The sequence below is a fragment of the Humulus lupulus genome, chromosome 8, assembly GCF_963169125.1.
Source record: "Humulus lupulus chromosome 8, drHumLupu1.1, whole genome shotgun sequence".
Taxonomy (NCBI): domain Eukaryota; kingdom Viridiplantae; phylum Streptophyta; class Magnoliopsida; order Rosales; family Cannabaceae; genus Humulus; species Humulus lupulus.
Genome location: NC_084800.1, coordinates 24,358,098 through 24,429,886, shown reverse-complemented (window position 1 = coordinate 24,429,886; position 71,789 = coordinate 24,358,098). Strand labels below are relative to the sequence as shown.

Here is a 71,789-nt window from a genome sequence, read left to right as displayed (position 1 = left end):
ATTTTTATTTTTTTATCTTTGAACCTAAATGTTGATATTAAACAAATTAACAAGCAAAACAAAAAACATACAAAATACTAGACACTACGGAGTAATAATACCAATTTAAGTCCTTACAATTGTCACATTATAGTCCTTTAAATATTAAGTTTACAACATTAAGTCCATTAAACATCATGATAGAGAAAGACTAAGTTTACAAATCCAATCAAATCCAATTGTAATTGAATATCCAATTTTTTATTATTGGATTGATTCGGGGTGATTGGATTGGTTTGGATCTTGAGCAACTCTAAACAACATGATAGAGAAATGCTAAATAAGAACTTACATGTTACAAACATGTAACTAGGGATGCACATGGAGACGGGGCGGTGCGGGGAATGCATTCCCCGTCCCCGTCCCCGACCCCTATTATTTTCCCCCGTCCCCGCACATTCCCCGGCGGGGAACGGGGTGGGGAATCCCCATCGGTAATGAACACTATAACGGGGACCCGTTTATTAAAAAAGTTGGATAACACAAATAATATTTTATATTTTCAAAATTAAAAAATATTTGTAAACACCAAATTAAAACAACATAAAACTAAATTCTTCATTCCATAATTGATAGTCATATAGATAAGTTCCAAAATTAAAAACTTTGCAATGATAAACTTAAAATCAATAAACATAAACTTAAAGACCATAAACATAAACTTGAAGTCCAAACAAACACACAAACTTAATAAATTGTAATAACATCTTCATCTTCAACTTTGAAAACTAATAGTCATCACCACCATTCAAGAGCCTTCTTTCTTCAAGAATCAAAATCCACAAAACTTGGACCCTAAAAGAAAATTTTCAATTATAAGTAAAAATATATTTTAAAGAAAAAAAATAATAATATAAACAAAAAAAATAATTAATGCTAAACTTACCGCTTCATCATCTTCAACATCATCAAAGAATGTACTATGTGAAATCTCATTTTTGATGCATCTAAAAAATTCAACAAGAAATCTGATTATAGAAATCTGGATGATTCAAAAAGAATTATATATGTATATTACTAATACTATCCATGTTTCAAAGAGATTATCTCCAATATACAGCTTTCACCAATTTTGTTTTTCTTTTTTGACCAAAGTTGAATTTTACCACGTTTCAATAAAAGGAATGTACATATATATATTTATGGATAAAAAATTGCATACTTGGTTGTTGTCATCAAAGAAAAAAAATAAAATATGTCATTTTATAAGCTCTTTGCTTTGGGTATAAAAGAAAAATAAATAATAAGAGTAATTTATAATAAACATACCTAGTTTCTCATCCCATAGCCAATCTTGAGTACATACTAATGCCTCCAACATACTCGGGTGAAGCCTATTACGACAAGGAGTCACATGTCTTCCACTAGTACTGAAAGCAGACTCAGAAGCTACTGTAGACACTGGGATAGCCAAAACATCTCTAGCAACTTGTTGTAATGTTGGATACTTAAGACCATTTGTCTTCCACCAAGCTAAAATATCAAACTCTTCACTCCTAGGCAAAACTGCTTCCTCCAAGTAGAACTCTAACTCAGACTTGAAAGTATCCACCTTAGAAGTACTACTAACGAACAAGTCATAACCAGCTAAAGGATCCACATATCCATCACTATCCCCTCCAACTCCAGAAGCATTGGATAAAGGATCAGGAAGATTTTCTTTTCCATCATTTGGTTTGTATTCTTTCACCAAATCATAGCACAACATTCTAATTCGTTCAACTTCATTTTGATATTCACCAACATAAATTTTAGAAAAATAATACTCAATCAATTTCATCTTAAACCTTGGATCCATAACAGTTGCTATGGCTAATATGCCATGAATGGAAGTCCAATACTGCTCAAATTTATCCATTATATTTGATGCCATTATCCTAATCTCATCGTATGAAGACTTAAGACACTCCTTAAGCAACAACCAAATATCACAAATCTTAGAGAAGAATAGATTAGTAGTAGGATATTTGGTCCCAGAAAACATCTCAGTGACATGGTAAAACAACTTCAGTTTCTCACACATAACTTTTGCCAAAAGCCAATCTCGCTCACTAGGTTCTTTTTTGTAATTTTTCTCAGTGTGTATTAAGCGACTGAACACATCTTTATAAACAATGGCACTAGTAAGCATCAAATAAGTAGAATTCCACCTAGTCTTACAATCAAGCACTAGCTTTTTATTGCTTGCACATGATAATCCTTTCTTAGCCTCTTCAAACTTTTCAACTCTTTTTGGAGTACCAGTCCAAAAAACTACACTCTCACGTATAGTTTCTATGGCACCTTGAATTGCTCCTAATCCTTGTTGGACAATCAAGTTCAAGATATGAGCAGAACATTTCATATGAACTAATTCACCTTTCATTAGTAAAGAAGCATTTCTCAATTTTTCTTTCATTTGATCCTTCATGGCAATATTCACAGTACAGTTATCTAAAGTATGAGTAGACAACTTACGTTCAAGAGACCATTCAACCAAACACTCCATCAACACTTTTGCTAATAACTTAGCAGTATGAGGGGCAGGCACATATATAAACCTGAATGCATATAATAAAAAGTAATTAATTAGCACACACTCATATTAAATATACACATAAAATACAAAATATTATACAAATTATCTTATTACCTGATAATTCGATTGTGCAAATTCCATGAATCATCAATATAATGTGCAATCACCACCATATACCCTCTCTTTTGATTATTTGATGTCCACATGTCAGTTGTGATTGCAACTCTACTACAATTGTCACTAATTGAGTTCTTTGTCTTGGTCTTCTCATTCTCATATATCTTCAATATATCCCTCCTAATAGTACTTCGAGATACATTCTTGAAAAATGGCTGTTGACAAAATCTCTAAATCCATGATGTTCAACCATATTGAGTGGATACTCATGCAAAATAATCATTTTAGCAAGTTTGTGTCTTGAACACTCTTGATCAAAGTTGTGAGCAGCTAGTGAAGTACTTCCATCCTTCTTCTTACTTGGATTTAAGATTGAATGTTTTATATCTCGATGCTTCCTAAGAGGACATATGTTAAAATGATCACGCAAATGTGTTGTTCCATTTTTGCTTGATCCTCCTAATATTTTTTGACAATAGTTGCAAACAGCTTTGTCAACTCCATTAATTTTTTGCTTCTTGAAATGATTCCAAACAAAGGAAGTCAGTTTTCTCTTTGTCTCAGTTTTCTCGCTATCAACATTTGATTGGGTTGCTGTCATTGATTCATCATTTTTTGGAGATGAAGGAATTGATGAATCAAGGTCAATAGGTCCTGTGACCTATGTTGATGGAGTGTCTTCATTTTGTCCATATGTTGATGGAGTGTCTTCTTTTGGACTTCCAATCTCAGTCATTTTTTCCTATAAAAATTCAAAGTATACACTTTTAAACATATAAAATTAATTACGAAAACTTAAAAAGATGTACATTTATATTCACATACACTATATTATTTGCATATACAGATAAACTAGAATACTCAAATAAAAAGTGTGTCAAGTGTGTCATATACGTCTATGTAATAATATATATTAGGTTTTGTATAAAAATATAATATACATATATATATATCAGGTTTTGCATATCAATTCATTATCTAGTTTATAATATATTTATTAAATAAATTATTTAATAGCAATATGCAATTTTCTAGGCTCATATAGTCATATGACAATCTTTCTAGAGTTACCCTCATCCACAAAAGTACAAAACCTATATGAGTATATATAAAAATTCATTTTTTTTGTTGATTATGTATAAAATTACGTGGTCAAAACTTCATGCACACATACATATAAGATGAATAGTAGTTACTTGCCAATAAATAAACAAATCCTTTTTCAAGTATATAATTTATTAATGTCTATATTGAGCATTGTATATTGACCGTAAAAGATAAAAAGCTCTGTTTTTATCATTAAATAATATACATAAACAGAGTACCTTATACAATAATAATACTAATAGTTTAATACTTACCATTCTAGTCAATGAATAATCTCCTTTGTCTACTCCTCCTTATTGATGCAGCCACGAGTTGTTAAGAAATATAGTGCTTCCTACTCTGTTTAAGACTCACGATCACGAGGACTCACAACTCACAAGTTATGAACAGGTTGTTGTTTTACAGAAAAAATATAATGTAGTTGGACTAAAGATTGGAGAGTGGACTAGATAGAAAGGCTAATATCAAATATATATGAAATAATTATTTAGGGTTAGTCTCTGAAGTGCACTCTTCAAAAAGACTTTTCATATTCATATAAAACAGTTAGCAATAGCATAATCGGTGGAGTGGCTGGAGTCCATCCATATTCTATAACAGCTAGAGTATTTAATATATAGGAAATAGTGTAATTTGAATTAATGCATTAATTGTTATAAAACCAGAAATTTAATGCATTAAATGATATATCAAAGAGGAAATTAGCTTAATTATAATTAATATTATATATATAGAAATAGAGTTATACCGTTATACATACTACATATAATTCCTAATACTATATATATATATACATAATCGGGGACGAAATGGGGTGGGGAGTACTATCCCCGACTCCGCCCCGTCCCCGAATCGGGTAAAGAATATTAGCCCCGTCCCCGCCCCGATCCCCGCCAAGCCGTGGAATCCCCGCCCCATTAGGGGCGGATCCCCGTCCCCGTGGAGCTTTTGTGCATCCCTACATGTAACAAGCTTTTACATACAACGACAACTATGAACTTACATGTTACAAACCTGTAACATGCTTTTACAGATGCGTAAACCAGTTACATAAAAATATTTTTGTAAACAATATTTATAAATATATAACCAAGTTTTACATATTTGTAACACAAGTTTTATATTTTTGTAGACAACATTTATAGAATAATGCCTTGCTAATTTTTTTAATTTTGTAACAATGGTTTACATAACTAATTTTATAACTAAAAAAATTATATTTGTGACTAATATTTTCAAAAAGTAAGTTGTAACCCTAAACAACATGATAGAGAAATGCTAAATAAGAACTTACATGTTACAAACATGTAACAAGCTTTTACAGACAACGACAACTATGAATTTACATGTTACAAACATGTAACAAGCTTTTACAGACAACGACAACTATGAATTTACATGTTACATAAAAACATTTTTGTAAACAATATTTATAAATATATAACCAAGTTTTACAGATTTGTAACACAAGTTTTATATTTTTGTAGACAACATTTATAGAATAATTCCTTGCTAATTTTTTTTAATTTTGTAACAATGGTTTACATAACTAATTTTATAACTAAAAAAATTATATTTGTGACTAATATTTTCAAAAAGTAAGTTGTAAATTTAGTTAACATATTTGTAACAAAAATATATAAAACTAAGTCTGTAACTAAAAGAATATTATAATTAGTATATACAAAAATGTTAAATTGCATTGAACAAGAAACATAAATATATATATTTAAATTGTAACAATTAATAAAGAAATAGATTATATTGATTAAATATATAATATTTTATGTAAGTATTATATTAATAAAGTATAATATTTATTTAATATTAATAATTATATTTTAAATATTTATAAGTAAAATAAATTTATTTGTAATTATTATTATTATTATCATACAAAAGTATCTATGAACTAATGATTGAAGAGAAAAAGACAAAAAAAAAAATTAAAGTATTGAGATTTTTTTAAAATATATAATATGAAAATTGTAATATTTGTATTATAGGAATTAATATAATTAAAATAGTTTAAAATATAAGATTAAAATTGTATTGATTTGATTAAAAATATTAAAGTGATTTGATATATAATATTTAAAAAAAAGTTGATTTGACAAAAAAAAAAAATATATTAGTTCAAAATTACATATTAATAGGATATAGATACGGTGGAAAAAAATATATGTATATATATATATATATATGTTAGTTCAAAATTATATATTAATAGGATATAGGTACCACACCCACTAACCACTTCTTGCACTGCCGAATGCCACAAATAAAAAAATACCATATATTTGAAATATGGAACGGTATAAATATAACATACCGTATATTTCAAATTTTTTTGCCACATGCGGTAATGTGTGTAATTTTCCCAATACAATATAATCAAATTGATGGACCAATAAATAAATAAAGGGGATTTTTCAAAAATATGGCTTTTATACCATCAATGTGCAAAAATATGGGAATTATACTTTTCTTAATTTGTATGGGAAAATTTATTAAAAACAAAATTAAAATATGGGAAACACAATTAGTAGCTAACTAAAATATGGAAATGTTACTTTTTTTTTATCATAGTTATATTTTCTTTGATTTTGAAAGTAATTTTATTTTTTTATTTTTTTCAATTTTTTTAATTATTTTTTCAGTTATTTTTTTTCTTCTTTTTTCCTTACTTATTTATTTATTTTTCTACCAATTTTTTTCTTTATCTTTTTTTTTTCTTTCCATTTTTCCATTCTTCCTCCTCTTCTTCTTCTTCTTTATTAATTTATCAAATTTTTTATTTCATTTGTAATGTTTTTTTTTTCATATTTTTTCAGTTTTTTTTTTTCATTTTTGTATTTATTATTTTCTTCTCCCATTTTTTTTCTTTTTTCACACATATGAGCTTTTTCTTTCTTTCTTTTTTTCTTCTTCCATTTTTTTTTTCATTTTTCAAACATATGAGCTTTTTCTTTCTTTCTTTTTTTCTTCTTCCATTTTTTTTTTCAATTTTTTCTTTCCATTTTCCCATTATTTTTCTTCTTCTTTTCATTTTTATTCATTCATCTATTTTTTCCTTCATCATTTCTTTTGTTTTGTTTTTTCATATTTTTTTTTAGTTTTCTTTCCTAAGTTTTTTTTCCTTCTTTTTTTTTTTTGTACTTATTTTTTTCTCATTCCATTTTCTTTTTTCCCTTTTTTTCACACATATTTTAACATTACATAATTATTTTACTATTTTTTATGTATTATCTTTTATTATTGTAATTTTTTTTATGGTTTTTTCCACTATATATAAAAATTCAAATCAATTTTTTCAGCATTTTCTTTTTACTGTAATCCTTATAGGAACACCAAAATTTGGAAAGAAAACTAATAAAAATATGCAAACATGAATGGATAACTAGTTACCCTGATGGGAACATTCAAATCTAGAAAAAAAAATTATATGAAGAAGAAGAGAGACAAGAAGGGGTGGATCTGATTTTTTTTTTCTATCTTCAAATTTGTGGAAACTGGTTACCTTCCCATTATTTGTATGTATATTTCTGGGGTAATTGCTTACATTCACGTTTTTTGTGTGTATATTTCTGTGGGTAACTGGTTACCTTCATGTTATGATGTGTGTATATATTTATGGGTTCTTTATGGTAACTAGTTACCTATGTTACTAAAATCATAGTTATTTATTCCTTTTTTCAAAGAAGTGTTCTTCCTCTTTTTCATTCAGATTTGATGTTTCTTTTCATATTTAATAAGAGTAACCCGTCACTCCTCTTATGGTAACTGGTTACCCCTCTTATGGCAGAAGGTTACTTCTCTCAGGGTAACTAGTTACTCTTCCTGGTACATGTTATTTAACCTAGCTTTAGGATTTTTTTTTACATAATTGTCAAAGATAAATCAAGTAACTGGTTACCTTACCCAGGATTTGAAAAAAGAAACATACAATATAAAAATAAGAAAAAAAATGTTTATAATAAATAAATAAAAAATAATAAATACAATTCATATCACAAAAAAATATATATAGATTTTTGCAAAACAACCAAAAAACAAATTAGTATAAAATTAGTTATATAAAAAGAATTCTAATTCAAATTTTGACTTAGGAGTCAAAGAATTCTAGTAATGGGGAAGTTTCATTCCAAGTAAATTAACAGTGCAAAAAAGATAAGTAAATATATTGTGATTGTTAAGAATGAGTAGTATATCAAATCATTTGTGTGGAGTGGAATTAAAGAAATTCGATAGAAATTACATAATGTGAAAGTCAAAGGGATTGTTTGCTTACCCCAAGTGTTTGGCTAATACAATCTTAGAGTAGGACCCAAGAATAGGAGTTAGCTAAGATATATATAATAGAGCCTGATTATCAACCTACCAAAAAACCCAAAAGGGTGGTCCCCATCGTTTATAATACTAAGACAAAATGTATATGCCCTCTTGCTATGTCTATATATGTGTATTTATTTGTTATGGTGCTTTAATTGTACCAATGTCCTTTAGTGCATTTCTTTTTCTTAATATGCTCAGTAACATTCAGTAAACTTTTTCTCTAAATTTTGTAGTTTTGCATTATTGATGAGGCTCTTGAGAAAAATGACCAATATTTTGTCAGAACTAATAAAAATCTCATGGACAGGAAAGGAAAATCATTATGAGAACTGGTTGATTTTAGATGGCAGGAGGAAGTTTTCAAGATATTTTTTAAAATGATTTTAAAATACCAATGACAGTTCTTGCTTCATGCTTATTTAGTTGGTTTGATGACACCTAAAATAATATAAAAAGTAATATAAAAAAGTTAAAATAAAATAATATAAAAATATAAAAACTACCCTTAATAATAACTGGAAATGTAAGTTTTTTTCCATGAAAAATGTATTATAGAAAAGTTAAAAAAAATTAAATAAAATGACATTACAAAACTATCATTCTACTTGAATAAAAAAAGTTCAATGGTAATAAAGATATGGCATAATTAGAAATTTTAACAAAAATATGGAAAAAAAAAAGCCATAAAAATGATAAAAAAGTATAAAAAGCCATAAAAAAATTATGCTGAAAAAAAAGCCATATTTTTTAAAACTTCAATAAAAAGTCCATATAAAATGTAATTTCCACATAAATAAATATAAGAAAAAAGCCCAGTCAGCAAGCTTAGGGCAACACTAGAATCACAGACTTTGACAGAAGGCGTTTGTGCGAAGCTCTCCGCCAAAAGGATGACCGGCGACACCGCCTTTTCGCCGAACGACCCGTCGCTATCATCCAACGCTGATCTCCATATCACCGTGAGTCTCTAATCTACTCCACTTTCAATTTTTATATTAAATCATGTTTGGTTTCTTAGAAAATTTCAAGGATTTTTTTTTTTTCGTTTGGTCTTTCAAACTCAAGTTTTTATTGTTGAATTTGAGGAAACAATGTTAGGGAATCGTTAAAGTGCAGCACTAAATTGATTAAGCTTTAATTTCGGCTATGACGGTGTAAGAAGGTAATTGGCGTTTTCCTTGTTCTAATTGGTAGTCACTGACAATTGGTTGAACCTAATTAATAATAATGCGCAATCTTGGGATGCTCTAAAGAATTTCTTGTATTTCTAATTAATGCTCATTCCTCCTTGTTTTCTGCAAAAGTTTAAGATTTTGTGATCATGTTATAATTAAGCTGTATTAGCTTAAAATAACCTTCATGGTAGGATTATGGGTCCTGTGTGGGTACAAATTCAAATATGCATACATTCTTACCGTCTAGGTGCTAGTTTCCCTTGGAACATGGTTTATATTGATTGTTTTTTTTTTTAGATTGATGAAGGTTCTCAGAATAGTGAGAATCTGCTTGAGGAGGAAGGAAATGATTGTGAGCAGTTGTTTGAGATTGATGGTGATGACCATGAGAATGGAATGGATGGTAAAAGCGACCATTATTTTGACATTGAAAGCAATGGCCATGAAGATGATGGAGATGATACAAATGAACACTTGTTTGACATTGAAGGCAATGGCCATGAAAATGATGTAGATGAACAACTATTTGACATTGAAGGCAACGGACATGATGACAACAAGGATGATGCTAGCATAGTTGATGACGGAAGTGGGACATCTCAAAGGAAGGTCTATCCCCCACCTGTTGTAGGGATGGAGTTTGAATCTTATGATGATGCTTACAACTTTTATAACTGCTATGCTAAGGAGATTGGATTTGCTATTCGGGTTAAGTCATCATGGACCAAACGGAACAGTAAAGAGAAGCGGGGTGCAGTACTCTGTTGCAACTGTGAGGGTTTCAAAACAGTTAAAGAAGCTAACAGTCGTAGGAAAGAAACAAGAACAGGCTGTCTAGCTATGATAAGATTGAGATTAGTGGAATCTAACAGATGGAGGGTGGATGAAGTTAAGCTTGAGCACAACCATTTGTTTGATCCTGAAAGAGCTCAAAACTCCAAGTCACATAAGAGGATGGACGCTGGGGCAAAAAGGAAGGTGGAGCCAACACTTGATGTTGAAGTACGAACTATCAAGTTATATCGTGCACCTGCCATTGACACAGTTAGCTATGGTAGCTCAAACTCCAACAAAGGAGAAATTAACAGCCAAAATGATCGGTCTAGTTCCTTGAACTTGAAGCTTAAAAATGGAGATGTACTACTCATTCAGAATTTTTTTTGTCGGGCTCAACTAGTTGATCCAAATTTTTTTTATGTTATGGATTTCAATGACGAAGGGCTTTTAAGGAATGTATTTTGGATTGATTCCAGGTCTAGGGGTGCCTATGGTCACTTTAATGATGTAGTTTTATTTGACACAACATGCTTGTCATATAACTATGAAATTCCACTTATTGCATTTGTTGGTGTAAATCACCATGGGCAGAACATTCTGCTGGGTTGTGGTTTGCTTGCAGATGAGACATTGGACACATACATATGGTTATTTAGAGCTTGGCTTACATGCTTGTCTGGCCGCCCTCCTCAGACTATCATCACAAATCAGTGCAAGGCCATGCAAAATGCAATTGCAGAGGTGTTTCCTAGGGCTCACCATCGTTTATGTTTGGCAAATGTAGCGCAAAGTATTCTTGAAAGCTTGGGAGCATTGCAAGAGTACGAGGCATTTCAGATTCATTTTATTAGGACTGTGTACGACTCTCTGAAAGTAGAGGAATTTGAAATGGCTTGGGAAGATATGATCCAGCGCTTCGGACTCAGGGATCAGGAGTGGCTTCGGATTCTCTATGATGATCGAGAACGATGGGCTCCAGTTTACTCAAAGGACATCTTTTTTGCTGGATTGTCCTATTTCCAGAAGGATGAGTCCGGGAGCTCAATTTTTGATGGTTATGTGCATGAGAAAACTTCTTTGAAGGACTTTTTTGATGTGTATGATTTATTCTTGGAAAAGAAACGTCAGAAAGAAGCACTTGATGATTTTGAGTCAAGAGATTTGAGCCCCATATTGAAAACGAGGTGCTATTATGAGTTGCAGCTTTCGCAATTCTATACAAAAGAGGTATTCAGAAAGTTCCAAGATGAGGTTGTGATGATGTCTTCTTGTTATAACATAACCCAAGTTCACACAAATGGATCAATTGCGACATACATGGTCAAAGATAGCGAGGGGAAAGAACTTATGAGGGATGTCCGGAACTTTGAAGTAGTGTATGACAAAACAGGCGCAGAAGTTCGCTGCATTTGCAGCTGTTTCAATTTCAAAGGCTATTTATGTCGACATGCCTTATGCATACTCAATTATAATGGCGTAGAAGAAATCCCATTTCAGTATATGTTATCTCGATGGAGGAAGGAATTTAAGCGCTTGTATGTACCAGATCTTGGCTCCAATAATGTTGATATCACAAACCCAGTTCAGTGGTTTGATCATTTGTACAGACGAGCAATGCAAGCTGTTGAGGAAGGGGTGGTTTCTCAAGATCACTATATGGTTGCTTGGCAAGCATTTAAGGAGTCTTTGAATAAGGTTCGTCTTGTAGCAGACAAACATGTATAGTAATTAATAATTTTGTACAATTCTTTGTAGCTAGCAATTTTTTTTTTTTTGCCTCTTTCTCTTTCAATCCCTTCATCATAGATAGCTGCCTTTGGACGCGGTTCTCTCTTGGAACAGAGATATTTAATTAAATCTACTTGCTTGGTGGAAACCTTTGAGCTTTTAAGTAAATCCAGCAAACACGTTGAACCAATTCTAGTGCCTTGGTATACCAGGTCTGTATTTAACATGATTCTTTATTTCTTTCTATTGAAATTGCCCATTTTCTGCTTTGAATGGTTCTAACTAACTCATGCTTTGAATGGTTTGCTGCATTCGATTGCTAACTATCTGTTCTACATCTTCAAGCTCGAATTCGGTCTTTCATGTCTGTCTTAACTGCTGAACAAGATTATGGCTGGTATGGAGTTTGCATAGATACAGTTTCTTCCATTGATGGTCATACAAATAATGCAAGTGGGGTTTAAAAAGTTGATAATCTGGTTTTGAAGTCTGGAAAGGTATGGAAAGGATCTTAGTCTTGGGTTTGCACTACATAAAGTAACATTATCACAAACACCACTATTGGCTTACCCCTCTTAACCATGACTCTCTCTCTCTTTCTCTCTCTTGTAATGAAATTGAATGCAATACCTTAAACTTAGATATATTAAAATATATTAGAGATAAAATTACATGAATGAGTTGTTAGAGGAAAAAAAATCCCAAGTAAATAAATATTAGTAAGTGTAATATTTGTCGAAATTTCATGTTTTTTTACAAGGACAGTTTCTTTGGAGTAAATGTTTTCTTTATTTATTATATTTCGTTTTTCTGTCAAACAGGATAAATACTATATAAAATTCCTTCTCCTTGAGCCTTGAGAAAAAATATTGTCGTTTTTTATTAAATACAAAGACGTGTTGTTTTTTTCAAGGACTTATAACTCAAAATATGAACACATAATGACTTTCTAAACAAATTAAAGGTTTACCTTAAAAAATATGAAGAAATATAGAAGGTTTTATTTTATTTGTTATTTATCCTAATACAAATTGAACCTTTATTACATTAATAATGAAATTACGAGTTAACGACATTGAATAACAAAAAAATCAAACTGAAAGTTTGGCATAATAAATCAATAAAAAATGTTAATATAAGGTGTATTAATATTTAAAAAATAATAATAAGGTGTATTAGTTCATGAAAAATGTTAGTTCATCAAACAATACAATTGATAATAAAATCTTGACTGAGCATTGTTTTAATGTGTGCAATAAAACCTCTATTTCAAGCTTTTTTTTTTAAAAAAAAAGGAGAAAAAAACCCCTCTATTTCAAGCCTATTTATTATGTTGCTTTTTTTTACATTTAATTTTCTAATATTTGTTTTGTTTTTGGTTGCTTTCCTAATGTTGACCACGATTTTGGCCAACGACGAGTAGACGTCAAAACTACAATGAACATTCAAGAGAAAAATACGACACAGATAATTTTATAGTGGTTCAGCCCCAATTTGTTGGTAATAGCCTAATCCACTTGGAGTTGTGATATATTTAGCCTACACTTAAGATCAGATGAACTTAAGCCAACTAAGTTTCTTAACTGCAAGTAGAAAAATATAGAGTTTATCTCTCTAGATAATACAAGCTTTATCTCTCTAACCTCTCAGAAAATGCCCCAAGAATGCCCCCAGTAATAGTCCCCAAAATCTCAAAACGAGAAAGTTTTCTCAGTCTAAAAAGATCATATCCCCCAAAATGATGCCATGAGCCATTTATTTATAGGCTCATGGATCGAACATAAATATCTCCCTTTTACCAGGTCATTGGTTCTTCCAACAGACTTTAATTAATAAAATATAAATAAATCTAATATTACAACAATATGGCTATTATTCCGGGATATCTGAGAGATTCCCGTAGCAGTTGAGAATGATTCGGGTTGAAATTGTTACTGAGGACATGGGCAAACACCTCTCGTCGGCAAAGCACACTTCTAGCACATTTCTGGTCTAACATGACAATTTCTGGTTTAGCAAAACAGACTGACTGGTCGGCCAAGCACCTGACTGGTCGGACAGATACCTCACTGGTCGGTCATGAAACTTCTCTGGTCTAGCATAACACTTGACTGGTCAGTCAAAAATCTTCACCGGTCGGACAGAAATTCTATCAGATCGGTTAGATCACTTTATCACAACTCCGAAGAGCCAACACATTTATTGACTATTAATGTGCATTTTACTGACCATGCATTGCCACTTGTCACTTCTGATTGCCACATCATCGAACTGAAATTTTGGGAATAACATTTGCCCCCAAAGTTTATTATATGATTTACTCGTATGATAAACTTTTCTTCTAGCAAAATGTTTTTGAGGTCATCCAAAAGCTTCCATCCGTTCGATAACTTTCACGTAAACCCACGATTGAACTTGTCTTTTGATTTCTTCAAATTCTATTTTTTGATCTTGTTGTTGTGTATTTTGGGTGAGGATATGTGTTTGTGTCCATGCTATTTGGGATCTACATTTTATCAAAAAAGGGTTTAGGGAAAACACCCATGCCCGATCGGCCATGACTGTTTGTTTGCTTGAATATTCGAGCATTCCTCGGACACAAAGGGATCGGGCATGAATCTTGTGCCCACCGATCGGTCACCACAGACCAACACCCTAACCGATCGGTCAATATGCGCTGGCCCCTCGGACGTACATCTTAGCTCGGATGCGTGCCATCAACAACCGCTCGGCCACAGGGCCTAACTCCTCAGACGCACACACACTCCGCACACGATCGGCCACTAGGCCTAGCTCCTCGGTCACACGCACACACCGCACCCGATCGGCCAATGGGCCTAGCACCTCGAACGCGCGCGCTGGCTAGTCGAACACGCATGCCTCCGCTCGGACCAACTCGTGACTGCCCCTCGGAACCCCAGCGCAGCCCCTCGGATGCCTGCTTGATGAGGCTCCTCGGGTGCACCAACAACCTCTCGGCCAATGGGCCTATTTCCTCGGATGCATGCCATCGACAACCTCGGCACCCTCTACTCGGACACACGCTCACACCATCCGATTGGCCCCTACGCACGCCCGCTCGGACATCATGCAGACACCATGCCGAGCTGCTCAGATTCAACTCCTGCTGCCAACTCTGCCACTCGGATGCATACCTTGGCTCGGACGCCATTCGCCCGCTCGGATGCGCACACAACTGATCGGATGGCACGCCCATCCACTCGGGCACCACACGCCACACGATCGGTCATCACCATCCGATCGGCACCTTAAGCACTTTTTAGCACAAAAGTTCTTTTTCCCTTATGGACATTATACTTTTACCACTTAGATGAATATTTATCTAAGTAATAAAAATAAATATTTTTCTCGTACAGCCGAGCTGTTGGCAATTATACTTTACTTTTCTTTGTTAACTTGAAACATTCTAAGTCTTTTTAGACTTAAAAAGTTAAAAGCTTTTTGTGAATAGTAAAGTCACTCTGATGTATGCCTTATATTTTCGCATGAGTACTTAGTTTTCTAACTTAGAAATTCTAGACATTTCATAAGTCCCTGCTAAGTATACTTTCTCACACTCTTATTGCTCTAACATTTTATGAGCATAATGTTTATTGTCACACGAATATTTGCTTCTAACTTGGAATTTGAAAAATTCCAAGTTACTTAAGCTTTGTCAAACAAATTAGCTTAATGGCCTTTTTTTACTTCAAAATTTTATAAGACAACCTAAAAACAAATATGTTTTACTCGTGCTCTTATTGCCTATGTTAAATTATATACCAGTATACCCCATGTGCCCCCAATCGATCGAGGGTTGAAAGATCCTGGGTCACTCGCTACTTGACTGAATCTATTCGAGCAGTTAATTGCTCGTGAAATACATAGAATATATTGAAAAATATTCGAGCAGTTGAACACTGCTTGAATGTATCGACCAGTTGAACACTGTCCGATTTTACCGACCAGTTGAACATTGTTCGAATAATTAACACACATGCACATTTGTAGCAAGAATCGACCACGTTGTGTGTAATGCCCCGGATTCCCTATTATGGTTAATGGCTGGATTAGTAGGCTGGGAGGGCCATAACTATTTAATTATGCCATTAAGTGTGTTTATGCATGTTTATGAGAATTATATTATAATATGATGTTAAATGCATGCATGTGAGTCCACATTTGTTTACAGGGGTGTTTTGGTAATTTGGCCCGTTGAGGGTATAATTGTATATTTATATGTGCGTTAATGATATATTGTGAGACCACATTATAATGTGGAGTGGTTCGAGTATTTCGACATGAGACGATCTTTAAACGTGGTTTAACGGTTTGGTCATAACAGGTTTAAGCTCGGGGCTCGGGGTGAGTCTCGGGGTGATATTTATGGTTATGGCGTTGCCGGGGATTTTAGGGTAACGGGATATGAGTTATTGACGTTTGAGGATTTTGAGATTAGCGGGAATTGGGAAGCGTTAATTATGATTAACGAGTTAAGCGAAAAGTACCAATTTTACCCCTAGAGTAGTGTGAAAGGCTTTAGATGACACAAGGGCAATTTGGTCATTTTAGGGGTGGATATATGAGACTTAAGTGGCTGTAGAAGGTGGTGGAATAAACAGAATAGAAACAGGGGTTTGCTTCTTCCATTCCCGTACATCATCTTCTTCATTTCTCCTTTGAGGGTTTTGAGTTCTTGGTGGAGATTCAAGCTAGGGAAACTTAAGGGCTGGATTGGAGACTTGATTTAGCTTGTGAGGGAGGTCCAAAACCGGTTTCAAGGTGAGTTTTAGCCTTTGGTTTCAGCTAGTGCTCTGTTTTTGTTTTAGTTTTTAATTCATGGTTTTTGATGTGGGAAGTGAGAATCAAAGGGGGTTTTTGTGTTGTTTTGATTGGGGTTTGATGAGGGTGAGCTATGGGTGTTATTTGGGGGTTTAATTGAGTGTTTGGAGGAGGTTTGGAGTTGGTTTGAAGGGTTAGTTCCAAGGGAAAATGCAGGGGAGAGTTGGCTGGTGCGTGCTGGTTCTTGGCTGTTTTGCGAAATGAGCCGCGGCCTGTCTATGGCGTGCCGCGGCCTATGATGGCTTAAAATGTGAAAATGGCCCTGTCAGGAGGGTGAGCCACGGCCCATCAGGGTAGATTTAGCCAAAAGCATGTTTTTAGCTTGGGGATTCAAACCTTAGGCCTCGGGGTTGAACCTAGTACCTAGTTGAGTTATGTTTGATGTCCCGGAGGCTAGATCTTGGTTTGGGAACCCTCAGTTATCATTTTTATTGATGAATCCTATATTTTGGTTATGACCAGGTGACCGTCAAGGAATTTAAAGGTTGATCGTTCTCAGGGGTCGTTCATATTATAATTCTCACTCGAACCAGAGGTAAGAAAACAGTGTATGAATACAGTTGCACCCTGTACAGGTATATGACATGCATGGTTTGATATTGGGGCATGTTGATTGATATATGTGGACATGGATTGCATATTAAATGCTAGTGAACGCTGATTACCTGTTTAAGACACTGACTAGTCAGGGACCGACTCTAGAGTCGAGAATTATGCATTGAATGGCTCTATGGCATTAATGCTAGACCGATCCTAGGGTCGAATAACATATAAGTGCTTGCCTGGTCTATGACCAGATGTCTATAGCTAAGGTATATGACCCCGGTGACCGTTAGTCACGTGGCTAAGGGACGTTGTCCATAGCTTCGACTCTAGAGTCGTGAGGAAGGTTATGTTGGTGACTATACACCTTGCACCTGTCCTGATCAAGCTTATGAAAGAATCACTTGTCAGTTAAGCCCTGGTGACCCTATCGCCACATGGCTAGAGGGAGCGATGCTCATTATTGTGACTTTTGGCTATTGTCACCTATTTGTTTGGACTGATAGTCCTGAATGGTTATTATGATCGTTGTTGATATTATATCATGTTTTATTGTGTTTTCTTGCTGGGCCTTGGCTCATGGGTGCTATGTGGTGCAGGTAAAGGGAAGGAAAAGCTTAACCAACCCTGAGTGGAGAGCTTGGGCGATGTGGTGTACATACAGGGCCGCTTGACTGCCACGGTCAAGGAGTTCTCAGAGGGACTAGGGGTTTACCCTACTTTTTCCGCTTAGGCCGGCGGGGATTGTAAATTTGAAATTGTAGCGACTCTTTTGTATTATGGACATCTTGTAAACATTTTGAAAGGCTCATGAGCAGTTTATTTACTTAATGAAATGTACCCTTTCCTTTTTATTGGTTTTCACCTTAACCTGTTAATAGTACCTAGATCACATTTTTGTTTAACCAAAAGACTCGGGTAGCGAGTCAAATTTCCGGTTCACTGTTCACCGTAACTGTTCTGGGGTAACTAGGGCGTTACACTATGCGTAGTCTTTTTTATTACTCGTAAATTAAAAAGGAAAAAACGTGTCTAATAACGAGTCTTAAACAACAAAAATTGTTCAAAAATAGCTGACTGGTCAGCAAATAACCAGCTCATAAACCAAATTTAAATAGCAAGTTAAACAACTTGAAATTAAACTACCACTCTGAAAGCGGTATTTAGTGATAATATATCCCCCGATGCTCGCTGCTCCAATGGTTTCTAATCCTAGCACTCCCGCTCAGCATACCTCTCCCTTGCTTCGTTGCTATCCTCAGCCAGTGTGGTCCTCCACATATAGTGTCTAAGGTGAAGTCCATAGGTCCGGGCTGCAAGGGTGGAGATCTTTGTCGTTTGAACCCAGGATTGTTGCTGCCTCCTTCTCCTTGGGGTGTCTCTGCCCGATATTTCCTCAACTTGCTCGACCGGAGAAGAAACTCTATCTCTGTAACGACCCAAATTCGCTAATAAGGCTTAGGGGCCTTGATTAGCATGCCGGGAGGGCATAAATGGGATTAGAGTGGATATTGTTGACTTAAATGTGTGAATATGTGATTAATGTTAATTATATGATAGTTGATGATCTTATGTGATAATATGAAATAAATATGTGATATATGTGAGAACCACATTATTATGTGGACAGGTTCGCAGAGCACGACTCGAGACGATCCTAGGGTCAGATAGCGTGAAAAGTCACAACGGGACTTAAGATATGACTTTGGATAAGTCAGGGGTATTTTAGATATCGGGTAGTGATTTGAACTATCGGGTCATGAAAATAAATATAAGGAGATATATTTGAGGATAGGATGTCTAGGCGGGAATATTGGGGTATTTTACCGTTTTGGCCTCGGGGACGGATCTGGCACCCCGAGCCTTAGGATTGACTTAGCAATAAGATAGACTTAAGGAAGCTTTTAGAAGAAAAGACAAACCGACCAAAACTCTTTTCCTCAGTTCTCTCTCACTCTCAAGGAAAACAAAAGGGGAAGGAAAACATTGAAATTTTAAGGGAATCAAGCTGGAATTTATGAGAATTGAGGTGGGGATTTGGAGGCTTAGCTCAGGGATTAATCAAGAACTGAGTCAGGGTTAAGGTAAGCAATTTAATCTTCTCTTCTGTGGTTGGAAATTCTGGGTTTTGGTTAAGTTTTGAGGCAAACATGGTTTTGATGTTTTAAGACAGAATTGAGGAGGAAACTTGGGGACTTAGCTTGGCTTTGGCTTGGTGAAGTGGTTCAACAAAAGAGGTAAGTTTCAACTCATGGTTTAGAGGTTTTAAATTGGATTTGAATGGCTGGTTTGAGTGTTTATAGCTCTTGAGTTTCAGAAATTGAAAAGAGAAGATTAATGTGTGTTAGGCTGTGTTTTCTGTGGAATTATGTTGTCTAAGTCATGCTAAAGGAGTTGGGATTAATTGGTTATGAGTTGGGGAGCTTTGGGATGGTTTAAGGTGAGGTTTCAGGCTTAGAAATGATGGGTTTTTTGGGCACGAAGGGGAGGGTTGCGGCTCTGTTCTAGAGCGTTGTGGCCCTAGGATGAAAAAGGGCCAAGGAGGCTCGGCCAGGGGAGGGCACCGCGGGGCCCAAAGCAAGGGCCGCGACGCGTGTTATGTTTGGGAAGGCATGGGTTCTGTTTTGAGGCTAGGGCCCCGGCTAAGCTTCAAGGGCCGCAACCCTTGGTTGCACACATGAGTTTTTGAGTGTTTTAGGCACGGGAAAGTGGTCTAGTATGCTCGGGATTGGTTTCACCACCGCGCTTGGTGGAATTCGGATTCCCGGGAGTTAGTTTTGTAACTGGAAACCTATATTTGAGTATTAATGGAACCCTATACTTTGGTTGTGACTAGGTGATAAAGGCTTAGGCTCGGGAACGGATCGTGCTTGAGGGGCGCTGCTCGTAATTCAATTACTGTACAGACTAAAAGTAAGAAAACTGCACCTGGTTGAATCTATGTGATGGGACTAAGGGCTCCCTATTGTAAACGCTTGAAAAGATGGTATTATGCCATGCAAGCCATTTAGTGAACCAACGACCTAAGGGTGCCAAGGGTTTCACTAGCGCACAGGGCGCGGCTCGGCCACTGGTAGCCGAGGACAACTTATTATGCACTAAGCTCGGTTTAAGCGGGCCGAAGTCAGTGGGTTAAACAGAGGGTGCGGCTTAAGTCGTCGGCCCTGAATATTATGTGATATGAGTGTAATATGTGATTGATTGTATCTTGAACCTGAATGTACATGCTGAATATCTGTTGTGGATTATCTGATGGGAATGCATGCTTAATGAATTAACTGTCCGTTATCATTAACTGAGTTGTATAAGATGTTTTCTTGCTGGGCCTTGGCTCACGGGTGCTACGTGGTGCAGGTAAAGGCAAGGGGAAGTTAGATCAGCCTTGATTGGAGAGCTCAGCGAGCAGAATGTACATAGCCAGTTGCTCAGCCGCCACGGTTGAGGTTTAGGCAGGGACGCGAGACCTAAAGACTGTCTATTTGCCTTAATATGGCTAGTGATTACTCATGTACTTTTGGGAGTCTGTAAACTTATTTTAATTCTGTTTTCTTATGGGATCCCGTGTTTATAATAGTTTAAATATATGAAATGAGTCTTTTGAGACCAAAACCCTTTTTAACCCTAGCTCTTATATGTTTAGCGACACGTTTTTAAAGTAATGACTTGATTAGAAAGTCTTGTACATTTATAAATACACAGTGTAACGGTCTTGGCTATCCAGGGCGTTGCAATCTCGTCCTTGAGGTGATTGCATTCATTCGTGTCGTGACCATAATCTCTATGGAAACGACAAAACTTATTCATATCTCTCTTCCTCATCTCTTTCCCGATGGGTGGAGGTTTCTTGTAGGGAACCTCTTCATGACTAGCAAGATATATTTCTGAGGCTCATACTTGGTTGGCTTTTCGTTTGAACTCAACTTTGCTTTATTTTCCTCATGGTGGTCAGACCTGTTATTTCCACGTTTCTTTCCACCATTATTAGGAGAGTCAGTTCATCCGCCTGGATTGTTAATGCCATTATCCTCTTTCTCGATTGCATCATCCAATTTCATATACTTGTCTGCTCGGTCAAGAAATTGTTGAAGTGTTGAAATTGGATTTCTATGTATACTATCCCACAAAGGGCTCCGATAAGTAATCCCAGCGGATATTGCAACCATCTTCCCCTCGTCTCCTACAGCAGTTGCTCTATTGGCTTCTCGCATGAATCTCTGTATATAATTCTTTAAAGACTCATATTTTCCTTGTTTGATATCTGCCAAGTGGTTGGCATAAACTGGTGGAGTCCAGACAGTGTTGAATTGTCTACAAAACTCATTCTTGAATGCTTCCCAAGAGGTAATGGAGTTCGGCTTAAACTTCCAATACCATTCCTGGGCAGTATCCGACAATGTAGTCGGGAAAATTCTACACCGATAATCGTCACTTACTCCGAGCAATTCCATCTGGTCCTCGAACTTCCCAACATGTCTGATGGGATCTGCCTTTTCTGTATATACTGGCAGAACCGGTGCTTTATATTTTGCCGGCGGCTAGGCTGCTCTAATCCGGGCACAAAATGGGCTGCCACTCCAGTGGCCTATCGCATCTATCCCGGAAGGTCGTTTTGACAAACCTTGTACTGCAGCTGTTAGCACGTCAAGCTGGGCTTGGATGGCTGGTGCAATTGATGAAGTTCTAAGGTCTTGACCGCCTGGTCGGGCATTACCATCCGGTGCACTGTTGTCAAGTATTTCTACTTGACTGGCAGGGCGGTTCAGATTTTGCCCTTCAACCAGGACGGTTTTTCTCTTGTTGGTGATAACGCCCCTCATATCCTTCCGAGAAGCATGCTCTCCTACTCGATCGAACACCGTACTTTTCGATTTTTCAGAGGGCTTACTACGCGGGACTTGCGCTCTCCCACTACACTGCTGGCCGGGGTGCAGTGGAGGCCGTTCGATACGCCCCGGGCAGTCTTTTCCTCCTTGTTGGTCGTTGCCCCCCTTTTCCTTTGACTAGTCGGTGTGATGACTATCAGCCTCATCACGACCATGGCCATCTTTGAATTGTGAAGTCCTCTTATCTCGAGGAGTCCTAGTCTGATCCTGCCTGGGTGGAGTCTTTTTACTGCTCGATCGGTGACTCCTTGATCTTGAAGTTTCTGATCGTTGGCTCCTCGAGGGAGTTCTAGAGTTCTCCCTCTGTGTTGATGCAGTTCTAGAGCGGACCCCATCATCTTCCCGACCAGGGGGGTTACTCCTGCTTCTGTCCGGTCCACGAGAATTGGCTCTGTCAATGGTCCTCCGATCAGCATTATTATTTCTTGCTCCCTGGGAGGCTGCTCATGCCGCGGCTTGAGCATTGGCTTTGCCCAATTGGGTAGCCGCTTCTAGAGCAAGTGCTGCTTCATGATGTCTCCGGTCGACTTCCTCCTGTCGCTGATTAAGCTCTTCGCTTCTAGCCTCCATATCGCACCTTTGCTGCTCTAACGCAGCTCTCTGCCTGGCTATCTCTTCAACGAAAGACTCCTGGCGAGCATTGAATTGCACCATCTCCTCTTGGAAAGCACCTATTGCTTCCTGGAGTTGTTCAACTTCTGGAGTGGTCTCCTCGAGAAAGGCCCTGGGCTCAGTCTCTGGGTTCTGTGGTCCAGGACCTTCTGATCTAGCAGGCTCTTTTGACGTGCCTGACTTTTTGGATGCCACACTGGTATTCTTGGGCACCATCCTGATACGATAGTGATGTGTTTCTTCTCTTCAGGCTCTCAATGAAAGCACCAAAATGTTGACCACGATTTTGGCCAACGACGAGTAGACGTCAAAACTACAATGAACCTTCAAGAGAAAAATACGACACAGATAATTTTATAGTGGTTCAGCCCCAATTTGTTGGTAATAGCCTAATCCACTTGGAGTTGTGATATATTTAGTATACACTTAAGATCAGATGAACTTAAGCCAACTGAGTTTCTTAAGTGTAAGTAGAAAAATATAGAGTTTATCTCTCTAGAGAATACAAGCTTTATCTTTCTAACCTTTCAGAAAATGCCCCAAGAATGCCCCCAGTAACAGTCCCCAAAATCTCAAAACGAGAGAGTTTTCTCAGTCTAAAAAGATCAGATCCCCCAAAATGATGCCATGAGCCATTTATTTATAGGCTCATGGATCGTATATAAATATCTCCCTTTTACCGGGTCCTTGGTTCTTCCAACAGACTTTAATTAATAAAATATAAATAAATCTAATATTACAACAATATGGCTATTATTCTGAGATATCTGAGAGATTCCCGCGGCAGTTGAGAATGATTCGGGTTGAAGCTGTTACTGAGGACATAGGCAAACACCTCTCGTCGGCAAAGCACACCTCTAGCACACTTCTGGTCTAACATGACAATTTATGGTCTAGCAAAATGGACTGACTGGTCGGCCAAAACAGATGACCGGTCGGCCAAAATGACTGACTGGTCGGCCAAGCACCTGACTGGTTGGACAAACACCTGATTGGTCGGACAGGTACCTCACTGGTCGGTCATGACACTTCTCTGGTCTAGCATGACACTTGACTGGTCAGTCAAAAATCTTCACCGGTCGGACAGAAATTCTATCAGATCGGTCAGATCACTTTATCACAACCCCGAAGAGCCAACACATTTATTAACTATTAATGTGTCTTTTACTGACCATGCATTGCCACTTGTGACTTCTGATTGTCACGTCATCGAACTGAAATTTTGGGGATAACACCTAAAAATTGAATTTAAGAAATCTTGCATTGGATTGTTAGGCATACATTTCCCTACAAGTTACGTATTAAAATTCTAGTTTTTTCCTTCTTGCATATTTTATAATTAGTAATTTTAAAAAGTAAATTAAATAGTTTCTTCAAAAAAGAAAAAGTAAAGTAAATTGAAAAATATCACCATTGATAACAAATAACAAAAAAGAACCGAACAGACGGAACTCAGTCATCCCTAATCAGAATCCGACCGACGATTCTTAAATCTCTCGAGTCGGAGTGGAGTGTGCTTATATTCATAATTCCCCTGCAACGTAAGTGTTCTCGAAACCATTTCGATTCCAAAATTTGTTATAACGCTTTCCGCGACTTTCTTAGGGTTTTTCCTTGAATCAAAGGTTTGCCGATACTTCAAATACGTTAAAGAATCAATTTTAATTTTAGTTTCTGATAGTTTTTCGTAGAAAAAAAGTGATTACCTGAAGTTTATAGAGACTGAACTTTCCTTTCTTGTCTTATTATTCTGTACTTTTGTTAGTTTTTTCCCTCTTTATTTTTGTTTAGCGAGCTTTGAAATTGTGTCTATATATAAATATGAACGTATAGGAGCATTGTTTGGAAAATATTAACTTTTAAGGGAGTTGAATTGGATTGAAGCAATTTATTTGGGTATTGAGTACAATTATAATTTATGTAGTCACACTTGACTAACATCCTGAATAAATTTTGAGTATATAGTTTATGGACCATTTAGTTTTTAGAGTAGTATGTATCTTCGTTCTATACAAAATTGTTAGTAATGTTTGTTTGCTAGTTTTATAGTTTATTAAATGTTTTGGGGTTTCAATGCGTTTTTCAGATGGAAGAAACCCTTTTAGTAGGGATGAATATTTGATCCACAAAACTCAAAAATCTGCAAAATTTGCTCGACTCGAAGTTCGAGAACTTCAATTTTTAGAAAACTCTTTTATTTCGGGCTTAATCCAATCCGAACCCGATATATATTGGAACGGTTCGAGTTTAAAATTTAGCCATTTTGGTTCGGGTTACCCGAACGAAATTTAAAAAAAAATTTAAAATCTGAAAAATAAGAAGATATGATAACCCTAAAAACAATCTTTATTTCTTCTCTTCTTCTCTTTTCACTCTCCCTCACGCCCTCCACCACCACCAGCTCTTCTTCTCTTCTCGCCTCACTCACTCACACCAGGCCCCCTTCTCTCTCACGCACGGTCAAGAGAAGAAAGACCCACCCACCCACCACATCCTCGGAGCACGCCAGCCGCGCAGGGAGCACGCCAGCCACCAACAAGGACCTCCTCCCTTCGCCGCCACAGCGCCACCACCAGCCAGACAAACTGATAGGTATATGAACATATATGTGTTTTTAATATTATATATAATTCAGAGATTGTAGGATTAGATTATTATTGATGTTATATAGGATTAGGTATATATGTATTATCAAGTGTTGAAATATATAACATGTAGCATTAGATTATAGGTGTGGTGATCTTTCAGACAACATCGAACAAGCTTGTATGTATGGATAGTAGTGAGAAAGTAGTTGATCCAGATTGTAACGAGATTCGGACGGATAGAGATGATTTAGCTTTAACAGCAGAATTAGAGGGTCAAAATGGTGTTTCTGAGGGAAGGAAAGAATTTGTTGCACCTGCTATTGGCATGGAGTTTGAGTCGTATGAAGATGCTTATAATTATTATAATTGTTATGCCAAAGAAGTGGGCTTTCGCGTTAGAGTGAAGAATTCGTGGTTCAAGCGGAATAGCAGAGAAAAGTATGGTGCAGTACTTTGTTGCAGCAGCCAGGGTTTCAAGAGAATTAAAGATGTAAATCGTCTGAGAAAAGAAACGAGAACTGGCTGTCCGGCAATGATAAGGATGCGTTTAGTGGATTCCAAAAGGTGGAGGGTACTTGAGGTTACTCATGAACACAACCACTTATTAGGTAGTAAGGTCTACAAGTCAATTAAGAAGATGGGTAGTGGGGTTAAGAGGAATTGCCAACCGAGTTCTGATGCAGATGTAAGAACAATCAAGTTGTACAAAGCTCTTGTGATAGATTCTGGGGGTACTGGAACTTCTAATTCAATAGCAAGAGAAACCGGCATGTTTCCTGATCATCCCAATCAGTTGAACCTTAGAAAAGGCGACACACAGGCTCTTTACAACTATCTCTGCCGTATGCAGTTGACTAATCCAAACTTCTTTTACTTGATGGATCTCAATGAGGAAGGGCGTTTAAGGAATGTGTTCTGGATTGATGCAAGGTCTAGGGCTGCATGTGGTTATTTTAGTGATACTATTTACTTTGACAACACATACCTGTCTAACAAATTTGAGATTCCACTCGTGGCTTTTGTGGGAATAAATCACCACGGCCAATCAGTGTTGCTAGGTTGTGGCCTGCTAGCAGGTGAGACTACAGAATCTTATATTTGGTTGTTTAAGGCATGGCTTACTTGTACATTTGGGCATTCTCCCCAAACCATTATCACTGATAGGTGTAAAACTTTGTCAAGTGTGATTGCCGAGTTGTTTCCAGGATGTCACCACCGATTTAGTTTATCACACATCATGAAAAAGGTTCCAGAAAAATTGGGAGGCTTGCGCAATTATGATGCTATCAGAAAGGCATTAATTAAAGCAGTTTATGAATCTATGAAGGTAATTGAATTTGAAGCAGCATGGGGATTTATGATCCAGCGTTTTGGAATTGGTGATCATGAGTGGCTTCGCTCTTTATATGAAGACAGAGTTCAATGGGCTCTGGTTTATTTGAAGGATACGTTATTTGCTGGAATGGCAGCTGCACGTCCAAGTGAGGCGCTCAATCCATTTTTTGATAAATATGTGCACAAACAGACACCCTTGAAAGAATTTCTTGATAAGTATGAATTGGCTCTGCAAAAAAGACACAAGGAAGAAGCCCTTGCAGATATAGAATCAAGAAGCTCCAATCCCACATTGAAAACAAGATGTTCTTTTGAGTTGCAGCTCTCAAAAGTTTACACAAGAGAAATTTTTAAGAAGTTTCAATACGAAGTGGAGGAGATGTATTCTTGTTTCAGCACGACACAGTTACATGTAGATGGACCAATTGTAATATTCTTAGTCAAAGAGCGTGTTATGGGCGAGGGAAATAGAAGAGAGATAAAGGATTATGAAGTTCTGTACAACAGAACAGCAGGTGAGGTTCGCTGCATTTGCAGTTGCTTCAACTTCTATGGATATCTTTGCCGGCATTCCCTTTGTGTGCTTAATTTTAATGGTGTGGAGGAGATTCCTTCTAAATACATCCTCTCAAGATGGAAGAAGGATTATAAGCGTCTCCATATTCTGGATCATGGCTCGAATAGTGTCGATGTTGCTGATCGTGTACAATGGTTTAACCAGATGTATAAGAGTGCCTTACAAATTGTAGAAGAGGGTGTGATTTCTCTTGACCATTACAAGGTTGCATTACAAGCATTTGAAGACTCGTTGAAAAGGGTTCATGATGTAGATGTGAGACATGAATAATTGGGGTGGTGTGGAAGTTCTTTGTTGCCCACGAATTCTTGTTCATAATCTTAATTGAGGGGTGGTTTGCTCCAATTCTCTGTGGATAAGTTAAGTTCCTTGTGTAAGTAAACTGTGGAATCTTTAGCTTTTTTCCTAAAAAAATAATTTGATTAGAAATAGAAGCTTTTGGGGCAATTTGTATGGAGGTATTTGGTGATCATGACATCATAGAGTTTCTCGTCGAGGTGAGCTCCGGCTAACCGGAATTTTCTTTCGAAAACTTCAGAAAAAACATTGAAACTAGAAATTAGTTTTGAAAAATGAAATTTACTCTGGACAATCATCTTGCTGTTTATTCATTTTTTTGGGAAATTGACATGTCGTTAGAAAATCATAATGCCGTGTTGGTGGTGTTTTGGGTAATGATAAATTCATTGATAATAATCAAAAGGTCGTAGAACTTAGAATAACTAAGCATCCCAAATAAAAGATGCGATGTCATATATCCACGTTGTTTATACATCCTAAGAGCATGCACGGTTAATCCATGAGCAATCACATTGGTAGTTTGACGAATATGGATTAGGAACAATTCTTAAAATTTGGATAACAAACTTGATATATCATCTAACAAAGACCCTAGGTTATTGAAAAAAGTTGCTCTATTAGCATAAGCAGACACAGCTACAAGAGAATATGTTTCAATCATATGCACCGAAAGTCCTAATGAGAGAATTAAGTCCAAAGTCATCATTAATGCTACACATTCAGCCTTAGCTCAAGTGGTAAGGGCGAACTTGAGGATCTTACCCATTCCAGGTTCGATTCCCCACGAGCATCTAAATACCTCTTGGGGCCACTGGGGCAGTCTCAAGGTCGAATATCGATTATAAAAAAAAATGCTACACATTCAGCCTGCAGAAATGTAAAGCACCTTACAAAATTAAAAATTAAAAAAATAAAACATTAGTAAAGAGAATGAAATAAAATAGTGACTCCTAAATATAGTAGTTATATTGAAAGTGATATATATATATAGGCAAAGATAGACAATACTCTAATTATTAAGCTTAAAATAAAAAATTGAAAATTAAAAAAATAGAACATTAGTAAGGAGAATGAAATAAAGTAGTGACTCCTAAATATAGTAGTTATATTGAAAGTGATATATACATGCAAAGATAGATAATACTCTAATTATTAGGCTTAAAATAAAAAAAATTGAAAATTAAAAAAATAGAGCATTAGTAAGGAGAATGAAATAAAGTAGTGACTCCTAAATATAATAGTTATATTGAAAGTGATATATATAGGTAAAGATAGATAATACTCTAATTATTAGGCTTAAAATAAAGAAATCGAATGGGTTAATAAAACACTTGTGCAGATAACATAAATGAAATCTACTAGAGTAACAAATCAAAATGTCAACAGATCAGAAACGTAAATTACAGCACAACCAAACTAAAAATGAATATAATATAAATACTAATTTTACAGGAGTAGAATTGACATAGATGTATATATAAAGAGAGAAGAATTGATAGTAATTGAATAACTAGAAGTTAAAACGTACCTTATTAACCACAGTAATAGTCTTGGTGTTGATATCGTTGTTCATATGCTATAGTTGTGAAGCCCTCATGCATTTCTATTTTAGAATTTGTTGTCATTTATATGAATATAGGCTAGTTTGGTACAACTTTTAGAAAAACTAGAAGCTGCTTCTGGAAAAGTTATGCAATAAAAGTGTTTGATAAACAGTCATAAAGCACCTTATTAAAGAATTTATGCAAAAGCTACCCCTAAAAGTTAAAGCTCGCACAACCCAACTTTTAGCTTTTTCTAAAAAGTGCTTTTTGAAAAGAAAAAAAACTATGTATTTTTTATCTAAGTATATTTACTTATTTATTATATTTTAATCCAAATTAAAATATTTAAAATAAATTAAAATAATAATAACATAAACAATATTTTAATTTTGTTCATTTTTAAATATTTTTTATTTTAGTAATTTTATATTAACAAATCACATTAATAAAGAGATATTTTTTTAAATGTTTAATATAGATTTTATAATACACTATAATATTACTTTTGCATCTCATAGTATTTTTAATCTACAATTTATCAAATATGTAATTAAAAACATAAAAATTAAGAGTTTTGCATCAACTTAAATTTTATATATTTGTTAATATATCTTAACGAGATTATTATACTACGATCATTATAATTAGAATTTTAGCTATACCTGCTAGTTATAATATATATGTACAATTATATGTGTATATTATATAATTTAACATTTTTGTTGTTGATCACTTTATTAGTGTCTTATCCAAAACATATTTTAATTATAATATGTTTAAAGAAATACAATACTTATATTGAAATCTATTTAGTATGTGTAAATTTGTTTTAATAAAATATAATAAGTATGATATCTATTTTAGTATTTTAATATTTAACAGGATATTAATTATATAGTTTATGAAACACTCTTGCTACAACTTTTTCAACTTACAGCACTTTAAAATTTATAATTTAACAAACATTCAGTAACCTTTTTCCACGGCACAACTGCAGCTGTTTTTCCTCACAGCACAGCTACGGCTGCTTTTTCCCACAGCACAACACAGCTGTACCAAAGTGGCCCTATGATGTCATCTAATTTTCTATTTTTAATTTAGTATTCAAAGTTATAAATGAGTTACCTTTTGAGGCTTAAATTAGGATTAACTCATAACACATAATTGTGCTAAAAAAATTTATATTTTTTTGAAACACATAATTGGATGTTCGAGGACCAAATAATCTTTCTTTCTTTCGGATTCTATTACTTAAGCTTCTCTTCAATGAGTCTATAATGTAAAATCTTTTGACTCTTACTTCTTAATTGGGTGCTAAAACTTGGAAGACATCAAAATCAAAACTTACTGGTATGAGAAATATGTACTTCAATATAATGTCCCAACAGTTCAAGTTTGAGACTAGGAAAATACATAAGATTGTCAACACTTTAATACCCAAGTTTTTTTATACGGTATAAATACCTTGACGACCTAGGTACTTGTCATTAAATTTCTAGTTAAAACTCAAGTGAGTGCCTACGTGTCAATACATGATTGGTCCATATTTAATTATTTTCTAAAAATTCATTTAAATATTAAAAATTAATAAAAATAATAAAGAATTTTAAACAATTAAAAATCAAACATTTTTTATTTTATTTTATTGTTCTTCTTCTCTCTCTCCCCGACGACGATTCTTCTTCTCCCCCTCCCTAGCTGTTCTTCTTCTCTCTCTCAATGGATGCTTCTTCTTCTTCTCTTTGATGGCACGATACTTTTCTCAAACAGAGCTGGGGATTTGGGCAGCGGCTGAGGTAGGGATCTGGGCTGAGGACCAGAAGATGCAGGTGCATATCTCGTTGCACGGACTAAAATGATGCAGGCGAACAGATCCAGGGCTGGGTACGGTGCCGGAGAAGACGAGAGGAACTGCATAGCTTCGATGGTCCACCGATTGGGTATATGGATCACTGATTTGGGAATTTCTCAGTGTATATTTATGTTTATTTGGGTCTGCCTTTTCATTTCTGGTTTCTTGGATTAACAAGCATGGGGCCAAGGGTCGGAGCCGGAGAAGATGAATCTCTGAAATCTTCGAGGTCGCGACGGGGTCGGTAATTCTGTGAGCTCGGACGGGAGTTTTTTTTTTGGAACTTTTTTCTTTGAATACCATATCTGACCTTAAATTGCAGAGAAAAAGCAAAGGTTTCTAAAGAGATTGGGTGGTGTAGGGTCGAGATATATGGTTCGTAGGTGGTTATCGGGGTTACTACCTCTGTATATCTTGTAAATCTGATTTTTCTGGTTTTCTTTTTCTTTCATTGTTCATACTCTTCTAGGTCTTTTGTTCATTGTTCATATTTTTCTGGAACTGGGGCTTGGCTAAAACTTGCTCCAACGAGTACAGGGGTGACACAGACCAATGGTGGAGACTATTTGGTTTGGGTTTATTCCATTGTTAAATATGGGGATGAACACTATTTTTGTTTGATAAAACTTCATTGCTGAAGAACAATGAAGAATGGGGAAGAACGCTATTTTATTTCATAAATCTAGTAAAATAAAATAACACTATTAGTTTTTAGGCTTAAGACAATTTTATATTCATATTATTTTTGTAATTTAAAATCATATTTTTTCTTTCATTTTTATTTTTAAAATGAATTATTTATATTTTTTAAATAGTTAAATAACTTTTTTAAATAATAAATAAAAAATTAAATGGCTTGTACTAATCAGAGATTGCTACGTATGCATCACATGTACAGAAAATTTAACCTCACGTAACAGGTTGTTAAGCAATGTTGATGTAAAATATTTATATAGTAATATTAAACTGTTAATTTTGAGAAACTGAAGTAGTTTACTGTTAATTTTGAAAAACTTAAGTAATTTCGCAGCCAATTAAATGCTTGTGGTTCACGTTACGGTAGCCATCAACATACTGACAACAATTTCTGATTTTGAATTTTTTTTACTCGTTTGGTTCTTTAGAATATTTGAAGAAAAATAACATTTTTCTCTTTTAATAATTTGTTATTTACTCTCTCCCTCGCACACGGGCACGACAAGCAACACCCACCGCCGACCACCCTCGTCAAATCCAGCATTCTCACGGCCGATTTCTCCGATTTGACGTCGTTTTCTTGCAATTCCTCCAGCATTTCGCGATCAGAACACTCAATGGCTAGCCAATCCCCCTCCGGATCTGTCCACGACTTCACCGTTAAGTGGTGGAGTGCCGGATCTTTGGCTCTCAATCTTAGTCTTTCCAAGAATAACATCAGACTGAATGAAACTGTCGATGGCAATCAATCACGTTGCAAAACAAATCAGAAGAATAAGCATCTGCAGCCAAGATCAAATAGTGACCAGAGTCAACGAAATCGAGCACAACCTCCAACTTCAAACCGCCTCCAAAACTTTCTGTCTAAATTGTCTCTCCTTAACTAAACATTTATCACTATGCTTATCTTTTTATCTATGATTGTAAACTTATTTACCATTTATAACGTATTCTCTATTGCTTTTAATCATTTTTAGCAAAATTTAAACTTTAGAAATCATGTTTGTACCCTGCCATTTTTATCTTGTTCAAGGGCATCATTTTTTTCTTTTCTTTTTTTAATATATCTTTTTTCGTATGAATGCGGTTATATGCTCTTGGTGAATGTTTTCGAGTAGTTAACATCTTTAGTGTTTTATTGGCATTTAACTAGGGCAGCTTTTCATATATATTTTTCTTTTCATCTCTCAATTATTTATTAATGGCACAAGATTTTATTGATATGTTGCACATGTTTTTTTTTTTATTTAATTTTTTTCACTCTGTATTTCATTTCGAACCTATATGTTCCGATAGTTTTGATGTGTTCTTCCTTGTTATGGAAGGAGCGGTTAGAACATAGTGTTTAGTTTGTTTTTAGAAACATTTTTTTTAATGATTATCTAAATAACTGTTTTTCCAACAGATGTGTTGATTCGAACAGGTATGTACATTTTTTTGTCAATTTGTTTAATATTTTTTTTACTTTACCAGCATTAGATGGAACTTGATAAAAAACAACATTAGATTAGGTAGTTATCCATAGCTTTTATAGGTGTAAGTTATTAATCAACTTTTTTTTTAATCAAGAAGAAAGAAGAAAGAAATTTCATTGGACAAACTGTCCAGTACAACCAAAGGGCTAACCAACAAACAAAAAACCTGTACACCCAGATAACAAATAGCCCTTGAACACACATTAGTTACATTGAAGTTGTCTAATAAAAAGGTGGTGTTGAATAGAAATCTTCCTATTATTAATAGAGTATAATCTATACTTGACTAAATTTATAACTTCCTTTGCTATACTACTAGTTGTCAAAGAATAACCATAAAAAACACATCTATTCCTGTTCCGCCAAATGCTATAGATCACAGCTGCTAACACCAAATTCAAAATAGATTCAATGATACCAATCTGCCCACTGTTAAGCCAAACCACCCAGCCATTGTAATTACTACGCCAAGCTTTAAACCCAATCCAAGCAAAGATAAGGGTAAGCGTCATCTTGGACAGGTAGCACTCAAAAAAGAGATGAGTGTGACTTTCATTATGATCTTCACAAACTGGACAAAGGAGGTTGTTCAACTGAAAATTGATTCTAAATAAATTGTCTCGAGTGAGAAGGTGAGCATTGACCACCTGCCAAAGAAGAAACCGGTGCTTAGGGAGAATCAACTTACACCAGACTGCATGCTTATACCCCACTAACTACTGATTGAGGGTACTGTTATATAATTTTGAAGGCTTAAACTTCCCTGAAATCCCAGCAACAAGAACCTCTCTCTTACTGAATTTTCTCCTTAAATGGCACAATTTCCTCCAATACCAGCTGATGTCTGGTTTCAGAGCATAACTCTAGAAATTAGCTCCCTTCAAATAGATTTCCTTGATCCATTTGACCCAAAGAAGGTCTTGCTTTTCTGAAACAGCCCAAATGTACTTGGCTAAAATAGTTCTATTCCAGATCGCCCCATCCCTAAACCCGAGCCCTCCATAAGCTTTAGGGAGACACACCTAATGCCAAGAAGCCATATGAAGCTTACTTCAATTCCCTGAAGTTCACCACAGGAAAACTCAGCATAACTTCAAGCAGAAGTTTGTCTCGGAATATTAGTCCAGTTTCTGAGAAAGGAACTCCAAAGGTTATTAATCAACTTTGGTTATTCGTTATTTTTTTATATATGCTATGCTTTAATTTTAGGAGTTCTTTCATAAATACTTATTTTTTGTATAATTTTTTTTACAATTTTACGGTATTTTCTTTTATTTTATTTTTTAATTTTACTAACTCAAGTTTTCAAAAATACGATTTTAATGTTTCAAAATTACAAAAATACTATTTACACTAAACATCAACCCACAAAACATAATATTAAAAAAACAACAACATGACAACAATCTCGCAACAACACAGTGCAACTCATTGTAACTACAAAAAAAAAACAATATCAAAAAAATCATTCTTACATTTTAAAAAAGTAACATACTGCAATACAATATAAAAAAACAACAACTTAAATACAACACGACAACTACCTCACAACAATACAGTGTTGAAAAGGCAACTAGATATTAATTTATTGCATTAACTCAAAATAAACTAAAAAACAACAAAAAAATAACCTCAAAACAATTTTTTATTGTATTTTTTAAATGTATCTGATAACTAGAAATTAGAGTTATTTTATCACATTTTTTAAGCTAAAAATGATTTAGTTCTTAAGTTTTTAATTAAATTATTAAGTTTTAATTACTTTTTGGATTTATTAGTTTCATTTTAATTTTTATAGACTTTTATGTATTTTTATAATTATTTTGTTGTAAAATTTTATATAAATAAATAAATGAGTATTGTTGAACTTAAATGCTAAATTAAGTTATGATTAATATTTTCAAATAATTTATATGAATTATTTATAATTGGAAATATTTTATTATGACTTAATTTGCATTTATTTTGTAGGATGTGGTTCTACTTTTGGTTCTTGAAGAGCCAAGAAAGAGTGAAGAAAAGAAAAAGGCATAAGGAGAAAAAAATGTTATTTTTGGAAGAATGGAGCCAACCAAGCACCTGGGCCGAAGCCCACTCACCAGCCAGGCCCGCCTGCCACTTGAGCCCAGCTCTGCTCTCCACGCGCCACCTGTCCACTCTCCTCAACACTCCATCAAAGCCCAGCAGCAACTCCATCAAAGCCATCAAAGCCATCATGAAAAATGTATGTCCAAGCAACTCCTGCCAGCCGAAGACCATTCACTCTCCAGCAGCAAGTTTCGGCCCAACTGCTCTTCTCCTCATCATCCATTTACTTCTCCAATTATAGCCAGCCCAACACCAAAGCAGGCCCAACGCCACTCTCCTCTTCAGCAAGTAACCAGGCCCAGTTTGCAACCCATGCCAACACAGCCACCCAAAAAGGCCAAAGACCACATTTTTTCCTTCCCAATATTTTTCACTCAAATATCAATTCACTATTCCCTATTTTTCTTACCTAAATAAACATTCATAATTTATTTTTTTTACCCTAGCTTTTCACTAATATTTTACCCAACCAAACATTTCATCTTTCCAAAACTCTTACACTTACTCTATTTATCCTACCACTTCCCAACACAATTAAATTAATCAATTTATTTATTTTAACTTGATTAATTTAATCTCTACATTTTGCCTATAAATAGAGTCTTGTAAAACCATTTGGGGGGCTCTTCTTCTTCATATTTTTCAACCTCTTCTACACATTTTTCTCTCTTCTTTTCACTAGTTTCTCTCTACCATTTTCATCTTTTGAAGAGCATGTCAAGTATGTTATTTTGTAATTTTTATCTAGTTATGAGCTTCTAATCTTTTTCAAAGGTTATTAAGATGATGATGAAGCAAAATGTAACTAGATAGTATTTTTTATTGTATGTTGATTTCCCATTTGTGTAACATTGTTTATGGATTTTTCTATCAAAGATATGCATTTTTTCATCTATTATTGAGTGTTAAAGCATATTACACTTAGTTCTTCATTATGCAAAAATATGATATTCTTTGATTAAATGTTTTTCATTAAATTGTTCACATCTAATTCTTAGAGCATGAGTATCATATTTTGCCTAAACATAATCTCTTTGATTTTTTGTAGTTTCATTAGGTTGTAACACAACTAATGCTTAGAAATTATATCTTATAAAAGTGAAGAAAAATCCTACCTTTTTGAAAGAGTACTTGTGCTTGAATAGAAAATATATTTTGAAAAAATATATAGTGTGATTTATTTCAACTATATTAAAACTTGGGAATCAATATACTTATAAATACTATTGAACTTGCATTTTGTGGATTCTAAAATCTTAATAATCTTATTTTATATATCTCATTTGAAAACAATTTTTCGATTTAATCTTAATTTTTTTTTTATTACTTGTGTTTTATTTTTCTAAAACAAAATCTCATCAAATATTTGGAACTAGGTTAGAATATTCTTGCTTTGTTTGAAATAGTTTCTTTTGATGTTAGTCAACTCCCATGGGTTCGACCTCGTACTTACATGAACATTATATTCCGAAACGATTCGTGCACTTGCGAGCTTAATTATTAAAACACCATCTTTTGGGATCAACAGTATCAAAAGTAAACTCAAAATATATCTCAAGACAACCAAACATATATCCAAAATAAACTAAAAAACAACAAAAACAAAACATTGAAAAACTTATCACTGCATTTAAAAATGCGTCAAGAAAAACTAAAAATTTACTCAATCATCAACATAACAACATAACAACTATACAAAAACTTAAACAACTAAAAAACAACATAAAAACAACTATACATAAATCTAAACAATACAAAAATAAAATGATATTAGATAACTATACACAAACCTAAACAATACAATGTTGAACTAACAACTTAAAATCACCTAGACATCAACCCCAAAATAATAGACTCAATGCATTGCATCAACCCAACATAAACTAAAAAACAATATCAAAACAATGACGGGGTTTGTTTGTGATTAACGCCCAAAATGTCCATCCACTAAGCGGTGGTTGTAGTATAGATCGAGCGGTCGATTCCACAAAGAGACAAAGAAATAAAGTTAACAATAAATAAAGTTGAGAGGTAAAGAATATGAGGGAAATAAAACAAGTGATATTTTTGTTGTTTTTTAGATTTAAAGATTAGAAATAAATATAGACTAAAGTTTGATGTAACAATAGGTAACAAGTAGGAAGGATCAAAAGTCACCAATATACATACTTATTTATTTGGATCTTTCATTCACAAAAATTACACAAATGAATAGTTCATATCCCAACCATTCATTTGGAAGATTTAATATTGAAGCACATATATATTTCACAAAAATGCATTCAAGTGATTAATATTCTTTATTGTGAAAGGAAGAGATAAATCTTATGAGAAATCTAAAAATGACATTATACCATTGACAATAATGCAATAAAAGATTGGACATAAAACCTAACACAAATATTAGTTTTACTATTTATAAAATATATAGAAAGAACATGACTAATTCTATATAGATTTAGCAAAAGTAAATATATATGAATGAGATGGAGAAAATGAAAAAGATATTATCTATGTTATTTTCACTGATTTGATAATACATAGAAAGTGCTTGACAAGATCTATATACTATTAGTAAACATAAATAAAGATAACAAGATGAAAGAAAATAAATCACTCATATATATAAACTTTAAGAATAAAAAATACCAAACAAAGTCATAGTGCATATAAGATCATCTTAACCTTCATAAGAATGTTAGCCTATTATGCTAGACATTCTCATAAAATTATAGAGAAAAAATATGAGAACTGATACTAAAATTTAGTAGAGTTTTGCCACCTAAAAATTACATTCCAAATGTGAAAGAAGAGTCTCTATTTATAGAAGAATAAAATGACTAAAAATAAATTAAACTACAAATGAGGTTTACAAAATAAATCTAAAACATTAATAATAAAATATGATTTTAAAAATCAAATCTTATTATTAATATTAACCTATCTATTTTAGTGAGTGATCAACATGCGCATTTTTCTAAAACAACAGAGAATGTGAGCTTTAAAGCTCAAAATAGGAGGTCCAAGGCTCAACATGCACAAGAAATGAGTTAATGGATGGCTGGTGGCAGCTAGAACTTAAACCATTCGCAACTAATCTGAGGAAGCCACGTGCCAAGGCTGGCTGAAGGAAAAGGCAAGGCAGCAGGGAGTCGGGCTGGCTCCAAGCAGGTCGCGCAAGTCGCTCACAGTCAGGGAGTTGGGTCCGCGGATACAGGTGGCGCGCATCAGGCTGGGCTCCAAGCGGCTAGGCTGGGCAGGACACGGGCCTGGGTTGTGATTGAGCTTTCTTCTTTAAAAAATGCCACATTTTATTTCTTTCTTCTTTCTTTTTTTTTTTCCTTTGTTTCCAGGTGCCAAAAATACTAAATCCTACAACATGAAACAAATTAAATTAAAATTAAATATTTTCATTTATAAATTAAATCATATTAATTCCATAAAAATATTAATTAAAACTTAATTTATTTTGACCATTAAATTAATAAATGTGTATTTTTGAGTACTAATCAGTTTGATAAATGCATGACTAGTATTTTGTCTTTATTTAATGACTATATAAAAGTTATACAATTTGGCACATATCATTACTATTATCCTGAAAACACATTATGCACCTCCATAAGAATAAATAAGTGGGTTTGTCTAATATAAATGCATGACTAGTCTTTTCTCTTTATTAAAAGACTATATAAAGCTTATACAATTTGGTTACACGTATCACTACTTTTATCCTAAAGACATGTATAAAGCACCATGACTTTCATACAAGTGATTGCCATCTCTCTCCACCTTATTCGTTTCAAAATGACAAGAATACTAAATAATTTAACACATTATCAAGCACCATCTTTTCATATGTTTCAAATTTCAATAAAGAAAGAATAAGCTTCTAGGCAGAATCACAAAAATCTAAAATCTAATAAATAAAGTGCTTCACTTTATTCTGACTAGAAAAAATGTCTATTTTAATTCAGGAATGTTAATAACAATAACAAAGGGTCTCTGTTTTCCAAAAGAATGAAAAACTACATCCTCACATATGCATATGATGAGCCATTAACACTTATTTCTTTGAGATCTATACAGCGAGATAGTGCATTTATGAGGCTCACCAAATCATTCCTAGTATGAGCTGCACTCAACGTCACTCTTAGCCTTCCAAATAGTTGTCAAATTAATGATGTAAAAGAAAATGAGTTGGAAGTATAAAATTAACCATCTTCTATGCAGTTTCAGTTGAGCTACATACTACTACTACTACTGCATTTCAGTTGAGCTACATATACTACTACTACTACTGCAAACAATGAAACAAGATGCATGTCATCAATATCGGAAAGGGTACTATAGATTTCAACAAACCTGCATGAATTGGGTGGAACCTTCGGGGATCTGATCGCGATCACGTGGAAATTAGATCTCAACAAATGCATGTTCAATAACAACATTTGGTTAGAAACATGTAAGCACCAACTTCATAGCAATGAAATTCACATTGGTGCAGAGAACAAAAAAAAAAAACTGAGAGGGTGTGACAGACTGATTAGCTTAGAGAGCTTTCTCTTCACTCCCAATAATAAGAGATATAATATGACTTGTGACTGGGATTCCAGTCAGAGTGCGAAAGTCTTGAATTCAGTCCCAAATTTCCTTTCTTCTCCGCATCTCTTTTTTTGCCACAATAACAACAGCTGCCAAGTCACATGCCAAGCACTCATACCACTGGCGAGTATTCTTCCATGCAAGTGATTGCCACCTCTATCCACCTCTTTCTTTCATTTTCTTCTTCTTCCTCCTCCATTCACAACAACACCACCAACAATCGGAGACCACCGTTGAGGATACCATGTGCGCCACCATCGTCAACGAACAACCACAATGTCGAAGACTCGTCGCTGACACACCATCTCCACCTGGTTAGAAAAGGGACTTCGAATGCGTAAATCATAAAAAAGAAAGAAAAAATATTTCGATCGTAAAAACGTAAAAAATTTCTTGTGACTGTATATATGTTATTTTTTGGATTAATATAGTGCTTTATGTAAATTTCTCTCAATTTTATTAAAAATAATAAACAAAACAAATTGTATTTCTCATTATTTTTTTAATATGGAAAAAACATAATATAGATACACCAACAAATGTTATAATCAGACCTCCCTTCAAAGAGGTCCAAAAGTAAACATCCCACTTTTTAATTAAAAAAAAATCACATTTTCAATAGTTATGTTAAATAAATATTTTTCCTAATTTTACAAGCTTAATGCCTCTTCCCAATCCTTTTTAATTATTATTTTTTATTTTTATTATTTATTAAGTTTATGTTCTCAGTTACTTTTGCTTATTTGTTTTATGGTTTGATATGGGAGCAAATTTATGTATGATAAGATAATGCAAGTTAATGCAAGAGGATGATCGAGTTTGGTGGAAAAACTACACACCAGAAGATGCAGTTTAATGCCTAACGATGTTTGAGATGGAGCTTCAACTGAAATATTTTACTTCTAAAGAAGATGAAGCTTTAGGTTGTAATTTTTTTTAGCTTCTCTTTTGAATGTATCTTAGAGATACTAAAAATATACTTTTCTAAACTTTTTAAGAATTCTCTACTATCTCAATAATTTATTGTCATTAGAGATATTACATTTATTATCGGTCCGTCCAAGTGCTGCTTTTTTGAATTAACTATTAAACATGTACCTAGATGGGTGATGAGTTTACTTGTTAAAAAAATTTCTACCAAGTAACGAGACCAATGTAATACTCTACATTTTCTTATATGAAATTGGTCTTTTTACTAAAAAAAATGTCGTTTTATGGGTTTTCCTCCGGAGAGATATCGTGTTATCAAAGTTATGTCGTTTTTTTATAAATATGTCGTTTTATCGGATTAGTGTTGTTTTTTTTTTAAAAATCGTTTCTTACATATATGTCGTTTTTCCAAAATGATATCGTTTCCTTGGAATAATGTCGTCTTTACGGATTGGTTTCGTTTTAACATGTCGTTTTTCCAGAATTTTGTCCTTAAATAAAATAAAATAAATAGTACGACTAATATACTATATTCAGACTCCAATTTCTCTAATGAAAAATAAAATAAAGTACGTTAAAAAAAATCCCAAAAAAAAAAAAGTAACGTTAAAAAAGAGGCCATAGAGGAACGAAATTAAAAGTGGGAAATCAGCAAAACAGTTTCTTTTAAAAAAAAAAAGCAGTTAAGAAGTTGCCATAGAGAAACGGCGTCGTAAATGGCGTGAGTCTCTCTCTCAAGGACCATCTCTTAAGCTTCTCTTTAGTGAGTCTGTATAATGTAAAATCTTTTGACTCTTATTGGGAGCTAAAATTTGAGAGATATCAAAATCAAAACTTTTTGGTATGAGAAAAATATATTTCAATATATTTTCTTACTGTCCCTGTCCAAGTTTGAGATTTTATTTATGCTTTCAAAGTGACCATTGATGAGGCTACAGGAGTAATTTAAAGCCCTCTCGGTTCTCTGCTCACACTGCGCGTGCGCTTCACGCTTCTCCGGCACGGTCTCTTCTAAGGTAATTGTTGAGAGCCATCAAAATACTGACACCAATTTCTGGCTTTGAATTTCTATTACTCGTTTGGTTCCCTAGAAAATTTTAATAACAATAACCTTTTTCTGGCTATTGTTCTCTTTTTCTCACACCCTTATTTATCAAGCTCATGAAAAGTAGATCATCTAACATCGAACTATATAGTACATGGGTAGTTCTCAAATCCTTGTTTTTTCCCTTCTTTTGGAGAAATATGGAAGTACAAAAGAATGGCTATTGTGGGTTTATATATGCTGAGGTTTTGTCAATGTTGAATGTGTATAATTATTTATTTATTTTGTTGCAATTGAATGTGTCTAATTAATGCTGGAAGAATAAGTAAACTTGTGAAAAAGTTGAAAGCTTACTAGAATTATAGCTATAAATGCATCTTCAAATACAACCTTAGAATTTTTTGTCTTTGAGTTAGCATGAAGGTAGTAATTGGGATATAATTCGTATGGTTTGTCATTAGTGAAGACCCTAGAAATGAGATTAAAGTAGGTGCAGTTTTTTGTTAATGGATTAGTACTTAGTTTTCACTTTGTTCCTTTGATTATGATTTCTTATGTGACAGTTCTTCCTTTTCTTTTTGTTGGCTTATTGGTTTTTCATTTTCTCTATAAAGATGGACGAAGTTTCTCTCAACACCGAGCCAGTAGGCGATGACGATGGAGATGAGTTGGAGATCGAGGGAGATTGTGGCATGACTGAATATGTCAGTCAAGGTGGCATAAGTGAAGGGGAAAATCCCTTGCCTCCTTCAGTTGGAATGGAGTTCGATTCTTATGAGGATGTATATTACTTTTATAATTGTTATGCCAAAGAACAAGGATTTGGTGTTAGGGTAAGTAATACATGGTATAGAAAGAGTAAAGAAAGATACAGAGGAAAACTTAGTTGCAGCAGTGCAGGTTTCAAAAAGAAAAGTGATGCAAACCGCCCAAGACCAGAAACAAGAACTGGTTGCCCAGCAATGATAAAGTTCAGACTAATGGACACCAAAAGATGGAGAATTATTGAAGTGGAACTAGAGCATAACCACCTGATTAGCCCTGCTAGTGGAAAATTCTACAAATCCCACAAAAACATAGGCGTTGGAACCAAAAGAGTGTTGCAATTGGATGGTCCTGAAGAAACTCAGAAAATTAAGCAATTCAGAACTGTGATAGTTGATGCTGAGGTGAATGGAAGCATAGATGTTGATGAAGAAGAATCTGGTAGGAGTATTGACCACTCCAATCAGTTGAAGCTTGAAGCAGGTGATTCGCAAGCAGTTCAAAATTTCTTTTGTCGCTCCCAGTTGGTAGATCCAAATTTCTTTTATGTTGTGGATCTCAATGAGAAAGGATGCTTGAGGAACTTGTTTTGGGCCAATGCAAGAACTAGAGTCACATACAGTTATTTTGGTGATGTAGTGTGCATTGACACTGCATGCTTGACAAATAAATATGAAGTTCCTCTGGTTTCATTTATTGGAGTAAATCACCATGGGCAATCTGTTCTGTTAGGTTGTGGTTTACTTGCAGGTGAAACAATTGAATCATACACATGGTTGTTCAGGGCGTGGCTTACATGTATGTCAGGACGCCCTCCACAAGTCATCATTTCCGATCAAAACGACACATTGCAAACTGCTGTTGCAGATGTTTTCCCAAGAGCTACTCAATGCCTTTGTCTATCAAGAATAATGCAAAAGGTACCAGAGAAATTGGGAAGCTTTTTTGAGTACGATGCCATTAATGCAGCATTGAATAGAGCAGTATACTACTCTCAGAGGCCTGAGGAATTCGAAGCAGCGTGGGAGGACATGATCCAGCTTCATGGAATTAGAGATCAGAAATGGCTTCAATCATTATATGAAGACAGGAAACGCTGGGTTCCTGCATTTTTTAAGGATGTATTTTTGGCAGGTATGTTTCCAATACAACCAAATGAGGTTGTCTCATCATTTTTCGAAGAACATCTGGACAGAAATACTCCCTTAAAACAGTTCTTAGATAAATATGATCTAGCTCTGCAGAAGCACTATCAGCTTGAAGCATTGGCAGATTTGGATTCAAAGAGCCCAACTTCAAAGACAAGATATTCTTTCGAGATGCAGCTCTCAAGATTGTACACGAACGGCATACTACGAAAGTTTGAAAGGGAAGTGGAGGGAATGTATTCATGTTTTTGCTCAAGACAGTCAAACTCGGATGGACCAATCATGACATATGTAGTAAAGGAACAAATTGAAGTAGATGGAAATGTGAGGGAAGCAAGAGATTATGAGGTTCTGTTTAATCCACCGGAGATGGAGGTCATATGCGTCTGTGGCATGTTTAACTTCAAAGGGTATTTATGCAGGCACGCGCTTTGGGTCCTCAGCCAAAATGGCATGGAGGAGATTCCGGTGCAGTACATAGTTTCGCGGTGGAGAAAGGATGTGAAGCGGAAGTATGTTATTAGTAGCATCTGCAGTGACAGTGGCATTGATGTTAATAATCCAATTCACAGATACGATCATCTGTACAAATGCATTGTTCAAGTTGTGGAGGAAGGCAGAAAATCACAAGAGCGGTACAAAGTTTCCGTTCAGGCGTTGGAGGAGATTTTGAACAAGCTTCGTCTTACCGAAGAAGATCATCTGGTGTAACTTATTTTAATGTATAAAATTTGGAATCTTTCATCTTTGTAGCTTAGAATTAGAATACGTGATTTTTCTTGTACCATTTTTGTCTTCTTTTCCTCTTACTTAAAGATAAAAAACTTATAACTTTCATAATCACTCAAGACTTTTTTTTTTCTTTTTCAATTACATGAATTTGAAAAGAAAAATGCCAAAAATCATATTACAGTGATTATGAAACCATTTCACACGGGAAATTTGACTATTGCATTAAATAAGGTAACATAATAAAAATACCATTTCTATTATATACATGTTCATTTAATCCAAATATTTTCCTTAGTTCCAAAAATAACCTTGTCATTTGTTTCTCACTTTAACTTGTTCATTTTGTAATAAATTGTCTGGGTCTGGTTTATTTGTTAATTTTTTGTTCATAGGATAGATCGAGGTTGGGGAATAAAGAAATCTGGTTTTTTTTTCGAGATTTTTATTCACCTCTATCGATAGGCCTCGATAGTATATGTTAGGTTCTGAGTTTGATTGTGCCTCGATAGGCTTTGACAGACCTCGATAGAATTAGACATACTCTGATTTTTGCATTATATTCTTATTTTGCATTGCCTCGATAGGCCTCGATAGAATTAGGTATTTTATGATTTTGCATGGGCTATTGAGGCCTATCGAGATCTATTGCATTAATAGGCCTTGATAGACCTCGATAGAATTAGGTATTTTATGATTTTGCATGGGCTATCGAGGTAATGCAAAATCAAAATATATCTAACTCTATCAAGGCAAATGCAAAAATTAGTGTACCTAATTCTATCGAGGCTAGCGAGGCCTATCGAGGTACAATCAAATCCAGAACCTAACATATACTATCGAGCCCTATCGAGGTGAATAAAAATCTCGAAAAAAACCCAGATTTCTTCATTTCCCAGCCTTGATCTATCCTATGAACAAAAAATTAACAAATAAACTAGGCCTAGAAAATTTATTACATAATAAACAAGTAAATCCCTTACATTTTTTCTATTTTGGGGTTGTTTCGCCGATCTTTTGGGTTTTCTCGCCTACCTGCCTACTCCGGTCGAGATTTTTTGCCACTGATGTGTGGTCGTGGTCGTCAAAGATAATGCCCACAGATTCGGCATTGAATGCGAAAAGAGAGATAGAGATTTTTTAGATTTTGGTTTCGAGATCGAGAGAGTGAGAGAGAGAATAGGGAGTATCCAATGACAATGGTATTTTTAAAACTAAGGAAAATATTAGTATAAATGGACATATATATAGTGGATGAATAGGGTATTTTTGATATTTGCATGAATAGTAAAATTTCCCATTCACATATGAATTAATCTTCCCTCTATACAATTACAATACCAAGTCTAAGTTTACCGAGCTGATTGGGCTTGGGCTGGGTTTATATTTTGAGCTAGCATACTAGCAGGCCCAAGCGTATTTTATTCCAAGTATACCCTTACATTCTGGATCTATTTACAAGTTAAGACCTGCCCAAACCAAGCGAATTAAGCTTTGGCGCCAGTTCCTTGATGTAGATGTAGTCACGAGTAGCAGCGAAGTCTTCATATTTTGGCGCTGACTCACTTCGCACTGGTAAAATTCAAATCCCTAAGCCCACTGTTTGTTTCCCGAGAAAATTTTAGTTGAAAAGAAAATATTGCGAATCCTAGAGGATAGAGAGAGATGAAGTTCAAAGCGTTTCTCACTGAGAATGGTGTTATCCTTCTGGCAAAGAGGTTTTTACCAGCTCTTGACAAGATGGGGAAGATTTGCCATCTCTACCTTACCAGAGACCACGCTATATTCCTCCACAATCTTCTCAATGGCGACGGAATCCAATCCATCGCCCAATTCCGCAAAGAAGCCCTCTTCGACGACTACCGAATCTCCAGCCAGAACGAGGACCGAATCGCCTTTTCCGTCGACGTTTCACTCCTCCACCGAGCTCTTCGTAGTAGCGTCAGTATCTGTACAGAGTTCGGAACTGGTCCCACGGCGAATCGCCTCCAGATTAAACTGGTGAAGAAGCTACCTGTAAATTCGACCCAGCCAATGCCTTTCCTCACCTTCGAAACCAAGGGATTCAAATCGGCAGTGATCCAAGATGTTCCGATCTCGAAACCTTTGTCCAGAGCTCAACTTCTCGAGCTTCAAACAGCTCTCGACATGGCTCAGGATTTGCCTCAGACTCTTGTTCAGGTTCCTGATATGAATCAGTTGCAGAGTTTCGTGGATCGAATGAAGCACTTGGGGGAATTGCTTAATGTCTCCATCACCAAATATGGTGATTTACACGTACAGATTTCGACGACTCTGATCACGCTGGGCGCTGAGTTCAGGAAATTGTTTGTCATAGGAGTTCAGGCAGAGGCTCCAGCTGAGGATCGAAATTTGAGTGCCCAAACTCGATCCTCTAGGGCCATATTAAGAGGGGACGGTCAGTCTGTGCAAGTTAGTGTGAAGCATTTTGCTAAAAGCCTGTGCTACCACATGGCTAAGCCAGATTGTGCTTTCTATGGTATTGCTCCTCAAGGTGCTTGCTTGACGGTGATCTTCCAGTTCTTTATTCCTGGTTCGCGTCAAATGGACAAGTCAATCAGCTTACATTGCAGACTTCCTGTACTTGACCCAGGTACCACTTGATGACTTGAAGCTGCTTCGGATTGCCTATTTGCGGTTGTGTAAGACTCTACTACTACTGCTACTATTAGAGATTACAATTGTCAGTATATATATTGGCATAGTTCTTGTGATTAGATTTCTAGTATTACCCTGATAAATATATTTACTTTTTTGATTGGTGGTTTGTGTAACAAGAATGCTCTAATGAGTTATAATCTGGTTATTGTAATATTTTTGTTTATGTATATTTTTTTTAAAACTAGGCTCCCCGTCTAGCCATATAGACTTTGAGGACTACAAAACTATAGCAATTGCTACTATGAGGAACAATAAAAAAAAAATTCATATAGCAATTGCTACGTAGATACTCACGAGGGACTTAGAAGTTGTGAGAGCAATCCACATGTTTGACTATTTGAGTTAGTATTCTTGGGTTTTGTTTATGCATATTTGAAGCTATAAAAAGATTTAGTAAATGCATATCAAATATTCTTAAAATCATGTTCGAAATCATTAATTGGTATTGCATTTACCATGTTTAGGCAGTTTCTACCATATACAATATCAGTCTAGAATCCTTGGTAGTGAAGCGTTATGCGTTATACTTCTACCAATAATCTTTACATGAACATGACCCGTGCCTGAAATGGTGGAACCGGGTTCGGTCTCTAACAACTACTTCTCTATTGTATACCTCAGATACCAACTTTGCCATTCCATGACAATCCACACACATTCTTAGGTTCTTCACAACTCTAATTGTCACCCCTGGCTTAGAACTAATAAGACCAAATGCAATAGCCAACTTCTCACTATGGCGGTTGACTGCACTCTCTTTCTCCTCTTCTCCCATATCCAGAAATACCTCTGATGTATCAGGTGAATACCCAACAGTTTTTAAATCTGTTGTAATTTTTTCCAAGTGTGAATATATTTTTTCAGATTGAGGATGTGACAGGTCTCCAGCTACAAATTCATGAACCGTACCATTCATCTCTATCAAACTGCATCCTGGGGTCTTCTTGATTCCTCTACTGCTCATCATTTCTCTTATCTCACGCAAACGCTCCCATTTATTGCAAGTTGCATATATATTGCACAAGAGAACGTAAACAGCACTGTTTTCAGGGTCCAATTCGAGAATCTTTTTAGCCGCTATTTCAGCCAGTTTTGTGTCTTTATGAACTCTACAAGCACCAAGAAGAGCTCCCCAGACAATCGAATTTGGTTTCATCGGCATATTAAGTATTGTTTCATATGCTTCTTTTAGATGCCCTGCTCGGCCAAGAAGATCCACCATACATCCATAATGTGCCACATTTGGCTGAATTCCATGTTGAGGGATCATACTAGCAAAAAACTTTCTTCCTTTATCTACCATGCCAGTATGAGTACAGGCGCAGAGAACGCCAATGCATGTTACCTCATCTGGTTTAACTGAAGATTTCAGCATCTGAGAGAACATATCAAGAGCTTCCTCACCATGTCCGTTGACAGCTAGGCCAACAATCACAGCAGTCCATGTAAATTTGTCTCTTTGAGGCAATTCATTAAAAACCATGAGTGCTTTCTCCACATTGCCACACTTAAAGTACATGTCTATTAGTGCATTTCCAACAAAGGTATCTTTCTTGATCTTGTTTTTGTCTATATAAGTTTTAATCCATTCTCCTAGTTCAAACGCACCTAGATGAGCACAAGCTGTTAGGATGCTAACTACCGTGAATTCGTCTGGTCTTATCTTTGAAGTCTGCATCTCACGAAAAAGTTCCAATGCCTCTTTGAACTGGTTCACTCGTAAGTATCCATCAATTATGGCCGTCCAAGAGACATAATCTCTTTCAGTCATGCCATCAAAGTACTTCCGAGCTGAATCAAGTTGTCCTGAATTTGCAAACCCTGTGACAATGGTAGTCCAAGAAATTACATCTCTAGTCTTCATGCTCTCAAAAATCTCAAGTGAGGTACTCATTTCTCCACAAGATGCATACATATCCATCAAAGCGTTTTCCAAAACTAAATTAGGCACAATACCGCTCTCTTTGAGATATCTATGAACCTGCTTTCCAGTTTCTAAATCTTTAAATTTGGAGCAAGCTGAAAGCACCAAAGAAAAGGTAACAGAAGTGGGCAACACTCCTTTTCTCACCATTTCTTTGAAAAGCTTCATTGATTCATCAAATTTTTTTACTCTATTGTACCCAGATATCATTGCATTCCAAGTCACAGCATCCCTCTCAAAACTCGAGTCAAAAACCTCGCGAGCCATATCAACAAGGCCACTCGAAGAGTACATATTCACCAAAGCATTTTGAACATAAATATTCGAATCAAGCCCAAATTTAAGCACATGACCATGCAACTCTTTCCCACAAACCAATGCAGTATCACGAGTAAATCCCTTGAACAAAAACGGAAAAGTATAATGGTTAGGCTTGCAATTCCTTCCTAGCATAGCTACATACATGGTCACCCCGTCTCGCGGACAATGCATCCTAGAATAGCCTTTGATCATGGTGTTCCAAACGAAGACACTTGGTTCAGGAATTCCGTCGAACACTTGACGCGCATACACCATGTTGTCGTTTTGTTGAGCACAAGAGGATGCGATAATCTTATTCTGTACAAGGGGAAGTGACGTAATCCCCAATTTGATTGTTTGGGCGTGGATTTGTCTGAGTTGTTCAATGGACTTGCAATTCTCTAAGAGGTTGATAACTGGTACTGGTAGGTTCTCCAAAGAGGGTAAGTGGGTTGCAGCTTGGGATGCCATGGAGATCATTATGCTTACTCCCAAGAGTGAGAAGTTGAAAAAAAAAAGGCTTAAGCTTATAAATAATGCATACACAGTTTATTATGCTAAATTTGCAAGGGAAATTTTAACATGTATGCTTGATAAAAGTTATAATTACACAAAAATACTAGGCATATTAAAATTTACAAAATAATGCTAATTTTTTGCACATTACCCAAAATACCCTTTTCACTTCTTCCTCATTCTCATTTCTCTCTTCCCTCTTCTCTCTTCCCTCTTTTTCTCTCTTATTTCACTCTCTCTCACCTCACAACACCACCACCACACTAAATATTATATTTCGAACAGATTTGGACATGATTTTTGGGTTTTTTTTGCGATTTTTTTCATATCTGAAACTCTGAAATCTGCAAAAAATCGACATTGCTCGATGGTGGTTCGATGGTGCTCGATGCCAGCTCGATGAGACCTTCAAAATCATGATTTTTCATGAAAAAATGACTTTGCTCGATGGTGGTTCGATAGTGGCTCGATGGTGCTCGATGAGACCTTCAAAATCATGATTTTTCATGAAAAAATGACTTAGCTCGATGGTGGTTCGATGGTAGCTCGATAGTGGTTCGATAGTGCTCGATGGTGCTCGATGCAATTCTTGTAAGAGACATAATTTTTCACTCGGGTGTCCGTTTGGGGTGATTTTTTTTTTATTTTGGGTATTTTTTCAAGATCTACACGTTTGACATGTTAATATGCACATTTGTGAAGTGTAACACTTGTAAAAAATACAAAAGTGCAAACATACCTCATGGTTAAGACATCTTTTGGTATATTTTTATGTTTTAAACTTCCTAAATGTGCATATTAACATGTCAAACGTGTAGATCTTGAAAAAATACCCAAAATCAAAAAAAAAATCACCCCAAACGGATACCCGAGTGAAAAATTATGTCTCTTACAAGAATTGCATCGAACACCATCGAGCACTATCGAGCTACCATCGAACCATTATCGAGCTAAGTCATTTTTTCATGAAAAATCATGATTTTGAAGGTGGCTTCGAGCCACCATTCGCTGGGGCCTTCAAGATCAAGATTTTCATGAAAAAATGACTTAGCTCGATGGTGGTTCGATGGTAGCTCGATAATGACTCGATGGTGCTCAATGCAATTTTTGTAAGAGACATAATTTTTCACTCGGGTGTCCGTTTGGGGTGATTTTTTTTTTATTTTGGGTATTTTTTCAAGATCTACACGTTTGACATGTTAATATGCACATTTCGGAAGTTTAAAACTTAAAAATATACCAAAAGATGTCTTAAACATGAGGTATGTTTGCACTTTTCTATTTTTTACAAGTGATACACTTCCAAAATGTGCATATTAACATGTCAAACATGTAGATCTTGAAAAAATACCCAAAATCAAAAAAAAAATCACCCCAAACGGATACCCAAGTGAAAAATTATGTCTCTTACAATAATTGCATCGAGCACCATCGAGCACTATCGAGCTATCATCGAACCACCATCGAGCTAAGTCATTTTTTCATGAAAAATCATGATTTTGAAGGTCTCATCGAGCCACTATCGAACCACCATCGAGCTAAGTCATTTTTTCATGAAAAATCATGATTTTGAAGGTCTCATCGAGCACCATCGAGCAGTGTCGATTTTTTACAGATTTCAGAGTTTCAGATCTGAAAAAAAATCGCAAAAAAAACCCAAAAATCATGTCCAAATCTGTTCGAAATATAATATTTAGTGTGGTGGTGGTGTTGTGAGGTGAGAGAGAGTGAAATAAGAGAGAGAGAGGGAAGAGAGAAGAGAGGAGAGAAATGAGAATGAGGAAGAAGTGAAAATGGCATTTTGGGTAATGTACAAAAAATTAGCATTATTTTGAAAATTTTAATATGCCTAGTATTTATTTGTAATTATAACTTTTATCAAGCCTACATATTAAAATTTCCCATTTGCAATTGGTTTTTTTTCTTCTCAGGATGAGATGTTGAGGATAAGGTTATACAGTAAAACGACATGCGGTTTGGTCAAACGACATATTGTTTTCTTATGCGCGATATCATCAACTTTCAAACAATAACGACTTGTAGTTTATGTTTACAAACGGCAACAAATATTTGAAAGTCGAAATCGAATTATCCAAAAAAAAAATTAGATCTTGATTTCAAATATTATAAACATGATTTTCGACCTATCTCACCTTTTTTTGTAACTTTGTTTTTATCTCCATTAGTATATGATCTCAACTTAAACAGCGCTCTTCTAAATCAATAAATATATGTATTTTTTATTACAATCACTATTAACTCTTGCACTGTAATTATTACAATACCGTACACTACTCTAAATTTTTGTATTAGCACACACCATTAGTCATTCCTCCAAAGTGTAGAGAAGTTTCTTCGAGGAAAAAGAAAGATTAGCATTTTGCTTTATTCATAACAAAATCAAGCGTATTTCTCTTTCCTTATTCTTTGAAAAAAAAATAGTTTGGAGAACCTTTTATTCATTGATTTCAGTAATTGTACCACAATTATGATTTTTATACTAGTTCAGTTCTTGAATATGCCGTTCTTTGGGGTGGAAAAAGCACTTGTTATTCTACAAACATAAAATTCTCAAATAAAAAGAGCACAAAAACATAAACAATGAGGAGCAACGTTTACATACCATATATTCTTATGTCCCTTTGTCTGACACTAATTATTAGCCCCACAAAATCGTAATATTTTTGAAGTACTTTAACAGTACGCATTATGAGCTATCTGAAATATTTGTACAAGTCAACCAAGCCAGAATATGGAAAAATTAGCCATGGTAAGGTCCGAAAGTTAAAGAATCCAAGAATAGGACAATTCCTACTGCAAGCACCAAAAAGCTATGAACATTCTATAATAGATGAAAATGAAGACGAACATAATGCAATGACTTGAACCATTTATTGGCCCACTTTAAAAATTTTAAAGGAAAAAAAATCCAATTAGGGTATCATTGTCTACCTACAGGAAGAAAATGAAACCTAAATCTAAACCTAAAATTCCATTTTCACAATTGCATTGGTAACCTCAAAAGATGGTGAGGGTGTTTGTGTTGATGATCCATATTGGAGCCAATCCTTGGCACAAATAAGAGCTTCAACAGTCACTGGATGCAATGAACTCCGGTAGTTGTCCATTTTCTTTATTTCAATGTCAAACACACATTCGGGAGCAACAGTAGATACAGGTATTGACAAAATATCAGAGGCCATCCTAGATAGAGTAGGGTATTTTGACCTGTTCTGATTCCACCAACTCAGAACATCGAACTCCTGGACCCGAGGTAGAAGAGACTCTTCCAAATACTGATCTAATTCTGACTTCATTTGCTGGCTACTTGTAATCTCAGAGATATATATTTCAAAATCCGAAAGCCCATCCCCAGTAGATATAAAAGGACCTTCATGATCATGACAAATATCATGAGGGGCCTCTGATTTGATCATGCCATCGTCTCCTTCTTCCATCATCACTTCTGGTAGAGCTAACATTTGTGTCATGTATTCAATAAAAAGTTCATGGATGCCATCATCAACAATCCTTATCCATGTCTCAGCATTCTCACCATAAATCTTGGAGAACGTAAACTCCACGAGCTTCATTTTAAACCTCGGATCCATAACCACAGCAACTGCTAAAACCAGGCAACAATTACTCCAATATTTATCAAACTTTTCATGTAAAGGTCTGGTCAAGTAGCTGATAAAAGGATCATCACTCATGGAAGCTTGAATCAAATCCATCTGAATTTTCGAGGCTTCAGGGAAAAAGACATTTGCAGTAGGGTATGTTGGGGCAGTTAAAATATTGGCTGCATCAAACAAATATTTCAAATACATGCAAAGAGCTTCTACCTGTCTCCATTCATCCATTGAAGGAGTTATCTTGTAGTCAGGGTCCGAGGTATCCAAGCACGCAAAGACTTCTTGTAATTCACAAGCTGCCACCAGCATATGATATGTTGTGTTCCATTTAGTTTGGTCATCAATTACAAGATCCTTCATGCTAGGAACTTGGAGTTGTTGCTTCAGCTCTAAAAACTTCTCTTCATGAGTTTCTGAAGTTTTGACATACTTTACATTTTCACGTATTTTACAAATAATTTCTCTCATTGTCCCCAAAGCATCTTGGGCAACATTACTAAGAACGCGAGCAAAGCAATTTCCAACCAATAATTGACCGTTGAGCAGGATGTGGTTCTTGACAGAAAGAAAGCCTCTTAGATTATCAAATGCAGTCTCATTCACAAAGGATTGGTCAAGTGTCAAGGTAAACAACCGACCTTCTAAATGCCAATCAGACAGGCAAGACACAATAGCTTGACTAAAAGACTCAGCCGAATCAGGAGATGGTACCATTATAACATTTAGAATGCGGCGGTGTAAATTCCAGTCACCATCAATGAAGTGGCCTGTCACAAAAACATACCCCAGATCTTGATTTGAAACCCACAAGTCCAAAGCAAGGCTGACTCTTCCAGGGATTCCATTCACAAGATTTAAAAGGCTTTGCTTCTCTGTCAGGTACATTGCCACACAATCACCTTGAACAGTATTGAAACTTGGCATTTTAAACTGGGGTTGAAGAGTCCGAATGAATTCAACAAAAGCAGTTTGTTCTACAATATGAAGTGGATATTCATGCAGAACTATCATCTTGGCAATCTCATGACTACAGCGGTTTTGGTCAAAAATGAAGGTTGGAAATACAGGAGTTGTCCTGTAACGTCTCTTTGGGGGGTCAGCAACAGCAGTTCTTGAGCCAGGTGTACCAGTAATAAGTTGATTTTTCTGACGGCTTACTGGGCAGATCCCCAAGGCAATATGTCGTTTAAGGTGGCTGGTTCCTGCCAGCTTTGAGCCAGTAATGTAAGCAAAAGACTTTTCGCACTGCTTACAATAGGCCCTAATGTGTCCAGCATCAACTTTTTTAACTGTGAAGTGTTCCCAGACAATAGACTTCTTCCTTCTCCGCTTATTAGGCAGTATATCAGAACTAAGAAGCTCATTGTTATCGGTTGGCACTAAAAGGGCATCCATCTACATTGAACAAAATGTACATTTAGTGCCAGAACAGAAAGAAAAAAAACTAAATGAAATAGAATTAAGGCAAATGCTTATACAAATAATGATGGACAGAAAAGGTCAGTTCAGCACCAAAAAATCAAAACCCACAATGGAAACACTCAAATACTATATCAGGCAGCGAAGCTGGCTAAGTCTCTCATTATGAGTGCATCAGACATAATTGCAAAGCGATCATACTCTGATTTGTGATAGGGCACCTATAACTCCAGGAGAAGGTCCGCAAAATATCACATACAACAACAAAACTCTTTGTAGAGAAATAATTCTCTGATTCCAATCCTATTTGAATGGCATTAAAATAAAAAATAAAAGAAGTAAGACAAACATCTAGAGTTCTTCACTAAGTATTACATAAACTAGAGGCAAAACTGATAGACTGAAAATTTTCTTGTTTAATAAATAATTAAACAAATGCTAATCAATAGTAACTACCTTGAAATACGAAATAAATATAATGGAAAACCAATTTTTTATCAACTACGATACAATATCTTTCAAAGTGTCAGTTCAATTATACAAAAATCATAACTGAAGCTTGCAAAAGATAGACAACAATAAAATTAAGCTTTAGTCTTGGTTTTGGCTACATTTTGCAACGTACGTAATGTATAAGAACTAACAATCTCGTTTTATAGCAAAGCATAAGCCAAGAATAAAATAATATAAAAGAAGGTCACCCTTTTTCTCTAAATGGGCCAGGATACATCACGGTGGCCCACTTGTATGAATAGTTGTATCTAGGCAGAGCATATTAGACAGGATTTTAACATTAAATATCACCTCAAACTTCAATATCCTCCTTAAGCCTCGACCCAAAACTGTTCCATCCGAGAAACCCAGACAACTAAACATTACTTGTACCTTAAGCTACAATTCAATACTCTATAAATGCCTGATAAATCTGGGACTAAAAAAAACAAAAAACAAAACCCCCGACTTAAAAATAAGTTAATTGAACTTCTCGTTCATGTCTTTACGAGGTGAAACCCCTATTCCCAAATATATATTTATATACCTAAATTTCTCGTTCAAAAACTACAGTGTACAGAAAATGAACGACCTCGCTACATATAAATATATATAAAGGGAAAAACTTTATAAGTACATCCTATCACAGGTAAGAAAACAAACTAGGTATACAAGTAAAAAGTTAAAACTAAAATTTAAAAAAAAAAAAAAAGACCGAAAAAAAATAAAAAAACTTTTACCTGTATCGCAGTTCTGGAGATCAGGAAGCGCCCAAAAAGAAAAAAAAAAGAAAAAGAAAGGAGGGATTTTAATTTTATATTGTTGATATTCAAAAATTTGAATGTACAGAGAGAGAGAGAGGTTGGAGACGAAGTTGATGGGCTTCAGCGCCAAAGGTTTAGAGCTTTGGAGGCAAAAACCCTAATGGACCAAAATTAGGGCTCTGAGATTTTTAGGCCTTTTTGGAGGGAATAAGGAAGAAAGGAAAAGGACGCTGAAAAATAAAAAATAAAAAATGGGATTTTATCAGTCCTTTGACTTCTTATATAAGAAATTTCTTGGCGGTCAAGTACTCCGACATCAATGGGTATAGATGTGATCACCTCTTACTTCAATCAATCTCGACCGTTGATCATCTTTAGTCCCGCGGACTTCTTTATTACTTTTTTTTTTTTGAGATGAACTTCTTTATTACATTTAAAAATTAATAAATAATATTTCGCAAGAGAAATAATTCCAATTACGATAAAAGTCAGATATTTTCTCTTCAAATAAATAATAGATAAAAAAGTAAGATATTTCGAAAGGAAAATTTCACTTTTTATCTCTAATAATACTTAATATTACCAAAAAATCCCAACATTAATAATATTTTCAAATTAATGCTAAACTTTCCTCCCATACCCAAAATACCCCTCCCATTATATCAAAAATTCACAAAACCTTCTCTTCCACTCTCCTCCCTCTCTCTCTCTAATTCTCACGAAATCTCCATAAAACCTACAGTTTTGTATAATTTTCTTGTCAAAATCATTGTTAGTTATCTCCATTGTTTCTGTGAATTCGTTAATATCAAAGGCAACATCTATTTTGAGAGTTTTTGGAGGAGAAAAACCATGAGTAATGAGATTTTACATTTTGTGTTGGGTATTATTTGTTTACATTTTTTTTTGCTATTTTGAACAGATCTGAGCCTATATTGGTGTATTTTTCGGGATTTTTTGAGAGATTCCGCGATCTGTGTTTTTCTGGGTTTTCTGCAATTTTTTTGCTCGATAACGGTTCGATGGTATGTAGAAGAAGGTCTTTGTAAGAGCTCGATGTAGCTCGATGTTAGCTCGATAATAGCTCGATAGGTTCGGTTTAGTGCTCGATGGAAACTCGATAAGGGTTCGAGAAGGGGTCGAATGGATCTATAATATGTGAGCTCGATATTAGCTCGATATGAGCTCGATAGGGTTCGATTGAGGGTTTGGTTGTGTTTTATAGTCGGTTTTGAGAAATGATAGCTCGATGCTAACTCGATAATAGCTCGATATGGGTTCGATGGAGGGTTTGGTTAGGTTTATGTTCTGTTTTGAGAAATGGTAGCTCGATGATAACTCGATAATAGCTCGATAGGGGTTCGATGGAGGGTTTGGTTAGGTTTGTATTCTGTTTTGAGAAATGGTAGCTCGATTCCAACTCGATAATAGCTCGATAAAGCTCGATAATGTTATTTTTTATTGCATTTCTGGAAAAATGACAGTTTTCCTGACAATGTTAATGTTTTTTTTTCCAACACAGGCTCTATTGTCTACGTTTTTGTATCCTACAATGGTGTTTGGGAATTACAAGGGAATAAGTGGATTTTTAAGGACCCTCAATGCACGGTGATACCGATGGAGGATACTGTAACGTACTTGCAACTTCTTGACATATTGCACAAGGAACTTAAAGTTGATAAACAGATGTATGAGTTGAAATTGGAGGTTCCTTACACTTGCGGCGACCAACCGTTTACACCCGTTCATGTTGAAAGTGATCTTGGTGTCCGTGCATTCATAGGAGTAACATCTAAAGAAAGGTTGGCCTTGTGTGTCACTCCTGTTAAAAAGATTGTCATTGCAGACCCATATTCCACTCCCGGACTTGAGGGAGCAGCCAGTACTTTAAGATTTCCTATTGGTGACCTGAGGGACAACCAGTATGAGTACAACCCCTATGTGAATGACGATCCGGTAGCCGAACACAATGAGGAATTAGGAGACAATTCGGTGGATGATGATCTATTAGCTGAACATTTGCAAGTAGAAGAAGCACAAGAACAACCAATACGTCATATTGCACGGACGAACCCACCAAGTCAAGGACGCCGAACACCTGGCACCAGCTCTAGTCGTCATGGTGGAACAGAATATAACTATACAGGGAACATTTCAATATGTTCAACAGAAGATCACAGAAAATGGAGTGCTCCCATGTTTACAAAAGAAGATATCATAGCTTGTAGTCGTTCTGAATCACCCTCATCCGGTATAGCGTTGGGGGAATTACATCTTGGGAAGACATTTGAGAACAAGATGGAATTGAAAACCAAAGCGGCTCTCTTTGCAATGAAGAATAATTTTGAGTTTATGGTTAAGAAGTCTGGTACTGATGTGTTGTATATCACCTGCAAGGATCCTGATTGTGGTTGGAGAATAAGAGGGAAAAAAGTAGCGCGATCAGAGATGTTTGAGATCACTGTTTATAATAGTGTACATACTTGCTCACTAGAATTGCGACAAAAAGACCACCGTCAAGCAGCACCTTCTGTCATTGGGCACCTTATCAAGAACAAATATGCTACTGATGGCACTAGCTATCCACCAAACAGCATAAAGGAGGATATGAAGAATAATTTTGGGATCGATATGAGTTATATTAAGGCTTGGAGATGCAGAGAGAAGGCACTCGGTTATGTTAGGGGGACACCTGAAGAATCGTACTCCAAGTTACCTTCTTACCTGTACATGCTGCAGCAAAAGAATCCAGGTACAATTACTGATTTTGTCACAGATGACGGTCACTTTCTTTACTGTTTCTTCTCACTCGGAGTTTGTAGAAGGGGATTTACATCATGTCGTCCTGTTATATGTGTGGACGGCACTTTCTTAAAGTCAAGGTACGGTGGCCACATGTTGTGTGCTGTCGCATTGGATGCGAATAACCACATTTATCCAATTGCATTCGCGATTGTTGACAGTGAGAATCATGCTTCTTGGAAGTATTTCATGATGAAATTGAAGGAAGCCATTGGAGTTGTTGATAATCTGTCTTTTGTTTCAGACAGGCATGCTAGCATTATTCATGCTCTTGAGTTGGTCTTCCCTGATGCCTACCACGGCGCATGCTACCATCACATGAGTATGAATGTAATCGCTAAGTTCAAGACCGATCACTGTCACAAGGAGATGTATAATGCGGCATATGCATTTCGGAAGTCAAAATTTCACAGGTTCTTCAATAATATAAAGCAAATGGATCCTGCCATAGCTCAATATCTCGAGGGTATTGGCTTCGATAAGTGGACTCGTGTATACTTTCCTGGGAATCGATACAATATAATGACAAGAAACTACGCTGAAAGTTTCAACAACAAAACCAGAGACGCAAGAACCTTCCCAGTCACTACTTTTGTGGAATTCATTCGTTTCACAATTCAGTCATGGTTTGCCGCGCGTCGTGAGGAGGTAGAGAAGTGCACATCGAAATTAGCAACAACATATGAGAAAGATGTCTCAGGCATTGCGGATGATGCAAGGTACTTGAAAGTCCATCCTCTTGGACAGTTTGAATTTCATGTGGTAGACCCAGAAGGTGATGGTGAGGTGAATTTGATGACCAAATCATGCTCTTGTGGTCAGTTTCAAATAATGGGTTACCCTTGTGTTCATGGTGTGGCTGCGGCCATGTTGCGCAATGTCAACATTTACTCACTGTGTTCACCATATTACACTACTGAGATGTGGAGGGAGTCTTACAAAGAAACAATTTACCCAACTGGCAATGAGGATGATTGGGAAGTTCCCGAGAACATAGAGAAAATGCAAGTTGGGGTTCCCGTTGAAAAACAACCAGTTGGTCGACCGAAGAAGAATAAGGTGGGAAGAAGGAAGACAAACCGCACTCCATCGAATGGAGAAATCATTCCCAGTCATCGCAAGTGTAGCATGTGTGGTGGTCTTGGCCACAACAGGGCTACATGCAAAGCTAGGCTTTAAACTTTTTTTTCCCATTTGAACTTGTTGTATTAATAAACTCTTTTTATTTGATTTTTCTGAAAAGTTATGTTTATGGCAAAGCTAGGCTTTAAACTCTTTTTTCCCATTTGAACTTGTTGTATTAATAAACTCTTTTTATGAAGGTAACAAATTTTGATAATTCAATAACAGTTCGATATAGCTTGATATTAGCTCGATAACAGCCCATGAAAATTATAAAAAAATGTGAACAACAAACTGTACATGTAAAGACCCTGTATATATACAATCATCAAGGTAACAAATTTTGATACCACAAGTCTGTGGTCCACTTGTTCCTGAACACCTCCATATTTTCATCGCAGATAGCTTCCAATGGAAGACCGACCATTAGATGCTCAATATACTTGATAGCATACACACCACAATCCCCACTGTAAAAAAAAATATATATATTAAGTGCACATTACTATAAATTTAGTTAGAAACAAAATTAGTATGAAGATGATGTTTGTTACCTTCTCTTTGACTGAGGGAGCTCGTGTTTCTGTTTGCGACGCAATGTGAACTGATGCGGCCTATTTCCTGCTGATGGAATCTTCAACATCAAGCTATCAGTAAACAGTTTACTCTGCATTAACAGAGAAGGTAGCATAAAGCACCATGGACTCATAATATCCTCGAGCTTTGCGTCACTAATCACCGAGTTGTCTGAATCGTAAACAGTCAGAGTCCAACTAGAAATGGAAGCCTCAATGGCAAACCAATGTTGTTGTCCATAGTTCTGGCACCAATATACATCCTCAACTCCTCCCCAAGATGCCAGAAACTGCTGCTCGATGCCGGTCAACATGGACATAATGTCAGCATCCCAATAATACTTTGTTTTGTCGGCTGTTTTCTTGAACTGATCATATCGGGCAGGGATCACTTGTGAGAAATAACTGTTCATCACAACTGCATTCTGTCGATATATATTGGGAAAATACTTGCGACGCATACGAAGCATGTGTTCTGCCGCATCAATATGCTGCAAAAGAGAGTACGATAAAAAAATTAGCAAAAACCATCATAAAATGCTGATGTCAAGCTCCATCGAGCTCACATCGAGCTCATATCGAGCTCATATCGAGCTCACATCGAGCCAGTATGAAACAGTAAAAAAACAAACTACTTTAACATCCCTATCGAACTACCATCGAACTACTATCGAGCTCACATCGAGCCAGTCTGAAACAGTAAAAATAACCTACTTTAACATCCCTATCGAACTACCTATCGAGCCATCATGAAATAGTAAAGACAACCTATTTTAACATCCCTATCGAACTCCCTATCGAGCTCCATCGAGCTCACATCGAGCCACTTTGTTAAGGGAATTTTCACTATCGAACTCATATCGAACTCACATCGAGCTTTTAACATCCCTATCGAACTACTATCGAACTAATATCGAGCTCACATCGAGCCACTCTAAAACAGTAAAAAAAACAATCTATTTTAACATCCCTATCGAACTACCTATCAAGCTCCATCAAGCTCACATCGAGCCACTCTGAAACAGTAAAGAACAACCCCTATTTTAACATCCATGTCGAACTACTATCGAACTCCTATCGAGCTCACATCGAGCCAGTATGAAACAGTAAAAATAACCTACTTTAACATCCCTATCGAACTACCTATCGAGCTCACATCGAGCCATCATGAAATAGTAAAGACAACCTATTTTAACATCCCTATCGAACTCCCTATCGAGCTCCATCGAGCTCACATCGAGCCACTTTTGTTAAGGGAATTTTCACTATCGAACTCATATCTAACTCACATCGAGCTTTTAACATCCCTATCGAACTAATATCGAGCTCACATCGAGCCACTCTAAAACAGTAAAAAAACAATCTATTTTAACATCCCTATCGAACTACCTATCGAGCTCCATCGAGCTCACATCGAGCCACTCTGAAATAGTAAATAACAACCCCTACTTTAACATCCCTATCGAACTACTATCGAACTCCTATCGAGCTCACATCGAGTCAGTAAAAATAAAACATGTAAAATTGAAAACAGTCCATAATTAGGTATAAATTGCTTACCCCATCATTGAGCCACGACTGGGGTGTCTTCAACGTCAGAAACCATGCTGGACCGTGACTCCCAGTCTTTACATCCCGCGGGGTCTTGTTGGGCATGTCTCCAAGAAGCCACTTGCACATTGTCCTATACTGTTTGGGATCTGGCTTCTTGAGAGGGTCCAGCACATGTGTAGCCTCTTGTGTAGCCTCGTCTGCTGGTGCAGCTGCAGCAGTGCGAGGTCTTTTCCTCGTGGGATCCGTATAGTCCTCAAACCAATCTGGTTTGCGTCTTTGGCGTCTAGCCCTCTGAAACTGAACCCCAGCAACATCCTCAGGGTTGACAATAACGACTCCCGGAGTCTCAGCATCTGGTGTCACAATGATGGTAGGGGGCGTCGTTGGATCATCAACATAGTCTAGCGGAAGATCCAATGACTCTGACTCTGAATCTTCATTGGACCCCCTCAGTTTCTCCTTAACAAATGTCAGGATCTGACTGAGTACGTCCAAGATCACTGACTGGTTCTTCAAGAGGGTCTCCTGTCGACCCTCGACTCTGTCCAACCGCTCAATCAAGTCGACCAGCTCAGGGGCTGAGGCTGGTGGTGGGGTTGGTGTTGGGGCTGACACTGAGGCTGGGGCTGATGTTGGGGCACAGGTTGATGCTGGGGCTGATGTTGGGGCACAGGTTGAGGCTGGGGCTGAGGCTGGGGGAATAGGAGGGGTGGGACCTGCAACCTCCTCCCCCGGGGCAGCATCAACAAATATCTTGGCTGCCTCGGCAGCCTGAGAAACTTTCTCTGCCATTTTCTCAAAAGTCGCATCCTCCTCCTCATCAGTCTCCGAGGGATCCTGGCCAAGCCCAGGATAAAAGGGAAGATCTCCCTCAGTCAAAGACAAGTAATAGTCTTTTTCTGCTGGCCGAGGCTTCAACATCGGAAGAACAATTAACTGCAAACAACATAAAACATTTGGTTAACTCAAATAATGATAAAAGATAAGCATATAGATAAAAAAAAACAACATAACTTACATTCTTCTTCAATAATATCGGTGCGATGACGGACTTGGTGAAATCCTTGTTCTTCCGATGCGACCAGCTAAGCATCCTCGGGAACATGTTTCCCGAGCTCACAACAAGCTCCACCGCAAGCTGTTGGATAGCCTCATATGCCCAGTACTGTAAGGCGGGGGCATAACCATACATACTGTATTTGGACTCTTGCTGCACCTTGGCATCCTTCTTGGCATCATAGTTGGCCTTTTGCTTCACCATGTCCTTCTTACAAGAATGCAATAGCCTCCTTTAAGAGTACTTCCCCCATGGATAGCTGAAGAAGTACTCTACATTCTCAACAATTTTTAGAATATCTCGCCAAATGTGCAGTTTTCCCTCAATGGCATTCAGAACCCCCTCAACAAACAGACATAGACCAAGCTTGTACACATCTTCCACAACCGTACAAGTCTTGAAAGCATGGTCCACCTGTGACAGCTTTACTTTCTCAACATCGTTGAAATACTCCTTTATCAACCGATCGCTGAGATTACGCCCTTCCAACTCTTCTGGTGACGGGAAGGCACTGAAATCCAACCCCGTCACCAGGGCAAACTCTCCCATGCCGAATCTACAAGACTTCGACCCCAAGAAAAAATGCACCTCATCTTCGTTGTTGCTGGCAATTTTCCTCAACAACAGTTGATGCACCAAGACTCCGGAGAAATTAAACTCCGAAGCCAAAAAGAATTGCTTAAAAGGGGATTCCTTAGCCCTTTCAAGCAGCCCGAGCTCCAAAAACCTGGTCTTGATGTGATTTAAAGTACTACTACCCCGATATGTCACTCGACCAGGAAAGTGATCACTGAACGGAACAAGCAACTTAGGCATCTGTAACAACACATGAAATTTTTTTTGTAAGAAAACAGAATAAAAAAAATTTCAAAAAAACACTGAAATAAGTTGTCATCGAGCTATATCGATCTCTATCGAGCTATCATCGAGCTGAAACATACCCTATCGAGCACTATCGAAAAACTATCGAGTTCCATCGAGAAATATCAACAACCTAAATTTATCGAGCCTATCGAGCCAGCATCGAGCCTATCGAGCTAAGAAAAATCTGTCTGTCTAGATAAATAACCATCGAGCTACAGTCTAGTCTCATATCGAACCATTATCGAACCTATCGAGCTATGAAAAATCTGTCTGTCTAGATAAATAACCATCGAGCTACAGTCTAGTCTCATATCGAACCATTATCGAACCTATCGAGCTCTTGTAATATAATACAACATATCCTACCGAGCTCTTATCGAGCTCCTATCGAGCTCATGTCGAGCTCATATCGAGCCATAATCGATCCATCATCGAACTGTTCAAACTACCTTATCGAGCCTACTATCGAACCATAATCGAACCTATCGAGCCACTGGTTCAAACCCATAAAAAATTTCCCACAAAATCGGACAACCCATTCCACAAATCACAGATTCAACAACGATATAAAGCAAATATGGACTTGGGTTCAAGATTTTACCTTATTTTTTTAAACTTTGAAGGAAATATGCTCCGTGGGTCTCGGGTTTGACAGAAAAATGGGAGTTTGCAGTGGGCTCGAGATCGCCGGAGAAATGGGAGAAGGTGGGGGCTCGACGGAGAAGGTGGGAGCTCGACGGAGATGCGGGCTCGACGGCTCGACGGAGATGGCGGCTCGACGGCTCGACGGAGGTGGGGGTTCGATAGTTTTTGGGGGATTTTTGTGAGACTGAAAGAGAGAGAAACCGAGACTTAGAGAGAGAAGGCTGAGATTGAATGGGAAGGGTATTTTCGGTAGGAGGGAAAAGCTTAGCATTAATTTGAAAATATTATTAATGTTGGGATTTTTTGGTAATATTAGGTATTATTAGAGATAAAAAGTGAAATTTCCCTTTCGAAATTGGCCAAATAAATAATAACAGTAAATGAAAATTATTACTTTCTTTTAGGATAAATTTAAAAATGATGATGGATTGGGTTTCAAAAGTTTATCATGTGACTAAAAAAAACTTTGGCTAGCATTACTTTGTATTTATTAAAGTGAAACCCGAAAATTATATTTTTTTAAAACTTTGATAAATATGACTTTTTTTTCTTTTAAATTTCACATGGCATAATATATATATTTATATTTTAATGGAATTTTTTTCTCGTATTTTTATAATTTTATTAAAATATGTCATATACTTAATATAAAACTTCAATATTAATTTTTTTAATTATTATTAAAAATATTTTTAAATATATTTAGATTAATAATATATATACATATATATAATTAATTGTATACATAAAACAATATATTTCTTCCATCATATATAATAAATATATATTATTATTATTATTTTATATGTATATACTTATATATTCGATTATAAAATAGTACACAAATTTATATATACTATATATAAACAACATGCACTTTTACTTAATTTTATTTATAGAATTTATTAATTATTTTTATTATATTTGTATCATCGTTATATATATTTTAAATAAATAAATAATATTATATATAAAAAATAACATAAGCATATTAAATAAGAAATTAAAGAAAAATATTTTTTATGATTTTTTTAAAAATATATATAATATGATAACATTTTTAAACATAAATGATAATTTTTTAATAAAAATTAAGTATTAAATATATATTATTATTATTATAAGGGTAAATACCATTTTGGATCCTATGTTTTGTAAAAGTTACCAATCAGACCATTTATTTTGTTAAATGACAATTTAGACCTTATGTTTTATAAAATTGAACATTTTAATACCCTGAGCACGATTTTGGACAAACAATTTTTTAATATGACCAAAATATCCTTACTTTTTTAAATTAGTTAATTTATCAATTGAAAATAAAATATTATTGAATTAAAAATAAATAAAATTTGAAAAAAAAACTTTTTTTTCATTAAAAGAATTTTTTTAAGAATATATAACCTCAATTACATTAAAATTAAAACCAAATAAAAACCTTATCCCTTTAATCTTTAATTAACAATATATATGCATAAAAATTAAGATTCAATGCATATTCAAATTAGGATTTCAACAATATCAAATGCAGAAACTGAGTAAATAAAAAACTAAACCAGGAAAAATTTTTGACAAATCCAAATGGAATTCATGGCTGCACTAGTAATGTTCATCTTCTTCTCAAGCATCAATCCAACATCGCTCCAAACCCAAACCTTTCATGCCAGTACCTCACTGTAACGATCCAAAATCACTAATATGGCTTAAGGGTCTTGATTAGTGTGTCGGGAGAGCATAATTAGTTTATGTGTGAATTTATTAGTTGAATGCATGATTATGTGATAAGCATGCTTGAATGGTTATATGAATATATATGAAATGCATGTCTACGAGTATTAGTATGCATGTAGTCCCCGTTTAGCTTAAAGGGGTATATTTGTAATTTTAGCCTGTTGAGGGCGTAAATGCGATTATATGTTATATTTGTGAGAACCACATTATTATATGGGTAAATCTGCAGCATGCGATTTGAGGCGATCCTAGGGAGCTAGTTGGCGGGAAAGTCACAACGGGGCTTAATACTTGACTTGGGGCAAGTCAAGGGGTATTTCGGGTATTGGATGGTTATTTAGGTTATCGGGTTATGGAAATAAATAATTGGAGATATATTTGAGGTTAGGAAGTTTAGGTAGGAATACTGGGGAATTTTACCATTTTGCCCTCGGGGACGTTTCCGGCACCCCGAGCCTCGAGATTAACTTAATTACCTAAGGATAGACTAAGTACAAACTTAGAAAACAGTGGAAACATCAAGAACCGACCCTTCTCTCTCTCTCCTTCTCTCTTCTTTTCTCTCAAGGGAAATCACTGAAAACTAAGGAGATTTGGCTGAGAATTCAGTGATTTGAGCTGAGGATTTGGAGGATTAACACAATGGAAGATAGGGAATCTAACTAGAAACTAAGGTAAGCATTGAATTACAGTTTTTGATCAGTTGAATATGAAGCTTTGGTGCTGAATTCTAAGAGTTCTTAGGTTCTTAACTTCAAGGTTAAATTAAGGCAGCAAGCTTGGGAATTAGCTCAGAATTTGCTTAGAGGAGTGGTTCTGCAGTGAAGGTAAGCTCAAATTTATGATTTAATATTTGAATTCTAGTGTTTTATTGACTGATTTTAGAGTTCTTGGGTGTGTGGGTTTCAGAAATCAAAGTGGTATTTTGATGAGTTTTTAGATTAGGTTTCTGTTGGCTTTAGCTTCTGAAATCATGCATGAATGTTTGTGATAGTTGTGGGATATAATTGGAATGGTTTTGAATGGTTTTGAGCGAGGTTTGAGAGTTAAAAATTGAGGTTTTTTTGGGTTCGAAGGGGTCAGGCCGCGACATAATTCTTGGTGAGCCGCGGCCCTCTGAAGCTGATGGGTGTTGAAGATGGAGGGCGGGCCACGACATGGTCTATTTAGGGACGTAACCCGTGTTTGGTTTCGAGCTTAGATGGGCTCTGTTTGGGGGCCATGCCACGGCATGGGAGGCTTGAGCCGCAGTCCTTAAGGAAATTAAGGGTTTTTGGATTTTAAGCATGGGAATTTAACCTAGGGTGCTCGGGATTGAATCTACTACCGTGTTTGGTGGAATTCGATATTCCAGAGACTAGAACCTTATTTAGAAGCCCTTTTACAATTATTAATGGTATCCCTTATCTTGGTTGTGACTAGGTTTAAGCTAGGGGCTCGGGAAACGGATCATGCTCAAGAGGCATCTCGTGTAACCAGTACATTTGGAAACTAAAGGTAAGAAAACTGCACCCGGTTGTAGATTTATAATGGGACTAAGGGTTCCATGTTTTGTATGCTTTATAGAGGATGGTATTATGCCATGTAAATAGTAGACAAACGGCCTAAGAGTGCTGGAGTTTACATTAGCGCACAAGGCGCGGCTCGACCACTAGTAGCTGAGGACAGCTTATTATGCACTGAGCTCGGTTTAAGCGGGCCGGAGTCAGTGGGGTAAACAGAGGGTGCGACCTAAGGTGTCAACCCTGATTATCATATGACTTGATTGTTATTATTGATTAGTGGATTTGTCATGCTGAATAGCTGAGTGTTAATTGGTTGAATCATTGGTTGTATCTACGTGCTATGTGATTAGTGTGGAATGTTAAGCATATGATCATGCTTAAAGGGTTATTAAATTGTTATCATTGTTTGTTATATAATGTGATGTTTTCTTGCTGGGCCTTGGCTCACGAGTGCTTCGTGGTGCAGGTAAAGGCAAGGGGCAAGCTTGATCAGCCCTGATTCGGAGAGCTCTGGGAGCAGAATGTACATGAATAGCTGCTCAGCCGCCACGGTTGAGGGGAGACGGGGACAGGAGAACCACAAACGTCTGTTTTGCCTTTAGAATGGCTAGTGGTTGTTTGTGCTCTGGAAATTTTGTAAACTGACTTTTAAACGTTGTTCCTTTTGGGATCCCATGTGTAAAAAAATGTTTGGTTATATGAAAAGTATCTTTTGAGACAAAAATCTTTTAACCCTAGCGCATTAATGATTTTAGCAAACACGTTTTTAGCTAAATGACTTGATTAGCAAGTCCTGCACCTTTATAAGTACAAAGTGTAGCGGTCTTGGCTATCCAGGGTGTTACAACTTGGCATCAGAGCGTCTTAGGTTTAAAGGTTCCTGAAGACCGGCTGGACATGTACATTCGCTCCTAGAGACAAGCTCGATTCAGGGTTTGGTAATGTGTATATGTGCTTATATGTCTGTATGCCTGGAATGAATTATGAATGTTGTTATCTATTGGATTAATAGGAAACAAGAGATACTGATAGTGCCTGGCCCTTGACTGCTGTGTGAAAATATTGAGGCATGCTTATTAGCATCGATGTGCATGTAAATGAATATTTGAATGATTAACTGCATCTTGTGTATGGATGGATGCCTGTATTTTGATTGTTTGTGATTGGTTATGTTCCTTTGGTGGATTTTGGATAAGCTTTTACCCTGTCATCATGGTCTGATTGCTTAGTCGTTGATTGCAGATTGACTTGGATAACTATGCGTCCAAGATAATCTACACGATGATCAGGGCCAGATTCCTCCGCTAGTTCCTGAAAACTGGCAGCAGATTATGACAGATTTGCAAGCACGGCTACAGAGCCAAGATGAGTAGATTCATCTTCTGCGACAGCAGGCTCCAGCAGGGAGTGCTGCACCTATTGTGCCATCTGTAGTGGCACCAGTTATTCAGCCAGCAGAGGTTGGGAACAGATGGGAGCCATTGTATGAGCGGTTCCGAAAGCAGCATCCCCCAACTTTTGAGGGAGGACCTGACCCACTGAAGGTCGAGCAGTGGATGACTATGATTACTACTATCCTGGACTTCATGAGGATAGAGGGACATGACAGAGTGGCATGTGCCACATATATGTTGAGAGAGGATGCCCGCATCTGGTGGGAAATGGCATCACAGACCAGGGATGTCACTACTTTGAGTTAGGAAGGATTTAAAGACTTGTTCAGTCAGAAATACTACAATGTTGCCATCCAGGCGGCAAAGGTTAATGAGTTTGTGAGCTTGGTGCAGGGAAACATGACCGTTACTGAGTATGCCCTAAAATTTGATAGACTTGCGAAATTTGCACCAGGCCTTGTGCCTACTGATGCTGCTAGGCAAGACAAATTCATTAGGGGGCTTAATGCTACGACAGCCCGGGATGTTGGGATCACAACGGTACTTGAGGGAACAACTTATGCCCAAGCCGTTGAGAAGGCTCTTACCGCTGAGGAAGCAGAGAACAAGATTTGGAAGGAAAGTGCAGTAAGGCGCGAGGGTCGCAGAGTGGTGCCTCCTTATTCAGGGTCAAGTAGGGGCGGAGGCCCCAATGATTTCAAGAGAAAGACTCCTGACACTTCGACCGCTGCTGGTCCTGATAGGAGGGGTCGGGGTGGTTAGGGCAGCAGTGAGCCATGGAGGAGTTATCTGGAGTGCCCGAGGTGTAGAAGACGCCATCAGGGCGAATGTCGGGCCAAGGCTTGCTATGTGTGTGGAACGGTGGGGCACCTCAAGGACTGCCCAACAGTGAAGAAAGGGGATGCAGGAAAGGTGGACAGCTTGACTCCAACTCGAGTGTTCACCTTGACACAGGCAGAGGTCGAGGCTAGTCCCTAGGTAGTGACAGGTCAGCTTTCTAGCGCTGGCTCTCCTTTTACTGTATTGATTGACTCTGGTGCTACACATTCCTTGGTTTCTAGTAAAGTGATTGATAGATTGTGTAGACCTAGTGAGTATCGGAATGCAGGGTTTGGGACTTTATTGCCTACTGGGGAACTGGTAGTTTCTAGGAGGTGGATCAGGGCATTGCCAGTGATGGTTGATAGTAGGGAGCTTTCAGTTGACTTGATTGAGCTAGATATGGAGGATTTTGACATGATCTTAGGGATGGATTGGTTGGTCAGGTATGGGGCTACCATTGATTGTAGGAAGAAGATGGTGACTTTTGAGCCCGAGGGCGAGGATCCTTTTGTCTTCGTGGGTGCGGTATGTGGACCCCGCGTACCCATGATATCAGCGTTGAAAGCCAGAGACCTATTGCAGGGTGGATGTATAGGTTTTCTGGCTAGTGTAGTGGACACTACCAGGATGTTGCCAGCGGGGCCGGGAGAGACCAGGGTGGTTTGTGAGTTTTTAGATGTATTCCCTGAGGAGCTACCAGGTTTGCCCCAGCGTATGGAGATTTGGTTTGTTATTGAGTTAGCACCGGGGACAGAACCAATATCAAGAGCACCATATAAGATGACACCAGTAGAGTTGAAGGAATTGAAGATACAGCTACAAGAACTTCTGGATTTGGGATTCATTAGGCCCAACTACTCTCCATGGGGCTCTCCAATGTTGTTTGTAAAGAAGAAAGACGGGACTCTGAGGATGTGCATAGAATACAGGGAATTGAATAAGTTAACCATCAAGAATAAGTATCCTCTACCAAGGATCGATGACTTGTTCGATTAGCTGCAGGGACAGACGGTGTTCTCAAAGATTGATCTTCGATCTGGTTATCACCAGCTGAGGATCAAGAATGAGGACATACCGAAGATGACCTTTTGAACGCGGTATGGGCACTATGAGTTCTTGGTCATATCTTTTGGTTTGACCAACGCCCCGGCAACTTTCATGGATTTGATGAACAGGGTGTTCAAGGACTTATTGGATCAATTTGCCATTGTCTTCATTGACGGCATCTTAGTATACTCTAATTCAGAGGCAGAGCACAAGCGACATCTTCGACAGGTTTTACAGAGATTAAGGGAGCTTCAGTTATATGCCAAGTTTAAGAAGTGTGAGTTTTGGTTGCCAGGGGTGACTTTTCTTGGGCACATAGTTAGCGCAGGGGGGGTTAAGGTGGATCCATCCAAGGTGGAAGCAGTGAGAGATTGGCCGAGGCCAAGGAACACCTTGGAGGTGCGAAGTTTCCTCGGGTTAGCAGATTATTACAGACGGTTTGTAGAAGGATTCTCGAAGATTGCTTCACCAATGATAGAGTTGACACGGAAGAACCAGAAGTTCGTTTGGTCAGAGAAGTGTGAGGACAGTTTCCAGGAATTGAAGCGACGACTTATCACTGCACCTGTGTTGAGTCTCCCTTCGG

General features: G+C 36.3%; 7 protein-coding genes across 10 annotated transcripts; 4 read left to right on the top strand and 3 right to left on the bottom strand.

Moving 5' to 3' along the window:
- Window positions 1–767: 767 nt before the first annotated feature.
- On the bottom strand, window positions 768–3,275 carry LOC133795151 (zinc finger BED domain-containing protein RICESLEEPER 2-like). Its single transcript, XM_062232599.1, has 5 exons — window positions 3,162–3,275; window positions 2,672–2,889; window positions 1,309–2,579; window positions 926–986; window positions 768–834 (listed from the first exon to the last, which is right to left on the bottom strand). Exons 1-5 carry the CDS (start codon window positions 3,273–3,275, stop codon window positions 768–770), a joined length of 1,731 nt encoding a protein of 576 aa, XP_062088583.1.
- Window positions 3,276–8,917: 5,642 nt separating this feature from the next.
- Window positions 8,918–12,064, top strand: LOC133796417 (protein FAR1-RELATED SEQUENCE 8-like). Its single transcript, XM_062233915.1, has 2 exons — window positions 8,918–9,075; window positions 9,589–12,064. The coding sequence occupies exons 1-2, from the start codon at window positions 9,007–9,009 to the stop codon at window positions 11,791–11,793; spliced, it is 2,274 nt and encodes a 757-aa protein (XP_062089899.1). The 5' UTR covers window positions 8,918–9,006; the 3' UTR covers window positions 11,794–12,064.
- Window positions 12,065–24,964: 12,900 nt separating this feature from the next.
- Window positions 24,965–27,633, top strand: LOC133796415 (protein FAR1-RELATED SEQUENCE 6-like). Of its 2 annotated transcripts, none has more exons than XM_062233911.1 (2): window positions 24,965–25,268; window positions 25,408–27,633. In XM_062233911.1, the coding sequence occupies exons 1-2, from the start codon at window positions 25,001–25,003 to the stop codon at window positions 27,444–27,446; spliced, it is 2,307 nt and encodes a 768-aa protein (XP_062089895.1). In that variant the 5' UTR covers window positions 24,965–25,000; the 3' UTR covers window positions 27,447–27,633. The 2 variants fall into 2 exon arrangements, with proteins under 2 accessions (XP_062089895.1, XP_062089896.1); XM_062233912.1 differs by having other exon boundaries at window positions 25,129–25,268; window positions 25,401–27,633.
- A 13,635-nt stretch (window positions 27,634–41,268) lies between these two features.
- LOC133796416 (protein FAR1-RELATED SEQUENCE 6-like) lies at window positions 41,269–44,464 on the top strand. The gene is made up of 2 exons (XM_062233913.1): window positions 41,269–41,682; window positions 42,326–44,464. The coding sequence occupies exon 2, from the start codon at window positions 42,326–42,328 to the stop codon at window positions 44,333–44,335; it is 2,010 nt and encodes a 669-aa protein (XP_062089897.1). The 5' UTR covers window positions 41,269–41,682; the 3' UTR covers window positions 44,336–44,464.
- Window positions 44,465–45,849: 1,385 nt separating this feature from the next.
- On the top strand, window positions 45,850–47,380 carry LOC133796414 (uncharacterized). Its single transcript, XM_062233910.1, has one exon. The coding sequence runs from the start codon at window positions 46,019–46,021 to the stop codon at window positions 46,976–46,978; it is 960 nt and encodes a 319-aa protein (XP_062089894.1). The 5' UTR covers window positions 45,850–46,018; the 3' UTR covers window positions 46,979–47,380.
- A 64-nt stretch (window positions 47,381–47,444) lies between these two features.
- LOC133796412 (putative pentatricopeptide repeat-containing protein At3g15930) lies at window positions 47,445–49,869 on the bottom strand. The gene has a single exon (XM_062233909.1). The coding sequence runs from the start codon at window positions 49,737–49,739 to the stop codon at window positions 47,565–47,567; it is 2,175 nt and encodes a 724-aa protein (XP_062089893.1). The 5' UTR covers window positions 49,740–49,869; the 3' UTR covers window positions 47,445–47,564.
- A 2,659-nt stretch (window positions 49,870–52,528) lies between these two features.
- On the bottom strand, window positions 52,529–56,333 carry LOC133796411 (zinc finger BED domain-containing protein DAYSLEEPER-like). Of its 3 annotated transcripts, XM_062233908.1 has the most exons (3): window positions 56,062–56,333; window positions 55,031–55,132; window positions 52,529–54,805 (listed from the first exon to the last, which is right to left on the bottom strand). In XM_062233908.1, exon 3 carries the CDS (start codon window positions 54,803–54,805, stop codon window positions 52,760–52,762), a length of 2,046 nt encoding a protein of 681 aa, XP_062089892.1. In that variant the 5' UTR covers window positions 55,031–55,132; window positions 56,062–56,333; the 3' UTR covers window positions 52,529–52,759. The 3 variants fall into 3 exon arrangements, with proteins under 3 accessions (XP_062089892.1, XP_062089890.1, XP_062089891.1); XM_062233906.1 differs by lacking the exon at window positions 55,031–55,132; XM_062233907.1 differs by lacking the exons at window positions 55,031–55,132; window positions 56,062–56,333 and adding an exon at window positions 54,941–54,959.
- Window positions 56,334–71,789: the final 15,456 nt, after the last annotated feature.

What these genes read in the sequence shown, in the direction of transcription:
- LOC133796417 (XM_062233915.1), top strand. Translation starts at nt 9,007, where the DNA reads ATGACCGGCGACACCGCCTTTTCGCCGAACGACCCGTCGCTATCATCC. An exon ending in ACGCTGATCTCCATATCACC is followed by an intron (nt 9,076 to 9,588) that starts GTGAGTCTCTAA and finishes TTTTTTTTTTAG; the next exon opens with ATTGATGAAGGTTCTCAGAA.
- LOC133796412 (XM_062233909.1), bottom strand. Translation starts at nt 49,739, where the DNA reads ATGATCTCCATGGCATCCCAAGCTGCAACCCACTTACCCTCTTTGGAG.
- LOC133796411 (XM_062233908.1), bottom strand. Translation starts at nt 54,805, where the DNA reads ATGGATGCCCTTTTAGTGCCAACCGATAACAATGAGCTTCTTAGTTCT.
- LOC133796415 (XM_062233911.1), top strand. Translation starts at nt 25,001, where the DNA reads ATGATAACCCTAAAAACAATCTTTATTTCTTCTCTTCTTCTCTTTTCA. An exon ending in CCAGCCAGACAAACTGATAG is followed by an intron (nt 25,269 to 25,407) that starts GTATATGAACAT and finishes ATTAGATTATAG; the next exon opens with GTGTGGTGATCTTTCAGACA.
- LOC133796414 (XM_062233910.1), top strand. Translation starts at nt 46,019, where the DNA reads ATGAAGTTCAAAGCGTTTCTCACTGAGAATGGTGTTATCCTTCTGGCA.
- LOC133796416 (XM_062233913.1), top strand. Translation starts at nt 42,326, where the DNA reads ATGGACGAAGTTTCTCTCAACACCGAGCCAGTAGGCGATGACGATGGA.
- LOC133795151 (XM_062232599.1), bottom strand. Translation starts at nt 3,275, where the DNA reads ATGACAGCAACCCAATCAAATGTTGATAGCGAGAAAACTGAGACAAAG. An exon ending in TTAATGGAGTTGACAAAGCT is followed by an intron (nt 2,890 to 3,161) that starts GTTTGCAACTAT and finishes TTTTGTCAACAG; the next exon opens with CCATTTTTCAAGAATGTATC. An exon ending in ATGTTGAAGATGATGAAGCG is followed by an intron (nt 835 to 925) that starts GTAAGTTTAGCA and finishes ATTTTCTTTTAG; the next exon opens with GGTCCAAGTTTTGTGGATTT.